This window comes from Solea senegalensis, linkage group LG18 (assembly GCF_019176455.1).
Source record: "Solea senegalensis isolate Sse05_10M linkage group LG18, IFAPA_SoseM_1, whole genome shotgun sequence".
In the NCBI taxonomy this organism is placed as follows: Eukaryota; Metazoa; Chordata; class Actinopteri; order Pleuronectiformes; family Soleidae; genus Solea; species Solea senegalensis.
This window is the reverse complement of record NC_058041.1, coordinates 13,106,728-13,169,573: the sequence shown is the minus strand read 5'-3', so window position 1 is coordinate 13,169,573 and position 62,846 is coordinate 13,106,728. Positions and strand designations below refer to the sequence as shown.

Genomic DNA, 62,846 nt, shown 5'->3' with positions numbered 1-62,846 from the left:
CTGTTTTCTGGTTTTAATTCATTTGAACAGTTTTTACACTGCATTCACACATATTCATATGTTACATGTGTCACAGAATTTAAAGGGTCACATATTTTTTTGTCATACATATAAAATGTGTTAATTTATTTCCCGAAGGAGCAACTGTAACATCCAATTTCTTAAATATTCTGAATCTGATAGTGAATTTCTTTTCTTTTTTTTCCACTCAGGTTAGGAAGCATTTTTTTGCATCTTTCATTTTGTTTTGTTGTTAGGGCAACTTTACTGTGTGGTTCATCTCTCATTAGTCCTCAGCCAGATGGTGAACACAGTGGGTCATTTAATGGCTAAACACCCTCAGGACGTGTTGGAGACCAAACAGAAGTTGTTCTCCTGCCAGCACATATAGATGTACTTTAGTTTTCAATCCAGTCTCCTGAACGCACGGTGACTGGAATGACTTAGGACACACAGGAACCCGTCCATACATCATTTCAAAAAAATACTGCCGACTCTGCGCTCCTTCCCGAGGGGAGAAGTTTATTATTATCGCTACTCTACCGGCCTCTGTGCTGCTGAGGCTTACGCTGTGTGCCATGACGTGAGTGACAGGGTCACATATCAGCAAGTTGACACAATAAATCAGTGCCATGTGGGCAACAGACTGAACTGCAGTCACCGGGGTGTGCTGTAAAAAAACAAACCATGTAAGCACACAGGGAAAGAAGCAACGTTAGGGAAAATAGATGAATTTTTATTTGATCCGTGAAGTGTTTTTTTGCCTTTTCTTTGCCATGCACCAACCGGCTTTATTACCCACTGACACTCCTGTCCTCCTCTCCTCCCTGACTATATAATCCAGTGCTATTTTGAGCAGGCATATTTTTTTTTCCCCCCTCCAGAATTTGCATTGTTGCTATATTCCTGCTTCCTGTCGACGCCCCTGTGCTGAAATCGTCACCCCCTGCTGTGATCTCGTCCAGCGGTGGCGCTCGGTTTTTACAGCACACAGTGAATGTGAACATCATAACGGCATCAAATGCTAAATTTAATGAGCCGTTTCATTTCATCCTCTGGATTTGTTGCCTCGAACTAAACACTTAAACGTCTTGTCATCATGTTGATGGATATGTTGCAGGAGGACAGAGGAGTGGAAATGATTTGCTGCGGGACACATGACGGCTCAGTCTTGTATGCAGTGCTTATCACCGCTATTTGAGCCAGGATTTCAAATTCCTCTGCTCATTATCATGGAAGAGAGGCAGTGAGAGTGAGAGAGAAAGTGAGAGCTTACTGGTGCAGTTAGTAGAGAGAGCGCCATGCCATCTCCAGCACCAAAGTCAGCAATTTTATAAAATGAGAAGCTTGGTGTGCTGCCAGTTGCACACATTTCTGTCTCTCTCCCTCTCTACTGAGACAGGAAAAAAAAAAAAAAAATCAAATTTGATTCAGTTTGATAGCAGAACTGGGTCATGATTTGAGAAATGTTCCTCACACCACAGCAGGGACACATACAACACACACGCAGAGACACACAACACGCTCTCTGCCAGCTATGACCTGCCAGCAGCTCCACCATTGCCAATTCATTTTACAGGGAGTTAATCATATTATTTATGCACATTAAGAACGCGCAGCCTGCCCAGGCTCTGCACTGTCATCTCAGATGAAAAATATCAACTTCACCTAAATGATGTGACCGTGAAAAGGGGACATTTTAGGATTTTAAAAGTGCAGTGATTAGTGCTGTTTAGAAGAACGGACTGAGAAAACACCAAAGTGGATACACGGAAATATCTGGCAGTCGCTTTGCTTCAGACCAAAATAGATGAAGCTCTTGCTTTTCCAATACTTTCCATCAGCAACAGCTTTGGTTTTGTGCTATACATCACATTTTAGCATCATAATGTGCCACAGAATCATAGTCAATGTTAATGATGAGACAGCCAGATACAGCCTGAATAAACACATCAACCCATGAAGCGTTTGGTTCAGGAGCATCACTGATCGACAATAATCAGACAGTGACCCCAACTCAAAGTTAATCAAGGGGAAATAACAGCGGAAAAGTTTGTTCACACGAGTCTGTCCACACATTGCAGTTCTACTTTATATTTTACAGTGCTGATGCATTTATGTTAACAGCTGCAATTCTCCAAAATTGACTTAGTTCAACAAATACACATTGTTTATCTTCTGTGTAATACGACAACAAGGTCCAGTTGCTCTTCATATTTTGGAACAAGGGCCTTTCTGCAGTTTGCATGTTCTCCCCGTGTGTGCGTGGGTTTTCTCCGGGTTCTCCGGTTTCCACAGTCCAAAAACATGCCGATTTAGGGATTAGGCAAATTGAAGTACATGTGTGAATGGTCGTTTGTCTCTAGACGTGTCCCTGCGTACCCGCCTATCATCCTATGTCAGCTGTGATTGGCACAGCTAAGACAGCCCCCAATCTCCACGCAACAAGACATTTAACCATCACAATGACTCTGTAAAAATCCTGCATAGATCTGCTTTAATTATGTAGCATTTGAATGCAAAACAAATCATCAGCGCTTAATGCTGAAGTAACGAGGAAGACCTTTGATGGATTTGAAACAATCAGAAATGACTTTGCAGTACAAATCCAGTTACAACTATTCAGCGTACTTTCTGAACTGATAGTGCCATGAACGGTGAAACAAAAAAGTAATTTCACTGAAGAGAACAAAGTATGAATTATTTCTCAATGAAAGGTCACACGGCGCGAGATTTCATCAAACTTTTATTGAGAGTTGTGAGCAGCGAGCCATGCAGAGAACCAGCATGGTACTGTGCATTGAAGTAATAATGGTATTTTACCTGGGTAATACTGATCCTGAGCCAGTCGTGGTTCTAGTCCGAGAACGGGAAACATGAATCATTATCGACAAAGCAAAAGCACAGTTAGAACTGACACAGGCATGTGTGTGTGTGTGTGTGTGTGTGTGTGTGTGTGTGTGTGTGTAAGAGAGAGAGAGAGTACACAAGCAAACTAGAGTGAGTGACCACAACAGTTGTGCATAGTAGTATTTAAAAAGATTTGTGCTGACAGGGCGAGGTGTTATTTAAGCATATAGATGCATTACATACATTTATAAGTGGGACAATAAAGAATAATCTCCTGTAGTTAATGCCCTTACTTGGCTCATGGATAGCTGCAGTCCACCAGGTCAGAGTGCTATTCAGAGCCGATATTTATATACATATATACACACACACAATACTGTCATTGTTGTATTTACAGTTATTGCTGCAACAAAGGCAGTGTATTCCTGCCTTGTGGTTTATTGTAATAGAGCAATAAATCAAACGATGTGAGGTCACGATTGCCCTTTATCACCTTTAATTACAGCAACAATAACATAACAGTCCCTCATTGTTACTTAAGAGTAACCACGTGTGCTGGGAGGAAACGTAGCCATTTATCAAAAGAAATCTCAGCGTGTTTCGGACAAGTTTATGATCTTCTGTGACAACACTGAGTTTGGTTTTTAATTCATTATCCTGAATTTTATTATTGTCATTATTTATTTTTTTTCCTTTTTGCTCCCTGGAAGAAAACACACACGAGGCGGCAAACGGGCGACTGAATAATACGGGACATTAGATGCACATAAACCATGGACGACGCAGACTAGAACAACAAGGAAGCAGAAGCTAGTGACTGATCTTTAGCGTTGCACGGAACAGAGGGAACTATAAAAATCTGTGAGTGTGACTGAAGGGCGTACGGCGAGCGAAACAGAGAGAGAGCGAGAGAGAGAGAAGCTCCCCTGAGGTGCACGGAGAGCATTTGTCACATCGGTGCTGTGAAGAGCAAAAATGCACTGTAATCTAATCACAGCAGAACAGTCTGACATACAGTGTGTGTGTGTGTGTGTGTGTGTGTGTGTGTTGTGACTTTCATTTGACCAACGTGTGGCAGAGAATTCTTTTAAAATTTGTACATGATGTAATACCTGAATCGTTTTGTGGCGAATAGCAGCAGTGACACATGAGGAATCCGACACGAGAGCAGCTGGGCGCACATGTGCGAGTCTGCAAATCCACAAAACTGTGTCATTTCATTACTTTAGCTGAATCTACTGAACCAAGAGGAAACAACCGGACAAAATGGGCTACAATCCTTCACAATCTTGTATGTCTCGTTTTCACAAACAACAGAATGAAGACAGGAAGGTCCTCAGACGGGCCTCGGCGTCGTCATAAAGTCATCCTCTTGTCTTTTTCGCAGGTGGGAGGCCAATAAAGGTGGCTAATGAGGTAGCCAAACTTCCTGCACACGTATCCCCTTTTATGTGATGCTACATATCTGTGGTGAGTGTGTATGAAACCACACAAAGTAAAAGTTGTGCTACGGTAAAAAAAACCAAAACAGTAGCTCTAAAGAACTGTGAAGAAAAGTCCGCCCCCCGTCGTAACCTTTCACCTCTGTGGTCAAAAACCACATTGTCGGTCGTCGTCGTCGGTGTCGTCCACTCGAGCTGCTACTTCCATGCCACTGTTTTTGGAGGGGGGTGGAGATGTGGGTGGCTGGTGGTCAGAGAGGTGTTTGGGTAAACACTCCTGAGCATCTCTCTGTCATAGTGAACGTCTCTAATCAAACCGAGGGTCACGGAGAAATGCGCCGCCATCATATTTCCAGCAGATACTTCACAGGGACCAGGCCTCTCTTCTTGCCGCTCGTCAGCCGCAGGAAACCGTCGACGTCCTCGTTCTTCCCCACACAGATCTGCAGAGAGAGAGAGAGAGCAGAGGGTGGGGGGAGAAGGGGAGAGAGAAGGAGGGGAAAGTAAGCTGCCCTCCAAGACAACATGCTTTACTCTGTTAATCAAATGTGTTTATGGGCATGTGTCATTTTATGCCTGTTCACCTGGGCCTCCTTTACAGTCATCTGGCCTTTGTCTCGGTTGCCGTGGAAACCGGCGGTGACCTTCCACACCCGCTCACCGGGGCGGACCCGCTGCACAAAGTTGGCTGGGAAAAATCCCACCTTGTCTCTGCTTTTCCCCTGAGTTCAACACGCACACACACACACACACACAGAGAAACACACGCTGTCCTTTAAGTAATCGGCCAAAATTCATTGGCTTGTTGACTGAAAACAAACACAATAAATGACATATTTGTGTTTTAACACAGTGCAGCACAGAAACCAACACAGGCAGCTTCCACAAAGTGATCCGCAGTCCTTGTTTGCATGACCAGTCGCAAAAATATGCCTCACACATACGTCACAGAAACAGTGAATTCAAATCTATCCATCCATCTATCCATCTATCTACTTTATATTATGCATGGATTTTATTTTTTGAAACATTTAAATCACAGAGAATGTTTCACGCTACTTTCCAATTAGCTTTTCAGTATGAACGCTCCAGAAAAACGACCCTATAGCCGATCAAAGAGCAGAAATAAGCAAGTTATTTGACTTAAATCTATGCCAAGAGTCTGTAACAAACCCCGTTAAAGTGTCACCAGCAGAAACGTGCCTTTTATGTTAAAGACCCGTCTGTGTAGGTGAAGCTTAATCTCTGCATTCGCCTCACACAAAGACATCTTCCTCTTCACCTGCACTCCTTCACGCACACCCACCGACTCTTGACTGCTACTGTCTGTGTGATCGCCTGTCTGAGGAGTAGACACGCATTACTTTTACATTTCTGTTTCCCAACGCTCACCTTCCACCAGTCCTCATTGGCGTCATCTGTGACTTGGACTCTGTCTCCAGGCCTGGATGAAAAAACAGTCAAAGAAAAGCTCCATGAGAGGCCGAGTTAAGTCAGGATTGGACCATTAACTTAACTAGAATATGATTTTTTTTGAGTGGATGGTCAGATAAAAAAGCACCACATGCATATTCTGACCACACTCAGCAGTTTCCTGCACCTACAATCACTCTTTCTCTTCTCACACACTCGCAGCTGTTTGTCCTTCTCGGACTCACAGTGCGCTCCTTTCCTCCCACCACCCTGAACCCCCTGAACCCTACAACCCCCCCGTGTGTGTGTGTCCCGCTGAGGAAGCAGATGAGTGCGAGTGGAATTTTGTCCAGGTAAACACTTCTCTTAACCGCTTCCTCTCATGCGCTCACACACAGAACGCAAAAGAAAGTGAACTGACTGTAGCTCCAAGTCGTCCTTCTCCTGAGGGAGGAACTTGTAGAGCGCCACGTAAGTGTGGATGGAGTGGACCTCTACTCGTTTGGAAGTCTGACAGAAAGACAAATACGGAGAGTTTTAAAGACATTATCTGTTTCAGAAGAATGGAGAGTATCAGGGCGCTGAATGATGAGATGAATGCCGACGACACACCTTCAGACTGACCCTGTCTTCTGAATCTGCCTTCTCGCTTTCAGGAGGGGTGAGCACTGGAGAGACCGACGTGAAAACGCAAAGAGTAAAAAGGAAGAGAGGGGAGGAAAAAAGAAACACAAAATGAGACACAGCATTAATAAACATGTGAAGGGGGGAAGGGAGAGAGAGAGAGAGAGAGAGAGGGAGAGAGAGTCCTGTCACTTTGCAGCAAACAGAAGGAAGGTCTTAGTGAAGGTCAGTAACTGAAGTGGCAGCAGCACAAACACAGATGATCCCTTCTCCTGCCACTAAAGTGGGGAAAGAACACACACACACACACAGACAGACAGACACACGCACGCACGCACGGACAGACACACATCACCTCTATAATGCCTTTAACGCATGTGCGTTCCGTTTGCAATGTTGCAATGTTTCCGTGCATTTTAACAAATGTATTTAAGACCCCATCATCTGGTTATTAGCACACATTTAGAAATAAATCATAGTTGTGTCTATTCCAAATGTATGATAACAGGGTGGGTATGAAGGATCAGTGCAGTGTATTATTATTATTATGATGTATTTTTAGACCAATCCGTGAATCATTTCAGTTCATTCGATTTTCAAAATCAGAAAATGAGCCGTAATCAATTTTGTTTTCTTTTGAAAATGATTTAACGAGTGAGACACGGGTTTAATGCAAACATCTTGACTCTCTAGCTTCTTATTTCATACGGACGAAATGAAAAGATGATATTATTTAGAATTAATTAACACGTGCCCATACTGTTTCTTCTCACGACTGAGATATGTGACATATGCCTATAAAAGGCAATGTTTACACGAGCATGACCAACATAGTGATGACAAACCAGCAGTATTTAGACTACCACATTATGCTATGTATTTTCTTTTTGTGTTGGGTGGAAAACAATGAAGGGAAATATGCTTATTTATTTATATGAGCACATCAACACCACTTTAATGTGAACTACAACCAGCAGGTGGTTTGCTTAATTTAGCACAAAGGCTGGAAAACTGGGGGAAACAGCCTGCCTCATATGAGGAGAAATGAGCTGCAGAAAAGGCAGAGATGCACTGAAACAGACTCGCTAGTCACAGGCTGCAGCTCTCTGGATCCATCACTGATGGTGTTTTAAGTTAAACGCCAGCTCTTTGGTGACAGATTTATGTCATTTGAGGAACTGGCGCACCATGACACCATCCCCTCTCAACTCCCAACTCCGTTATGACTCGGAAAAGACCGCTTTAACATAAAGTGCATAAAAGTAAGTCAACAATAATCAGCAGGGGATGTCAAATGTCTTTGTGTGTGTGTGTGTGTGTGTGTGTGTATATTGGTGTGTAGGATTATATTAATTATCGTTGTCTATACAAGCTTACATGATGTGTATGTGTTTTTATGTTTTAATAAATAAACCCAGTTCATTTTTATCATTAAATCAATTTGCACTTGCTATTTTCTTGTACTGTGTCCCCAAAATGGCTGATGTGCAAAGGGCCAACTATACATAAAGTGGACTAAATAAGGCAAGTACCATGAAAAAAACAAACAAACATTTTTTAACTTAAAGAAAATTATAAGGAAATCTCTGTTACTTACTTCCTGGGATGTGTTCCTCTTCCGCTATAGGCTGGTTTTCTAGTTTGTCTTGCAGTTTCTCTGCCTGGTAAAACAGCAAATTCAACAATATTGTTTGTGCGCCTAATGTCAGCATGAATTCACGGTGTATGAATGAGCGTGTTGCTGCGCGAGTGTTTTATACCTCATGACAGGGAGACTCTGAGATACTGCCGAAGCTGGAGCGACTCATCTGAGCCAGCGATGTCCCGTAGCGCAGTGCTTCATACACGGGGTCAACAATGCCATTATCTGCTTCTACCCACAGGCAGACAAGGTGGAACAGAGCAACATATGCGCAAATTTATAGCTGACAATGTAGTGACAAGGCACACACACCGGCACAGTGGCCTGACAAGCACCAAGGACTGAGTGATTACTCATCCTGAGAGTTTTCTGAGCTGTTTGCTGATGTGATAAATCAGCCAGCGTTTTCCATCACTCACCCTGAGCAGCAGGAGCCTCTCTGACCACACCCAGCGGATCAATGGTGAGCAGCGGAGAGCTGAAGTTTCTCTTGAAGGCTCCAGTCTAAGAGGCCGACAGAAAAGGGAAGAAAATGGTCAATACCAGTGGTTATGGTATGTGGGAAAGGTAAGCCTTCAGTAATGCAAGCTGCAAGTATAAGTCAATACGTTATTTCATGCTTTCAACCAACCTGAAATCCACTTGCATTCATATTTTTTCTATTTATTTTGAAGATACTACACAGTTTGTGAAAAACATGGAGGGCGTACGTGACTGACGACTCTTGAGTATGTTTCTGAACTACTTTTTATTTTATAATTAAAATAAAAAGTAGTTCAGCGACTAATTACAGTAGCTCTATTCCACAATCTATTTATGATTCCGACTCTCTGCCCATATTTAAAACCCACCTTATTAGTCATTATGACCATGTGCTATTTATTTTCTACCCATTTTAATTGGCCTTTTTTAATCTGTGTTCTTATTTTTTCATTTGCTATTTGTAAGGTGTCGTGAAAGGCACCTACTAAATAAAACATTTATTTATTATTATCATTATTAATAATCTCTGGAAAAACACATCGTCTTCATCTACGTAACCAAACTTTAAAAATGTACACCGACACCGACAGTGGGAAGTGTGAGTCGTTCAGTTCAAGGACGGTAGAAGAAAGAAGAAAAATTAATATAAGAAGATCATTTCCATCTTAACCCTTCATCAACGTCTTTGTCACCAGAGAAGAAAAAAGTTGGAAAAACAACTGTACAATTTCCATTTTTTGGCCTGTTTTTGGACATTGAGGCAAAACTCAAACAAATGTTATTTTAAATATGTGTTACACTGAGCTGCAACTAACGATTATTTTCACAATTGATTGATCTGTCGATCATTTTCTCAATTAATCGAGTAATCTTTGCTTCCAGAAAATGTTGAAAAACGTTGATCAGTGTTTGTCAAACATGGAAATGATGGTGATCTCAAATGTCTGACTCAGTTGTAATGATTTCTCTGTGATATGGAGCCAAGAAAACAGAAAATACTCACATTCAGAAATCTCGTTTTAATAGTGAGAAAAGCTTCAAACCGATTCATCCATTATCAAATTAGTTGCTGATTAATTTTGCAATTGATTAATTGTTTCAGCTCAACAAATTTAACACGCAAAATCTGGTGTTTGCGTACAACTACAGGGTTTTTCTACATAAAACCTTTTGTTTTTCATTATTTACATACACTAATTTGTAAATAACTGCCAAATATTGAAAGTTATTCTAGAAAAATAGGCAAAAGCGCTTTACTCACAGGACATTTTATGGGCTTTTTATGGTTAAAATAAGCAATAAAAGGGTTAAAGAGGCAACAGATAGTTTTTGTGGAAAACACTATGCTACCAGCTTCAGTTTTGGATCCACATTAATGTATTTCCTGTATTTCTAAAATGAAATGTCAATCATTTCCGAGTAAACTAATCAAAGAGAAACTGATGCATCCGTTTTTGACAAAACATACTTAGCAAAAAATTGATAAAGCTCAAATCACGTTACAGGATGTAGTTACAGACTGATAAATGTAGGTTAGATCACCTGATACGATCTCTCACTGCACAGTCGCCATCATTGTTGGGAGCTGAATTCCTGAAGAAACATCCTCTGACACTGCAGTAAAATGGCTAATGGAGTACGACTGCAACTTTTTTTTCCCCCTCATCTGCCTTCAAGCTTAATCATGTGTGCGCTTTGTGTGCCGAGGCACAACAAAGGTCTGGTTCTGTCAGACTCCAGCGGAGTGCACATCTGCTACTGTAACCAGCTTTGATATCAGATTGGGTTTCTTTATTTAGCAGGAAAAATATGTTAGGCGTCCGTACATGACTCATCAGACTGCGAGATAACACTGCAGAGTCCTGGTTTTGACAGAGGGGCTGTGATAAATCCGGTGTGTGCCGCAAATAGAAACTGTTTATAAAGATAGTATCTGAGCTGCACATATCTCCTTTCATCAGTTTCACAGTGAGTGATATATGAGGGAAATAATAACATTAGAGGAGTGGATTTAATATTTGCTTTATTTTTGGCCCAATCCAGGATGGCAAAAAATAAAGCAGCTTTCAAAAAGGTCTGGCATTGTTCTGCTGGCGCTGCAAAAAAATATATAATTTGGAAGATCATCCTTGATGAATAATTGAGCAATGATTTAAGGAAATACTTAATGTTGACGAGGGTCAGTAATTGTAACCGATGTAGTAATCGTTCGGTCAATAAAATGTCAGAAAATGTGTCAAACCTGTAAATGATGAGGTTCTCAAATGTCCTTTTTTTGTACATGATCCAAAATCATTGTTTTAGTGATTTCTTTGTTAAATGGAGCAAAGAAACCAGAAAATAATCACATTTAAAAAGCTGAGAACAATCTGAAAACTTGTTTTAATTCTTTAAAAAACACAACTAAAACCCAATATTAATCGAAAAATTTAAGTCTAAGTTTAAGTCTAGTTTAAGAAACTAACTAACTAACTAACTAAATATTGTGTTTATGTAGTCTAAGTGTTATTATTCAGGCTGAAACAATCAATTAGTTACAGTTGTATTAATCACAAACAGTTTTGAGCAATTTGAGTGTTTGTTTCTAATAAGAATAATAATAATCATATTCTGTGAATATGTTCTGGTTGGTTTGCTTCTCTTTGACAGTCAACTCCTTGATTGAGGACAAATCAGGACATTTGAGGACAGTCATTTTGAGGTTTTTGAAGCTGTGAAGCTTCAAGCCATTTTACACCATCTTCTGTCTGTTGATGGACCAAACAACATATCAGCCAATTAAGGAAATATTAAAAAGGCCAATCAATAAAGGAAAAAAAAGCATTATCTGCTGTCCTAACATTGATTATTTAGACAAAAATTCAAATACAGAAATTAATGTAATCTTGCATCTTGGCACAGTTCAGTAACATCATTTCACCACTTGTTTTTCTGACTCCAAAGCAATTATTTATATCACTGATGTAAAATAGAAGCAAATCATGTTTGAGGAGATGGAAGCAAGCTTTATTTATTTTGCATTTTAGTAACAAATCATTAAAACAAATGAGTTCACTCAAAGCTGATGAAGCTCATCCACTCCAACCAACTCTGTGTTTCTCAGTGTAGTGGTGTTTACATCTTGTGTTGTACAGCAACATTCCTGCACTGCACACAGGAAGTGACTGGTCTTATGTTAAGACAGACAGACAGTAGAGTGAGACAGCTGCAAACAGGTGTGACTGAAATCATAAAGAAGCCTCAATAAAAAGTAGTATTAATTTTACTGCTCAAGAAACCACTCCAACAGTTTGATGGGATAAATGCTCCTTGTCCCCGCCCGCCCCTGTGCTGCTGCTGTATACGCACAAATGCTCCCTCAGTCGAGCCGGAGAATTAGGGCTGAATTCAGAAATGGCAGTAAGTTGTATTGTGATTTTACAGTTAAGCAGCAAAATAGTTGATTATCTTCTGTCAGTAGACTTTTTGAATAATTAAGGAATATTTGCAGCTCTGGCATAATGTCTTTATTTTAACTGACACTGTTCGCTGTCCTTGTTCAAAAGGTGTTCGCCGCACTTGGCAGGAAACGCTGGAAACGCCAAACTCAAACAAAATAAAAGTGCTCTCTGGCGACGGACCTGGTTAATGCTTCACTGTCTGTCAGATTACGCGACTTAATGAGCGACAACAGGCCTCATCTCCTCCGCCAGTGCTGCAAAATTAAACAGAGCGATGTGTTCGGGACCGAGTTCAGACACATGATTTCATCAGCATCACAGACCTTCCCTTTCACATCAGATAGCCTCACACTGCTTCCATAATTACATCTCAGTCTATCAGTGCTGGGGAGCTTGCAGCATAACTGGACAGTCTGAGACATTTTACACTCTGCTCAGTTAACGTCCTGAGAAAGCAAGATTGCACCCCCACTGCTGGATTATAAAGCAGACGAGAAGACAATTTCAATCCATCCTTTATCAAGCAGTAGTTGGTACACATGTATCCCTATCAGTGGGAATCATAAAAAAACAAACTCACAAGATAACACTGGGACTCTCACACTGAGGTAAAGATGGTCTAGCACTAATTTTAGTTCAGGGGCCACATACAGCACAATTTGATCTCAAGTGGGCCGGACCAGTCAAATAATAGCATAATAACCTATGACCAACATGCCTAAATTTACTATTTACACATCACACTGGATCTATAAAGGCACAAACATTTAGTCACAGGTATCTGGAAGTGAAAAATATTGCATTTGACATTACGTTTAGATTGTAATTGTAGTGTGAAATTTTAACAAATTCATCCTGTGGGCCGGATTGGACCCTCTGGCGGGCCGGTTCTGGCCCCCGGGCCGTATGTTCGACACCCCTGATCTAGCACTAGTAGAAGGTGCTTCACTACACTGGGAAGGGGAAAACAATGAGAAACCGCTAATCACAACAAACTGGGGTCTGAACTCTGATACAACACGAGAAAAATGTTAACAAAGTAAAATAGGAAACGTGAAATAAAGAAAAAATAAAAATAGGAATGACAATACTTTAAACTTCATAGTTCTTTTCCTTCACTTCTGAGGAACCTGAGAAATGAGGGCTAAGATTTGAAGCATGATTCGCTTATTAAGGTGAGAGATGATGCTTTGTTTAGTTTGCTTAGGTTCATTTTAGGGTTAGCCGTAGACTAGTTATGGTTAAAGTTAGGGATGAGGTTTTGTTTGGGCTGTTCACTTCAAACAAGTCAATACAGCGTCCTGAGTGTGTGTGTGTGTGTGTGTGTGTGTGTGTGTGTGTGTGAAGCTGTCCTGCAGAAGCGATTACTTCTTTGCAGAGCTCAGCAGGCCCTCTTCCTTAATCAAACTGTAATACATCTTTAAGCTTAATTAACATTGATTAGCGGAAGATTGCCATGATTCTTAAGTCATTTAAAGCTATTTAGAAGTGAAGCAGTAATTGGTCATATACAATCGGACTGAACTTGGCAAACGGGCCGAGAGCGAGTCCTTGATTCTGAACGATGCTTTGCATAAATACGACGTGGTTGGAGGTTGTGCCAGCTCACGTTTGTTTTGTTTTTTTTTAAAGTTTATCTGAAGGTGTAACTCTGCTAATCTGTCCATCAGATCACATGGACTGAATGTATAACATCACAATGACGCGCTGCTATCACCAAGGCTTTGTTTTTATGACATGCTGCTATGTTGGTTTTTTACGACTGGTGTTTTATAAATTATGTAATGTCTTGCATTATTTAGTAAAACATGTATTTATAGAGTTTATGGGTTGAGGTGGTGCCGGGGCAACATTTTATTTCCCTGCAGTTTATTGTGCACTGTACTTTGAGACCATTTCCTCAACATTAGGATTTTATTTTCCTACTTTTATTTCAGAGTCAAATAAAAATGATCTGTATAATGCAACGTGGCCAAAAATGTTTTTAAACAGAAAATAAAAGAATGATATCTATATAAACATTTATATCAAAGTGTATTAGCACAATGTATGAACACAGAGATAAATGATAAAGAAATTGTTTTATATGTATGTATGTATGTATATGTGTATATGTATATATATATATATATATATATATATATATATATATATATATATATATATACATATATACATATGCATATATACATACACAAAAATATATATGTGTGTATATGTATGTATATATATATATATATATATATATATATATATATATATATATATATATATACACATATATACATACACATATATATATACACACACACATATATATATATAAACACACATATATATTTTTAACATATAACAATATTGTTATTGATTATTGCCCCGGCCATTAGAACTTTAAATGAAACCTAATCAAATGTCCTTATTGACCTTTTTACCCACAGAAGTTTTGGATGACGCACTCTGGCTGAGTGTCATTGATGGACCTGGACCTTCTGTAGATCTAAAAGGAGAAGCTTTGCGCTCCCTGTGGTTTCAGTAAAACGCCTAATCCTTGCTTTGATGGGTGTGCAGTGATCGAAAGGGACACTGCCGAGAGGCTTGGTGGGAGCCCGCCATGTCATATCCTCGAGGGACACCGAGTGCCTCAAACACTCACTGAATTTCACACAGAATTGCCCAGACCAGCTGGTACAGGGAGATATTGATTTTCCAATTGAGTGGGGGGGGGATGCTGCACTGAGACAAGAGCGAGAGGAAGACAGAAGGGTGTAATGTGAGAAGAGCAGTACATACCAGAGGAAGGACATGGTGGGGGGGGGAATAAACATGGAAACTTTATCAGCGTCATCTGCTTTTTGTCCTTTAAAACATTTCATATCGATGCTGCCCTTTCACATGTTTCTTTGAAAAGCTGCGGTCACTCCACATTCCATTTATAACCCCAGTGTTTCTGTCCCTGCTGGTTCGAAGAGGGATTTACGCTGTGTTAACACGATGGGGGGCTTTGAGGCTAAGCACATTACGAGGACTAACGCTATGCCAAGTGACTCAGAGAGACAATTACAGCATCCGGATACTATTACATTATTCTGCTGACGGAGCATTCTGGCTTAAACTCTGCCTCACAGTGAACCAGTGCACTTTTTTTAGTCCATTTTAAAAACAAACATAACTGATAAACTCTGTTTCCCCCCATGGTGAGCTACATGGCTCCAAGAGAAGTGCAGCAAATTAACAATTTATCATTGTTCTTATTATTATTATTATTATTATTATTATTATTATTATTAACAACTGGGGGAAAAAAAAGCAACTGTGTCTTCAAATATAGCATTGTTCCATTAAACAAGACAACGAGAGATCTACTAAAAAATAAGTTAATGCAACCTTGCGGTTGTAAGCCTTTACCAACCAGTCACCGTGCGGTTTGCATTCATGTCTGTCCCAAAGTCTCGAAGTCTGTCCTTGCATAATAGACAACTTAATATAGTGACAATTATTTTCTCGATTAATCGGTTCATCGTTTTGTCCGTAAAATCTCAGAAAACCTTAAAAAATGTTCGTCAAACCTGGAAATGGTGATGTTCTCAAATGTCTTGTTTTGTCCACAAAAAAATATTCAAATTTAAGAAGCAATTAAACAATCGGAAATCTTGTTTTAATCATGAACAAAGCTTCAAAGCGATTCATCGATTATCAAAATAGTTGTCGATTAATTAAGTAACCCATTAATTGTTTCAGCTCTAAATTTGATTGAAAAATAGAGACTTTTCCAACCCCCTTTGTAAACTGCTCAATCACCCGCTCATTTTTTGTCTCTTTATTTTTGGTAATAACACTGAACACCATTAAAGCATTGATTTGTGGCCTCACAGTCACCAATAACCTTTGAGAACTGACATCTATTGAGTTTGTCCAAGTGGAAATCAGTGTCAGGTGTGATGAGACGGCCTTCAAGGCACTCCCAGGACACTGTATCACATACCACTGTAAAACACCAGATGAGTGAGTGTCAAGTGTCATGTCTGTGACACGTGAAAACACTTGGAAACTTTGGCTCATCATGTCTTTATGTACTGCAGGTTATGCTTCATAAAAGCACATGGCAATATAAAAGCCAGTTTGTACTGGAAGTTGATCTCAAGTGGTCCTACCTTGCCATTGCAGGGCTGCTGGGAAAGCTCCGACGAGCACCAGAGGTGAGTGGCAAGCTTACAGGCTTTACATCGCAGCCCCTGCTTGGAGTTTCCTGTAAAGAATCAAACAACAACACTGACTTCAAGGCTGACTCATATCAGATTGGATTTTTTTTCAGAACTGTGTGAACACAAAAATCCAATCACCATTTCCTATTTTAAGATCAGATTTGTGTCACGTCACTATGTTGTCATTTTGCAATTGCAAATGTATAAAAAAACAAAGATCAACCCAGCATTGATGATATAGTTCTTGCAGAAAAGATTCAGGGTGAGGACCTTACCTTGGATCATGTGTTTGCATCGTTGGCAGCTGGTTGCCCTGCGGAAGACGTGCTCCTGAAAGCAGTGAGTCTTAGCTGGCTGCACCTGGCTCTTTGGCTGGGTTTTGGAGGTGACGGAGAGCGAGGGGCTCACAGAAGGCGAGTGCGACGACAACGAAGGGTCGGGGCTGATGGACGGGGACAGCGAGGGGGAATGCTCATAGGTCGGGGGTAACTCGGAGAAGGCGGGAGTTGTTGGAGGTGGGTTGATGAGGGCCGAAGGTGGCCGCGTTTCACCGTTGCTGCGCTGGAAGAAGTTGTCCACACTCTTGCTGCGCATGACGGCTTTGAAGGAGAGGGAGCGCTTCAGTCGCTGCAACTGAAAGAAAAAAAAGACGATATTCATAAATTCATATATATGCACAGTATATTCAAGGACAGCTTTTACCCTCAGGAATTCAGACTGATTAACACCTCCAAGCCCTCTGCAAACAATAGGACATCCTGTACTGCTGACATTGTCTTTTTGCACATCTCTTCTCAGTATGCATGGATGTGCACAGATGAACCCCAGGTGGTACTGACCTCTGACCGAAGACATTTTTATTACTATTTTATTCCTTTTTCTAATGTTTTTATATATATATATATATATATATATATACACACACACACATATATACATAAATATACACACATATATATACATACACATATATATATATACACATATACATATATACACATACATACATATACATATATACACATATATACATATATACATATATACATATGTGTATATATATATATATACACACACACATATATATATATATATATATATACATATATACATATACATATATATATACATATACATATATACATATACATATACATATATACATATACATATATATATACATATACATATATATATACATATATATATATACATATACATATATATACATATACATATACATATATATACATATACATATATATACATATACATATATATATATATATATAGATATATATATAGATATATATAGATACATACATACATACATACATACATACATACATACATACATACGGATGATTCTACAGATGCAGAATCATCCATGTCCACATTATGATGCATTTTATTCCACCCAAAGTTGTTTGATAATATTGCTTGTTAGTTTTCAGGGATTTAGGGAAGTTGGACTCGATTCTGTGGTAGTGAAAACATTTAATACATTCAATACATTCAGGCTTTTGAACACTCAAAGAGGAAAAAAAAAAGAAAAACACAAACATCAGCATTGCCGTAACCCTACTCTAAACCATTGCTCTCACACACACACACACACACATTATACTTGTTAACTGTATACAGCCTAAACAAAGTGATATCCTAATCTTAACTAGTTGACGTCTAAGCGTAACCTTAACCCAACCACAGTTCAAATCGTAGCCTTAACCACTTCATCAAAAATTAGGTTCTGCCTCATTAGGACAAGGTTCAGGTCTCCATGAGTACTAATGGTCCCGACAAAGTCAAAAGGTCCTCAAGGGTAACAAATACAAGCACACACACATGTGCCAGTTGCCCACAGCAGAAACTAGTTAATGAGGGTGACAAAAACAACTTAATTCAGCTTCATAAAGTCAAAGTCTCCCCCACTTTCTTTTAATTATGGAAGCATAGCTTTATACGTGTATCCATTTCTAAAGCAGAAACAGTAGATGTGGCCTCTGCACAGACAGATCCAGGGTCTGCATGAGCAGTTCAGCAGAAATCGGTCAGTTCTAAAGCAGTCTGTAGACTCTACCCTCCTTGGCCTTGAAGGGCTTGCTCTTGATCTTCCATCTCCTGCTTTCGCCTCCCTGGTCCTTAGATCCACACGAGTCAATACCCCTTAAAATTCACATTTGATTAGTTTTATTGAGCGACCTGCACCTTCACATTGGATGCGGCCGGCCGGCGGTGCGTGGCAAACACCGTGTTTATCTCTGACTCTGCCTGCCTCCATTTCTCCACATGCTTGCCACCCAGCGCTCCCGGCCACAATAAAGGGGAACAGATAATGACAAACAATTACAGGGACTTGGCAGCGATGGGGCCCGCGCTATATGAAACTAATGGCTGCTGTGGACTCAGAAGAATGGCCTGGAGAATGAGGGCAAAGATGTAATAGGTCCCTTAGACTCTAGACTGAGCATCTACCTCAATTTACACAGAGCTCATTAGTCGTCCTGCTTCAAACTTCAAAGGTGTAAACACTTTTCCCCCGTTCTGGATTTATGGGATTTAAGCGTGTTACAGTTGTTTATTTTGTGGCATTAACACATTTCTTGTTTTTTTACATATGGTTATGCATAAGAGCACATCATTCTCATCATGTCTATGGCACCTCAGAGCTTTGAAAGCAGCCTCCTCACCCATCTGCACTCCTTTGCAGTAAATGTGATCAATAGCATCGAGCAGGTTCCTCTTTTTCTTCCTTAAGCTGCAGATTCACACATGCCAATTAGTCTGAGTGATGAAGAGAGTCGTCTCTGTTGACCCATTAGTGAGGGCCTCTCATAAATGTTTTCTACTGGGAGCTGAGTCCATGCTTTCCGTAATGGCCTTTTCTTGGCTCGACCGGTGGCCCATTCAGTAATGGATGTTCCTCTCTATTAGATTTCTAACTTGTCCTGACTTTGTTAATCTTCTCCAGTGGTGACGGCTTGCCTTTGCTTCGGGTGCCAGGGGAGAAGGAACTATTTCTTCAGGCGCAAACTGGGCGACACATGACTGATAATCCATAGGTTAAAAAAAGCTTTCACAAAGATTAAAGGAACAAAAACAAAATGGGCACATACTGTAACTGCGGTTAATTTGAAAACTTTAACTGCAAATCCACTGTGTAATTAGCTTTAGGTAAACCTGGGCACTGCAACTACGACACTATGATGATAAACACAGAAAACAATATTCTGTACGCATGAAAGCAATAAATCCGAGACCATATATAAAGAAAATAGCTGTGGTCCTATGGTTTTCTGGGTGAAGACAACATGAAAATAAGATTATATTGAATAGCCACCAGGGGCCGACTCCACTGTAAGTGTATGACAAAATTAGCCGACTTCTCACCTGATTTACAGCAGTAAACATTATCCTGAGCAGTTAATGATCTCACTCACTAGATTCAGCTCTGAGAACACGATGTCAATTTGATATATTATGTTCTCATTTAGAGGAAAATAATGCAAGGCACATACAGTATGAGTGGACACCAGTGTGACTGACAGCTGGTACCGTCCAACACTTGTTTTCAGCTCATGTCTGTGAACTTCCTGATGCAAATCTTCAACCTGGCACTTGCCAAAACACAGACCTCAAAGCTTTAAAACTGGAGTTCAGAGTCTCATGAGTGACATCGCCATCAGTGGCCACTTGTATCTACGTAATCCCATTAATACAATACTTATTTCACAACTGTGCGACTCAATGGAAGTGCAAACACGCAATATAGCAATTTCATAAGAAGGAAGGAAGGTAAATGACGTATCTTTCCCCAATAGGGATGCAAAGGGGTGGACATTTCGGGTAATTGCACAACTGGAGATTTGGGATAATTTAAAGAAACCGAGTCATATACCAACCTAAATATAAACATTTTGTTTTGTCATTTTTGTTTTGTTTGTTGCAAAAGTTTACAATAAAAAAACATGACATGCAGATTTATTTGCAAGCAGAACATTATGAATGCTTCACCATCAATTCTTTCACTGAACAACAAAACCATGAACTCTCTGCATCTGTTGCGGGCTCAGAAAAGTAGCTTTAGTCATTCAGAATTAAAGAAATCATGGTGCATGTGATGGAGTGCACAATGCATGTAAGGGGCGTGGCCTCAATAGCCCTGCAGTAAGCAGTGTTAGCACTATGTTCCTGTGATTGAGGAATTGAGAAAATTTCCCGTTTATTCCCATTTATTCCAGATGTTTCCAACATTGTAAATTCACAGCATGTTGCAACCCTAATTCCCAAAACAACTCCTTTTTTACCCCTTACAATCTCTCGCAAGTCAAATAATCTCTTATAAATCCAACTTTTTAATTCACTTCCATTCATTTTCTACCAGTTTATCGTCCAATACGAGGGTTGCAGCTCGTTCTTTTGCAGAGCGTGAAACACTGCAGCTTGCAATAACCCCTTCAACCAAATCCAGCACCTATAGAATGGACTTGAATGTCAGATCATATAGAAAGCCTTTCCAGAGGAACGAAGCAGCAATTATAGCAGCACGAGAAATGAAAGAAAGAAATGTAATTAGTTTTGTGAGGGAGATGTTCAGGTGTCCACATGCTTTGTTTACACACACACACACACACACACGCGCACACACACACTCGTGTTCTGTCATTTGCAATTATGTGATCCCAGCTATACTGTATATAATCACTGTGTTGAGTGTTGGGCGTTCTCATTCAAAGTCTTATAAACTCTTCAGATCCTTCTATCTAATCAAAGCCATGATTTAGAGCAGCACTCCAGTCATTCATTAGCATTTAAATGATCAATAATACAATCTCAAATGCCATGAAAATATAATATTAGAATGAGCCAAGCCTCTTAACATGGGAGCTGCAAATTAACATCGTTTTCACAATAATCCTGAAGATAGACTCTGTTAAATTGGGGGTTGCAACATTCAGCTGGTATGAGTTTGCTTTCACACTGAACTTTATTGAAACGGACCGAACCTTTTGAATAATGTATTCCCCTCCTCGCCTGAGGAATCAAGAGTTACTGAAGGAGAAGACGAGACAACAGTGAACAAGAACACATCTGTTGGTTAATGCAGGACAACTTCTGTTTCCTCCACATCAAAGCAAAAAATGGGACATTCGGAGCAAACCAACTAGGATTCGATTTAGAGGGGCTGGTGTGAATGCAACCCAAGTGACTACTTGTTGTATTTGTGAGTTTTGGTTAGGGCAGCAGTTAAAAAACATTATCACGATGAAATGTTAACAAATTATAGTCGATATTATCACCATAACACCCAATAAATAAAGTGTGATTTTCACTCCGTAGTGCAAGTTGAACAAACCTATTAACTGTGGTTGTTCATGAGCAGAAAAACACAGAGAGACATTTCACAAATATGAAATAAATCATTCAAAGTAATTATATGCATTATGCCTCACAGTGTTCCTGTGCAATATACACTATATTATATTGAACCTATGCTGCCACTGAAGAAAGTGATATTGAATAATTACAGAGTCTATTATTATACAGTAGTTATTAGTTTCCTACAAGGTAACAGTAGTAGAGTGTGCTTTCTGACATCAAATAACAAATAACATCATGCCCACAGAAAAGAGAAAGAAAAACTGAGTTCTAACGAATGCAAACCTTTTATTTCTCTGTGGCACATCTATTTATAGATCTCAGAAAAGAAGAACCATCGCATCCTGAACTTCTGACAGCAATTAGCTGAGTGCAGGTAGTGATGCAGACTGTTGTGCATGCAGACACACCATGATGAAGCAAAGAATAAAGGAAAAGCAAAAAGGGAAGTCAAAGAAAATAGACAAAAGGAAGGAACACAAGTTGAGATTGATGGAGGGGGGGGGCATCGTCTAAAGCCCACGATGCACTGGGGCTTTTGTCCATCACCCGGGGAAAAGACAGAGCAGACGCCTTGGCCTTGTTCTCTGGCTGTTTTAAAATGAGCAGTGCAGTGTGGAGCAATGTTTGGCGAAGGCTGCTATAAATAGGCTGTTGTGTGGACTGCCTGGATAAATTAATAATTAAGGAATGGGGGTTCATGGTGTTCACTCAAGATGCCTATGAACGGGAGAAAGTCATCCTGCTGCCACTGTGACGCAGATGCAGCTCCCTTCTTTCTTACAAGGACAGTGGCCGCGCAGTGACAAAGTCATGAAGTTAAATAAAATCCAAGCTAAAGGTTTTATATATGAGCCCACCTTGATTATATTATATTACATGTCATTTAGCAGACGCTTTTATCCAAAGCGACTTACAATGGAATCAAGTACAATTGGCCAGGGGTGGAATCGAACTTGCGACCATGATGTCTTTGGTACACAAGGTAGGGTCTTAACCACTGAGCCACTCCACCCCACTGAGCCACTGTAATTGTATGATACTAAGTCATACAATTACATTAGTCATTAGGGATTAAGGAAACATGTTAAATTTAAATACTAGCTTCACTGACAACAATAATGACCAATTTAAATTTGCTAACTTTGTAACCAGCAGCGTTGCCGGGCAGAGTTTTAAACCGTGAAGGTTACTGTTGTACATATTTTTGTGCATGTGTGTGAACAAGGGAAAATAAACTTAGACACATGAGCGTTCTTATCTGGAGCCGTTTCTCAACATTGTATTCTAATGTCATTGTTCGAAGATTTATTCAGAATTCATTAGTGAAATGTTTTTTTTTTGCACTAAAATGTCAGCCCCCTTATACATAATTAATAATCCTACGGCAATAGAAAAAAACAGTAGTAATCTGTCAGCACACGGCTGACTCGTCTACCGGTCTAATCCTGCTGAGGAATCAGTCCAGAGGAAGGTTGATGCACATGTAGAAATTTACAAAACGCTCATTGCATTAGATTTATAAGCTTCCTTTGAATAAGAAATGCTTATTTTCTACTTGGTCTTGCACCAGCAGCACAGTTACACAGCCTATAAGCAGCCTTTTGTGTTGCTATGTCCACACACGTGTGATTAATGACACAGGCAGGTTAAATATGTACACAGGTATACGTTGGTTATGGTAGTCATACAGCTAATATGTTGAATTGTTTGCTTGATAATATGTAAAAATAAGCACGTATGATCTTTCAGTTTCCAACATCTGGTCCCATCTTTTCTACAGGAGCTCAATCTGGAGTTTGGACAAGGCTGAGCAACTCCAACCTCTGCTAACTCTACAGTATATATGCAAACTGCTGAGTTCATCTCGAGCAGCTCGTGATGTTCATCTTATCCCAGAATGCACTAAAACCCCGAATAATTCCTCCTGCAGTCGCCCGATCTTTGAATTGAAGGTGACCTCATTAGTCGCTGCTCCAGCTGGACTGTGTTAGGTGAAAGTGCCTCGACTGAACAACCTTGTGTGAAACTAGAAAGGTGTAATTCGTCAGCGCACATTAGTCTCAGGTGCTGGTCACAGAGCGGGGAACAAACTGATACGTTTCCAGAACACAACAGAGTGAGATCAGCAGTTAATTCTTACAGGAATTATGTCATTTTCTATATCCATCTCTATAGGATTTTAATACACTCTCCAAACAGCAAACCCAAGAGAGGTGAAGCTGTTAATTAAGTGCTTTAATGTAAAAATGTCACAACACAAGTCGTTAACTTCCGTCGCCAAAACACTGTGGTGGCCTCCACTCATCCAACACTAATATTTAAAAGTTCCGCACAAAAAAACATTCAAATATTACCAGTACTTGCAATTTTTAAACGACTAATCCATTACGAAAACTGCAGTGTTTAAAGGACAAGCTTTAAACTATGTATTTTAATGGGGGTTTTTTTCCCCTCCAACCTCTTCATGTTACATCAGTAGGTGAAAAACAAATTTGAGACTTGAGACACAATGTTCTGATATGCTGCTCTCACGGTCACAGCTGTGTGGTGCAACCAAATATCCGGTTTCTGAGCAAAACGTGACGCGCTGCCGAGTGTGGAACTTATATTTCCAAACTTCTTAAAGTTAAACTACAGCTGTATGTGTTGACAAATCAAAAACATGTTCTGTTTTTTTAATTAGTGCCACATTATCAGCCCTATACCAAATATTAAACAATGAGATAAGTGGCTTGTTGTACACCCGTTTTCACAGAAACCAAACTGAATGAATCAATTAAAGCGTGACACACAGAGAATCAATAGAATGTGCAGGGAGGAGGTTTCACAAATCTTTTTCTCAGATAAACAGGGTATTAATATAAAAACACTGGATTTTTTTATGCATTAGTGCATCATTCATTTGACTTTTTTGGTTTTTATCTTAAGCAAAACAATCTTATTTCAGTGCCAGTGATTTAATTGCAGCACATCAGGCACATTTCAAATATCAGCTGAGGACAAACAACAATGTGCAGGGGATTTTTTTTAAAACAGCAAAATGCACGTGATTTGGACTTGGAATATACTATTAAACAGACAATAAGACCATTTTGCTTAATAAGGTTTTTTTAAATGTCTATTTGTGTTTGCACTGTGTATGTACTTGTATTAATGTACACTGCTGCACACAAGTGTGTGTATTTATGCATACATATTCAAGTGTTGCATCAACCTGCCTCAGGGCTACAGATGGGAACTAGCCTATGGCTGCAATCTGGCACATTTACATGTGAATCGTCTTTAATGTTGCCGTCCCTTATTTACGGTCAATAAATAAATAAATAAATAATGAGCTTGTTATGAAATTGTTGTGACTACAGTCAAAAGGTGAGTCCCCCGTTCACGGCAGAAGCAGAATCACCATCACTAATCAAAATGAATAGCTTTGCCTCTGGAATGAAACGGAACAACAAAAACACCTCCACTGACACAAAAACAACGAGACTGAAACCGAGGCCAAACTTAATCCCAACAGACTCCACACACTGCACTGGGACTGTGCTGAATCAGCAACATTTTAGGACTCAAACAAGGACACCAATTCAATAACTTTGGACTAAAACAAAGCAACACTGCATACAGGAGCTGAACGCCGGTCTATCGACACGTGTTCTCGCTCCAGGATGTGAAACACTGATCTGATCACATTCTGTTCTGTGTGTATTTGCGGTCACTATAAATATCCCGCTCTCCTCATCTAATGTCCGTCGTCTCCCCGATCGCGTCACCTTCTACCTCTAACCCTCCCATCTGTTTTCTGTGCAGACCGTGGTTTGTTTCAAAAGGTCAGCCACACAAGTCACTCATTCTGGCAGACGGAACGCTAACATATCATGGTCTGTCAGACTGTTAGTGCGAGTGACTGATGTGTATCCTCCCGTTAATGGTAACAAGCATGAGGAAGCTGGATGCACTTTGCTCAGAAATGTCATACACACACACACACACACACACACACACACACCTGTATAATCACATGAATGGCACGGACACCCGAGACAAGCTCTCGAGTTGCATTTTGCTCATTAAAAGAAGTTTAGTTTCCTGCCGACACAAAAACTCAGCCGTTAGCCAAGGGAAAATTAAATGTCAAGTCTCAAAAAAAAATGACCCAAAAAAATTATTAATTCTCCCATTTTACATTTGTGTATAATGATTTATTTTTTCCTGGGCATCTTTTGGAAAATGTCCGGGTTTGTCCATTTATAGAAATGGCAGATACAATGGTCAGAAAATGAACGGAATGCATGTACATTTAATGTGGCCACAATTTATTTTGGAAATTGAGTTATAGTTTTTCATCTTTAAAAAGTGGGCGCCCTTAAAAAGGGAATGCCACCGGGTGACACCAACTGAAAAACACCATTCGCCCTATGTCAGCTGAGATAGAGGTAGAAGATGGATGGATGGATACCGGAAAGCAGAGAAATAGCGCTTTGCACCCATATACTAAGCCCTCAGGACTTCCAGCGCGTCACACATTTGTGACACTAGCTTCTCAGTAACATATTCCTAAACGGTTGAATAACTGCCAGATATCAAAAGTGAAAGTTATCTTGGGGAAAAAAGGGCAGAAGCATCACTCACTGAACATTTTGACAATTCTACAGCCATGAAATCAAAATAAATCCAAGCTGCCTGATTATTTTGATAGTCATAAGAGGGTTATTCAGCATTGTGTGAACTCTTTTTGACGATGGTGTTTAATTGACTAAAGTGGCACAATTCTCAAACAAATGAGACGTCTGTCGGTTTTAATTTCTTATCCTTTTTTTCCCTCCCCGACTCTCTCCCCACCTCGGTGACTCCCGACGTCTGGTTGCTCATCCCATTCTTAAATCACCTTTTCAAGAAGTCAGACAACCATCGCCAGCCAGTCACACAGAGCCATGGACAATGAAGTTAATTTAAAAACAAAGGTGAGGACAGACATGAAGACATAAAATTTAAAAGGAGATTCGGGTTTCATCTAACCCGGGGGGTTAGATGAAAAGAGAAAGGAAATGCATTCCATGTGAGGAGCAGGAAATCAATTAGATGAGAAGAGTAGAGGAGGAAAAAAACAAAAACATGCTGATTGGAGAGGAAATAAGTGTGAAGGACAAAGGAAGTTGGAGGAAAAACCACAGCCATCATTTCACCTCATAAAAGTGTCTGAGTGTTGGCCGGGGACCTTATGGGCTGTGTGAAGACCCTGCAGACCAGCGGGGGGAAAAAAGCACTTTCTTGCATTATAAGCATTTAAACCCATTGCTTTCCTGTGGATATTAAACTTTATGAGCACAGCTCTCGAGTGAGCGACACAGAATAATGTGTGATATTTCATGGAAATAACGCTTCATCCCGTCTTTTGCCAAGAAACTGCACTGATGCACAAACGGCTGTTCAAATAAAGTTACTGTATCGGCAGCAGCTGGATCCAACTCATCTGTCCATTAGGGCTGAACGGTTAATCGTAACGGCTACACAGCCTACTGCCATGAGGAGCAACGCACATTCTGCCTAAATGTGAGTCAAAATATCATTTTAGATGAACTATTGTCTAGACCTATACACTTCTTAATCTACTGACTGAAGAGAACATCTTTGTTTCTCACAGATCTGCACAAATATCGCAAAGTAATAATTTTAAATATGCTTTTTAAATGAAAATAATGGTGTAAAAATGACCATTTCTGTCCAAATAATCATTCAGCCCTACTACCTATCATGTCTCAAATTATAATAAATGACTATACTAATCAACAACTAATTGATGAATCTTTAAGATTTTTTTATAAAATTAAAAAGTTCTCTCATGTCAGCTTCTTAAATATTATAGTGTATTTGTTCCTTTCTTCATTTCATGGATGAAAAAACTGTGATTCAAGTGATTTAATTAAGGACAGATTTATTAATGATTCAAGTACTTGTAGCCCTCATATATCGTTTTTTTTTGTCATTTAAGAGTGATGTGTTAGACCAATTAACAAACTGCAACTACAACTGTAGGTTTCCATTTTCACTCAACTTCACATCTATTCATTATTAACCAATAACATCCAACTATCATCTTCTGCACCTACAGAGCTCTCGTACCCAATGTCACACAATCCCATGATGCAACAGATGGAGCCAAAATAACTCCATCTTTGGCAAGAAGCTGTACTGTTGAAATCCATAAACACACAGTATATACCAGGCGGTGTGCCAGGGAACTCGTCTCTTTGTCGGCCGCATCATAAAGAAGTGAAGAGGGAGGAAAGTTAAGGGGAGAGCATTTAACTTGATCACCAACGATCCCCAGAGACGGCAGAGGTGGATCACTGCCATGAAATGTGCTGCTGGCAAAGACAAAGTGGGTGAACACACAGGCAGCGGATTCACTCGTCATCACTTCATCTCAGCTAGAGTTCTAATAAATCCATATATTCAAGTGAAGGACAACAGAGGCTCACTGAGGTGATACTTTTCTTGATTTGCCGCTGTGACGAGATAATTCCAGCAAAGTACATCACACATGTGAGTAAAAGAGGCCCGATTCAAGACATACGAGAACGTCATTTTCTTATTTTTTTAATTCAGTATTTTTCAAGCCAACGTGTTTTTCAAACTGTTCCTTTAAACACTCATTTGCTTCTCCGGGCTCCAAACTTTCCTTCGTCACAGTCTCATTTACCAAACTCCACTAAAAGGTAACGCACTTGGACGACATGTGCTCAAAGTGATTAGACGGCCATAATAATATTTTCGGAGCCGTCACCTTGCCTGTGGGTGGAGGAGGTGGAATAACTATTCATTCTCTGTCACAGTCTCGATTAGAGGCACTCTAGAAAGCTGGTGGGCTCACTTAGCACTGTAATAAATACTCAGAGAGCCGAGGGACAGTGGAGACACGGAGAGGGAGCGATGGAGGAGAGCTGATGAAGAGATAAGAGGGATTACAGAGAGAGGCTGTAAGAGGAACTGAGGAGAAGAAGGGGTGGAAATTGTTATGAAATGAATAGAGCAATATGCGCTGAGAAGATTGGGAGTGACAGTAAAAATAAAAGAAGCTCTGGAGACACTCTCTCTCTCTCTCTCTCTCTATTGCGCATAACACACATTTAATGTGTCTATCTTCCTCTTTCTTTTTCAGCGGGATGTGAGTTGGTTACAGCTGCCAGGAGGAGCTTGGCAGACACAGAGCTACACGACTGACGCAGCTCGGAAAATTGTTTCCTCCCGGTTGTCTTTTGTCTGGATGGCCGTTTGGGTGAATTATGAGCCAGCCTTTAGCGAGAGACATAGCAAACATCTGCAAGCTGATTGGCTCATAAATTCACGCAGCCTCTGAATGCCCACCCATCCATTGTGTTGTCTGTGGTCAAATAGAAACAACAAGAGGCCGTAGCCATCAGGCTCGTCCCAGGTCGATGGGACTGTTGTTGTAATTACAGGCTCTTCTCGAGGCTCATTTGAGAACACTGAAAAGGTTCTGTGTGATTTTAGCCACATAAAATGCTCACATTATAAAATCTACGCCTGATTTATTGTGCACTATCTTCAGAGAACGACACATCAGGTACTTTTCCATTATACAGTTCTGGCTCTACTCTAATTGGTTTGGTATCAGGCACATTTTCAATGACTTCATAGTGCATCCTCAACGTGGGCGGAGTCATCCTGGCACGGCTGCACAAAACTGCTGTGATTTAGTTTAATACGCGACACAAACTAGTGACTTCTCGGTGGAAGTGAATCATTAGAATCAGTTCATTAAAAAGATTAGTTCAGTACTTCCAGCATGGTTTGATTCTTGTGTCGGACGTCGCGCTCATGACTCTTCCAGTGATGACAATCTCTGACCTATCAGTGGTCGGCGGTCTGTTGACGTCACATTTTAGTATCGGCTTAGCTTGATTGGAACCTCACCAGAGCAGGCACTAAAAAAAAAGCACCAGGTGCTACTCCGAAAAAAAAGTGGAGCCAAAATGAGCCGTGCCAAAACTGTATAACGGAAAAGCGACATGTTTTCTGACTGGAAACTTAAGTTGTAAACTGCTCACTCTCCTGCACCAAGGTCCATAAATCCAAACAAAGGATTTCAACACAGAAGTGATGAAGTACAAGACATTTGAATTGAACTGACTGGATCGACATCACCTGTATACCACGATGTAAAATCGTTGATTTAACCCTGATGAAGGCCTTGACTGATGAAATGCATTGGCAGTCAGCACTGAATAGCTTTTCATCAAGTGCAATTCAGGGTGTCACGTGTTTGTTTTTCAACATTCAATTCACTTTGTCACCAAGAAGTAATGAATTTCTGTGAACCAATGAAAGGACCTCGGTGCGTCTAGCTCCACCCACCCTGGTGCTGGTCCACTGAGCTCGTTACTCTACAAAACAGGAGTGCAAAAAAAGTGGGGCGGTGCAGATTATTTAGGGACTCTTCACGAGATTTGACAATAAAAAGGCAAATAATTGCACAACCATTTGATGGATTCAGGGCAAACGTGACAACCACACTTAAAAAAACAACTTAACTATCCCTTTAACAGAGTATAAGGGGATGAGAAGTCCAGAGGATCAGCTAATTCAGTTCATTTTTCCTCAAGGTAACACAGATCACATTCATCCTGTGATGCCTCGACCGTGTTGTTTTTTTGTGAGAGAGGAGATGCAAGGCCACAAGTTCAGAACCGAGATGCTGATGACGCATACAGTGTGAAATATGTCACCCACAGCTACTTTTCTTTAACTTATCAGCCTCTGCCTGAGTCTCACTCACTTTACAGCTGAGAGGACAGATACCAGAAGAACATCAGTGAAGTGAGCAGGGTCCCGTGTTTGTTTCTATATTTAACTTCATTAAAAAACACTTTTCCTGAAGCTAAGCTACTTTAAGAGAATCCTCATTAATTCCACAATGTGAAACTTTGCAATGTTAAAGCAGCACAGAGTAGAACCGGGTAGTATATAGAAAAAATAAATAAAATATTACAAGTACATGTACACAATCACACGTATATATGTTCCGATTACCCCCCCTCTTGCATTTCTCTTAATTAATTTAGAGCTGCAACTAACGATTATTTTCATATGCAATTAATCCGTTGATCAGTTCTCGATTTATCGTAGTTGCTCAGTCCAAAAAATGTCAGGAAACATTGATTGATGTTTCCCAAACCCCAAGATAATGACATCCAATCACCAAAGTCATTCCATATTAATGATTTATTGGTTATATGAAGCAAATAAAAAGTATTTAAGGAGATGATAACCAATCAACTATGTCAAAGTGAAATGAAAAAGTATTTACTATTGGGTTTGTTGGATCCTTATTATATCGTATCAGAAACCTTGTGCCTTCTCTACACACTGCAGGCCACAGACAGCGCACACACACAAACACACCTCCATGTAATCTCTGCCCTCTAACTCTGAGGTCAGGGAGGTTACATGCATTAGAGCGGCTTAAAAGTTGTTATGCAAGACCCACGGCCATCAGAGAATTAGCCTAATTGGAACAGAATACAAGAAAGCAAGTTGAAATTAGCATAAAAATGACTATATTAACATAGACACACACACACACACACAGATAGAGCCTGTCCTCTCGCCCTCTGACCAGATAAGGGCACATTTGATCCATTTCTGTCCCTAAATTTATTTTACATCTTGTTTTTTTATGCATCCCACAGCAATATTCCTTAATTAAAAGTGTAAGAGCACAAACACTGCATTTGAGTTGATTAACGTTACCGTAAACATTTGCATGTTCACTGAAATAAACATTTTGCCAATGTATCAATAGAACATCTTTCACTTAATAATTACGAGGGGGGTGCCCTATTCTCCACTTGAACCTGTGCCCCCTGAAATGTCTGTGCACGCCCCTGCAGAGCACGAGGCAAACGCAAACATACATTACCGGTTATAAACAAATCCACCTTTAACTCCAACCTAAAACAGTCTTTTTTTAAAACCAAATGTCTATTTCTTTGTGTTTGTTTGGGTGTTTGTTTTTGTAAATGTTTGCACAGGTGCGTCAGGTTACCTTTGATTCCGGCTGGCTGGGCACGGTGGCCTCATTCTCCTTCTCGCTGATTTCAGTCATCTCCGGGAACAACAAAGAGATGAACACAAATTCTCCTTCGGCTGCGGAAGTTGTGGGAGAAAGACGAGTCCACGGTGACAAGAGTCAAAGAGGAAACTATCAGCTCACACAAGCTGAGGCATCGCTACGGTCTCGCGTCCACGGAGGCTGAGCGCGTCATCTTCCGTCCACATGGGATTTGTTTAGAAGTATAATCAGAGATTATAGGTCCAAATGTTGTTTCTTGGCTGTAGTCTGTAAATGTGCACATACATCAAATAGAGGTAAATATCCTGTAGCAGCAGCAGGAGGAGTCGGTGTGTGTGTGTGTGTGTGTGTGTGCGTGCGCTTCCCTTCGCCGCCTCGCTCCTGTCTCATCCACCGGCACTGCTCTTTACCTCGCCTCGCGCGCGCACTCACGCGCTTTTACAACAACTTTGATTTCGCCGAGACCAAGTGCTTGGCCGGCGCTGATTGGCCCTCACGCTGTGGGTAAAAGAACCTCAGTAATATCAGACAGGACTCGGTATTGGCTGATAAATGGTGACGCCAGGACGCACAGGGCCGCACAAATGGCAGGTGGACCCACGGAGAGCAGAGGAGGCCAATGCATTCCAAGTTTACACTCGTTTGGAATAAAGAATAAGACACACTACTGTAGCAATAGATTATTAGCCTATAATATACACATGTGTGATTAGGTGTTAAAAGGATGATGTTCAATATGATGGCTTGGGCAATATTATTTTAAAGACACTGTAGGCAAGATTTGTGTGTCAGTAACACCAAATGACCTTTTCAGCCCTTATCTATTTAAATATCCAGTCTATTAAAAAATAACTAAAAACTTCAAGCACACAGTCCGTTTCATTTGGTGTCCTGTTATGATGCTGTTCCTCCAGGACACAAATGTGGCAAGAAGTCAGTGAATGTAACAACAAAATAAAAACTCTAGCAACTAGAAACAGAACATGGAAACATTGGGATCTCACGAGAACGGGTGAACGTCAAATAGTGAACCCTGAGCAAGCATAATTATTAATTGGACAGATTAACACCTAAACAGAGTAATGGCATCCTGTGAGAAATAGTCAAATTAAAAAGTACTGATACTTTGTCCCGGACAGTACCGACCCACTTCAAGCACTGCTTTCAGCATAATGTAAATCAACCGACTATGACAGTTACACCTTTGCTCCTCCTCTTTTTAGAAACAGGTATTTTTTTCCATGTTCCGTGTCCATGAAGAGCTGCTTTGCATTTCCACATGTGTTCAATCTCTCATTCCATTCCTGTATTTCCCAGGAGTTCGTCCTCATTTGTATGTCCTTGTATTCTTTGACTGATATAATCGAAAGCAAGTTTCCATGGTTACCGTCTCCTATGTCATTTCTTTTGATCGTGACACACCTCTAATTGAACTAGGAAGTGTGCTGGGGGGGGCGGCATGTATTTGGCTTGTGAGCTCCACATGGACTCAAACTGGAGGTGTGTTTGTGTTTTCCTCGACTCTGTGCAGACCACCGTTGAAATGGTTTGGATGACAAAACTTAGTGGATTCTAGTGATTCTCTGCGTATGTGGAAAGTATGACTCTACAGCCTCACAAGTACATCTGTATTGGCTTTGAGTCAGGTGTCGTTGGTGCCACTCCAGCAACTGCCTATGGAGTAAAGAAACCTAAAAAACCAAAAGAGTTTCTGAAGACAGGAGCTAAAGACACAGCGCTGTCATTCTCAAACATATACTTAAGTATAAAGTTTCCTGTAGATGAAACACAACAATCAACCGTGTTCCAATATCCTCTGCCTGTACTTCAGGCTAAGGAGAATAGTGTGCAACATGTAGGAGGGTTTATTGGCAGACATGCTAAAATATGAATGTATAAGTTTAAGAAGTCTGCCATGTTGTGGCACCATGTTTCTAAAGAAGCCTAAACACGTAAACCAGCAAACAAACCATGTCTATTGAAGCAGAAGCTTCACAATGAAAAAGACTGACATGATTTTCAAACCAGTCAACACATCTCACAGAAACTTGTGTGATTTATTGTGACTTCAAAATATAAACAGACATGGAGGCAGACTGTCAATTGTCAGTTAACAGCTGTTGTGTGTGCAATGTTTTGTGCTGAGAAACACAAAAAAAACTGTGGATGTAGTCATGGGCTGAAAAGACGGAATGAACTTAGCTTGTACAATTTACACTTCTAAAATTGTGTCTGTTTATCCCTCACACGAGAGGATAATTTGGCCAGATAATCTGTTCAAATCAGAAGGCACCCACGATTGTCGAAAGCCTCAGATTGGGACAGATATCTGCAGGGCAGGCTTTAGAAAAAAAACTTGGGTTTACAGCAATCTAGATTCCTGCCATTAGATGGCACTAATTCTTACTCACTGGACCTCTAAGTGCAATGTGTAACTTAACTCACTTACATGGCTCGCTCTGAACTCATCTATTTATTGATGAATTCCCCCAAAGTGTACATTTGTGTGTTACAAGAATTGTATTGTAAAAAATAAAGTGTTTTGAAAAAAAGAGTTGGTTAAAGCTCCTCAGCTGTGAGCATCTCTCACTATAAACTAAGAATACATTTGCCCCTCATGAGGTGTTAAGATGGTAGAGCATCACTTGAAAACCTCCTACAGCTGATCAACTGATGATTCACATCATTCATATTCATCAAACACTAGGTCTGGATAAATGCACCCAGGTGCCAGTCTACATTTAAGACACTGACTCACACTGCTCAAGTGCTTCTCTTCTTTTTTATTGGCTATTTCTGTTTCACTCCATTTAAACTTGCTCATCTTATAGATGATGACACACATCTCTCGTTTTTATTGTCCATGCCGGTGCTGACATTAACTCAGAGTGTGGTCAGGAAGTAAAAATGCACTGTGAAGCATTACAGGCCGGCAGTGTTTGGGGTGTAGCACAATACCTGCGAGACATAAGTGATTAGAAAGAAACAGCAGTCCACACACAGCAGAGCTCCAGTGGCCCAGCATGGGTGGCTGATTCAGCACCAAGGACAGCTCCTCTCTGCAGGCCTGCCTCTGATACAGTATGTTTTGTGAGTGAGTGAATGTGTGAGCGTGTGTTCTTGTATTTGTTGCCTCTTTAGGACCTTTTCAGGCATAAACACAGTCCTTGTCAGGACCAGTACTCCTTATGGAGGCCAAAACCTGGTCCTAATGAGGTATTTCTAAAGAACTGGTCATGTTTAGGGCTTTAAATCTCGACAATCTGGAATTGTCTTATCACATTCTATTTTTCATTCTTTCCTTTGTATTTGACACTCGCTCACACACTTCTTGTCACGACCGCTCGCACCTTTATATTTGTTTCGAACCTCACAGAAAATCACATCGGCTGCACCGTGTTGATTTTACACATTGTCACGCGATTTCAACAAAGTGCAATTTCCATATTGTCTGTACTCATGAAAACAGGAGGAGGGACACATGTGAACATAGTAAATCCACCTCAAACATGCATAATAAAACCATGAAGGCAAAAAAAAAAAGTGGGCCATGTATTCCACATGGAGCCACATTTTCATGGTGTAAAAAAACAAACAAAAACCCTTCAAAGTGATAAATGAATAAAAGAAAACGAGGCTGTTTTACACGTTTGCTTTGTTACATTGTGAGACATTTGTCTCCTATCAGGAATTGTGGGTTAACGTGGGTTAATTTTTGACCCAGATACAGCGGGGGAGGGCTGCTGTGGATGTTGTTAGCAACATCAAAGAGTTTAAATTAAGCTTTGTTATTTAAATTTAAAAAAGGAGGATATTTAGAATAACACACTGCGTTTTTTTTTTTTACATAATGGGCTTACAGCTTCACGTACGGCCGAGTCACTTTGTCATGAGACAACACAAATATGGAACGTGTCTTCATCCTTGGATTTATAATAATCTGTGAATACATTTCTTTTCCTATGTCACATTTTAAAAGTAAATGTACAGTGAGTGAATAAAGGTAAAGTAAAGAACGAATAATTAACATAGATGCTGCAATTACACTCACAACAAGCTCATTCATCTTTACAGTTAAGGGTTTTCTGTGTTGTCTGTACAGAGGGCCTTTCTTTTTAAATGCGCATCGATCCACACATGTCTAAAACAAAACGTCACGTTTGAAAGAATGAAAGGATGATGGTTCGTGATGGCAGGATTGGTTTGAGGGAGAAGAGTCAGCTTCTCTCCCGTCTGCTCCAAACGTTTGTCTCTTGGAAAGAAAACTTACTTCTGCACTTAGTGCTTTTGTACTCACTCACTGCTCCGCTCGAGGTCAAGTTCACACTGAGATTCTGTTTGAGGATGTGTGTGTGTGTGTGTGTGTCTCTCTCTCTTTGGGTGAGTGCAGAAGAGACAGAGAGAAAGAATGGAGTGGGTCGAGGGTGGTGTATCGTTAAGTAGAGCGAAAAAAGTTCCCCAGAGCAGTTAATAAAAGATGATGCTGCACAAAGAGAACCAGCCAGAGCTGTAACATAAAATGAGAGAAAAGAGTATCAGTGTTTTTTTGTCTGTTATGTCCTCCATAGCTCTTTCACTGTAGGAGTACGAATAATTAGGACATTTGGTTGCGTTAAAGAGCTAATCTGACCTGGGACATGGAATCAACAACTGCACCACTTTATACTTTTATGCAGCTGATTTTCTTACATTTGTGATAAAAAAAAACAACCCAACAACCCAGTGTGGTCTCTCGTTTACATAATTACCTCCTCTTCCACAGCCTGACATTAACCCAGTGATGGAGAAAGACAGGAACTCTCATGCTGCTTTTTTCCCCATTGCTATGTTCAAACGTATATATACAGAGGCTATACGAATGTGCAATATAGAGTGTCTTATATACTTTTTTTTACCTAACCTATTTACACACTTGAGCAAAAAGTCCTCGCAATGTTTTGAATGAAAAATGATTTTGTGACTTCTACACAATTGTCGCTACTCCCCTTTTCTTTGTTGTGTTTTTTTAAATGTGATATAAAGGAGGTGATTTGCTTAATCAGCGTTGTGTGAGCTCATTTGACAATGATTTGAAAGTAATCGAAGATAGTTTTAAGGAGAAAAATGGAAAAAACTAAATGAAAAGAGGAAAAGAAGATGCCCTCTGCTTCAGCGTGTCCTTTCATGGTCAGACATTATGCAGAGCTCATAGTAATATGGAGCTCTGTTAACATTCTGCTTCGTATTCTGCAGAAATACATAATCAGTCAGGGGGAAGAACAGAAAGACTTTAAAACACACTGATGAATGGTTGCCATTTCATGCAAAATCCTCTGAAAGTGAACTTTTACGTTTGTACATGCAAAAACATCAGCATTTTTGAGGATGGAAGTTGGATTTAAAATGATTTTAACTTAATAACAACAAGAAATTAAATTGTAGTACTTTAACTTGATCATATAAAAACATATGTGCCGTATAACATGGACCATTACATGCAGATAAACAGTTGCAACAGGACTATCTAACTAACTAAGACAGACTAAACTTGATTAATGAGCAATCATAAATAGAGTTGTTTTCATGTAATGGAGGTTGGAGTGCAGGTGAAAGTGTGCACAATGACAGAATGCTGACATGCTCCTGTGAACTGGCTGCTGTGAATATGAAGTTCACCATCTCAGCAGAATAATGTGTAGCTGACACAGACACAAGATGAATCTTCCACCTGAAATTCCTCGCTGAAATCAAAATATCATTGACAAAAACACATTTATTGCATTGTGAAAGTGCAGTTGCTTTACCATTTGACAGGAGGTGCTGTAGCAAGATCAGCACTCGTACTTCTCACTGCCGTCAATACATTTAATTGTATATTCTACTATAAATGACAATATGAACCTCATTATAGTGCTGGAAGAGTTTTTGTAGTGGAGTGTTTTTTTTTTGCACTATATTTCAGAGGGATATTTTTTTTATTGATGCAGGTGAAGGTCTTGCAGATTTTGACATAAGTGGGACAGAAAACCAGGTTCAGTTGCAGAGCCAGAGTCAAACTAATAAACATGACAGCTATATTTAGCCGCAGATCCACAGTGCAGGTGCTGCCTGTTCACAGACAGTGCACCTGAATATACAGCTGTTTGACACAGTTTTGGGGGAATGGTGTGACCTTAAATTCCACAGCCTGAGAACACACACCACTGCTGTTGTGCTTCAGTCTCGTTAGATGTATGGCCATTAAGGTTACATAATGTGTCTTATAGTGAAATATCAGCTCATCATAATAATAAACGAGGAAAATTGAATGCATCCACAATGACATGTTTTCTCTCCCATTTTGGATGGAAACAGCAGTTGGGTTTTTGATGGCACTTTCCCATGACACAGTTCTAGCACTTACTCGACTCAACACACAAACTAGTGACGGGCAAAGCATGTTGTTTTCGGTGAAACTGAATCATTAGAATCACTTCATTAAAAATATTTCCTCACCAAATGTTCAGTACTTCCTGTATGACTGGAACACAAACTCCGTCCGACACTAAACTGAAGTATGGCCGACCGGCCGTGCTGTCGCTAAATAAACCAGAGTCCTCTGTTAAATATTAAGACTTAACAGAGGATCTTGCTGAATGTTGGAGTTTAACACACGTACTTTGTCCAAAGCACTTTATAAATGTGCACTTTAAAAAGTGCTATGTAAATGAAAACATTATTGTTGGCCCTCGAGATGCATTAAAATGCACTCGTGGTGGTTATAAAGAAAAATGAAGTCTTTATAAATTGAGGATAGAGACGCACACCCCGGAAAGAGAACGTGGATGGAATGTGGCCAGAATGACGGTGGGGTTTATGCTCAACTTACCCGGCGGGGTTGGCTCTGCTGTTGACTGCTGACTCACATCCCACTGAGGTTATAGCAGCAACAATAGATCTCCATTTCTTTGTAATGAGTGCTAGAGGCATAGAGACAAGTGGAGGACATGAGTCAAATGACCCACTCTGGTATAAACTTCACTTTAAACTACTGCCCACTATTACATTTGGTTTCAACAACATTTAGTGAAGGTGAACACTTCATTCCTGCAGCTGAAGCCATATATAAAGTATCTCCTGTGAAGGACCATGAAACAAAGAAATAGCATACAATATTATGTGAGGTTCTGCTGTCTGAGTTTTACCTTCAAAGAGGGGAAACCAATAACAGAGATGATGAAGTCCTTCATGGCTCCTGCATCTTCTAAAATCTCAACACAACAAAATAGGATTGATTGACTGATTGGCTATTGTTGTTTACAAGGTCGGTAATACAGTAAACCAAAGTCAGTGAACATGTCTATTTATGAGAGTCAATCTATTGTCCTCATAGTGGAAAATAATCCAATTGTGAGTCCTTGATGCTGAAGGTAGAGAAAAGATTATTATTATTTTGAGCATTTTACTTCTATATCACCACAATTCATCGTGTTACATGTGCAGGTTACATGTTTACTTTTAAACAACTTTTGCAATCCAAATAGAGGAGGAAGGAAAGTAGAATAGTTTATTGACATCAGTTATACCTTCATTTCTTTTATACTTGCTGATGTTTTGCAAGCAATTTGGCTCAACTCATGTCAACTCAGAAACAAATCAGTCGCACAGCGAAACTACTGCATTTCAACCTTTGTCAAGTGAAAGCAGAAAAAAAAAAGGACTTTTAATTGAAAACTCATTTCCTCATCCTTCTGCTGCTGTTCACTGGAATTTGATTCTTGTGCAAGAGTAAAATAGTTTCTCAAGGAAAGTGTGTTCTCAATGTTGAAAATGATGTACATGAACTCTCTCTTCACCTCTTCTCACCCCTCATCTCTCTCTCTTCTTGACGTGTGTCTGTGTGCAGCCATAAAGCTTAACTAACTGCCAAATGTTGCCCCGCCCCCCCCCTCCTTTCCCGTCGCTCTGCAGGATAAGCTGAGAGGTTATTTTAGTGCTATATGGCTCATCAGTAACTGCAACTCTTCCATATGTGCTGAGGAGAAGACGGGAGCTTAACTCTCTCTGCCTGCATCTTTTGTGTATTAAGTGCAATGTAATAAATCCGGATAACTCAAAACGTTGTGATGAAGAATGCAACGCTAACCTATAGAAATGAGGAGAGGCAGGCGAGGATAAAAAAACGGAGGTAAATTGGTGGTTGGGTTGAAGGGAACAGAATAATGATGTGGAGTAAGAAGTGAAAGTGAATCAGTGAGGAGCACGAGTTCAGAGATCTGCTAACATAGAAAATTAAGACTCAAGAAAAACATGGCACAATAAAGTCGTTCTAGCTGCAGCAAAAACACATTACAGCAGTGCTGTGTCGGCAGAGGTCTCACACTCGCAGCCCGTGGGCCACATGCAACCACCCAATAGATTTCATGCAGCCCACTACTTAATATCAAATGATTTAAGTTATTTCTGTATGTTTTTTAACTTTATAGATTCAATTTGCATCCCAAATTCATTTTGACACTTAAAGATATTTGTGATATATGACAGAATTCCTTTATCATGATTGCTTTTTCCTAAAACCACTGGCAACAAACTAAACAAACCATTTTAAAGGTTTATTTAAAAACAAGCACAAAAATAAAAAAAGAGACCTAAAGAGATGTTTGATACAACCAAAATGCTGAAGTTGCATATTTTCTTAGGTTGTACCTCCAAACAAGCGACAGAATATCTCAGATCTGAATCCACAGCATTAGCCACATGAGTGGGTGCCACTCCCACAAGGTAACACGTCACAAAAGACAAACAAGACACACAAAGTGGAGTGAAACAGCCACAAACCAAACAGGTCAAACCAAAGTTGCTACCACAGCAACACACAGTTACTTAGTTCACCTCATGGACATTCAGATCTGGACCAAGCCAGGACGAGTCCTCAATTGTTCCAAACAAAATAAAAAAAAAAACCTGACTGCAACAAGAATAATTCCCAAGTCCCATGAAACCACCAGCAACAAACTGGCTGTGAGTGGTTCAAGGAAGTCCACTGCAGCAGGGATGATCAGGCCTCGTCTATCAGAACCTATACTGTGCAGGACCAATCAGCTCCCTAGATCCACCTATAGGTCCTAGTCACACTCACAGGCAGACACACACACACACACAGGGAAAAGTCAGAATAGTCAGTGGCCGCCAGGTCATTTGGATTTGAGAGCCCTGGTGTACAGTGTGACCCTCTTGTTGCCGGTTGACCACAGACAATGACAATTCTCCCATTCACTGAATCTAAATTAAATGCAATGTCTCACCTTGGGGTCAGTCATCCAAAGCAATGGACATTGCACAAAAGACGTGAAGAAGAGAGAGTGGAGACGAATGTCAGGGGTGAAAAAATGAAAGGGAAGGTCTATAAGACCATAATGTATGGCTTGGTGGGTCTGTCTAAAACACATGAGGTGGCAGAACTGAAGATACTGAGATTTTCTGAGGATGGACAGGATTATGGATATGAGCATATTCCAGGAACAGCTCAGGTTGAACAGTTTGCCAAGGTTGAGATGGTCTGGTCACGTGCTGAAGAGGGATAGTGATTATATTGGGCAAAGGATGTTGTCCAAAGATAGAACTGCCAGGCAGGAGGAAAAGAGGAAGACGACAGAGAGGGATGGAGACAGAAGAGGACACAAGGGATAGGACAAGATGGAGGTAGACAATGCTCACGTTGTTATTCTCATCTTTGTGATATGGGTTTTTATTAAATCATTACTAAGATCACATATCTGTCTGTAGATTATGACATTTTCCAGTTTATTTAAGTATTTAGTCCATATTAACAGAAGTAGAAACTGGACTTATGTTACACATTTTGCCAACTTGTATATTTAGATTATCTGTAACATTTCCAACAATAATTTAAACTTCAAGCACACAGTCGAAATGTACAGTATATAGTGTCCTGTAATTCTGCTGTCCTCCAGGACACATATCAGGCAAGAAGTCAGTTTTAAACACCTATAATAGATCGTTATTTTTTAATAAATAATGTTTTTCAGACGTAGGACCCCCTATTATATTAAGTGTATCCAATTATTATTTATATTAAACTGGGCCTCGTGCCATGTACTGTATATATGCACCTTGTTATTGTGCATTCAATTCTAAGCTATTAAATAATACACAGGTTCATATATTCATGTTTTTATTTGAAACATGTGTAACGTAGAGTGAGTATGGTGGCTGTGAGACTGCCATTTATAAACATACCCTATTAACAATGCCGATATCAACAATGTCTGTCAATTGCATGATAATCATGCGTACAGGCTATTCAAATTGAATATGATAAACACCTGGTCATTTGCTTTTAATGACAAAGAACTAAAACAATGAGTAAAACAACAGCACAACCATGATTCCACATTCATGCACAAGCAGGTGCTTTCAAATGTTATTAAAAACTAAAATTATATAAGTAGGTATAGTATTTATGTCCGCCAACCACATCTGGCGTGGCTCAGTAACACCGCAGAGCCACCCAGTCTCAGCCTCAGTGCTCGAGGAACGATGGAAGAGTTCACACAAGACGACAGGATGACAAAAAAAAACCCCCAAAACTAAAAGAGTGGATATATTTCCAGTAGTGCAGCTATAAGTGTAGAGCCTGGCAGAAAGTTTGAGTGGCACGGTTGACAATAGAGAAATTAGCTGCGCTGCAGAAGAGCAGAGATCAGCAGTTTGAAAAGGTTGACAGGGAACAGAGAGTCAATGAGCTCGAGAGGAGCGGAGCCTGCAGACTCAGTTTGGCTTTTATTTCCCCACCACTTGATAAATTGGTCGTAGAGGCCTGGCAGAAAGCAGCGCACTGATTCTAATGATATTCTTATCTGAGTGCACGCTTTTTCTCTGTGTGTGGCAGAGGAGAGGAATCAGTATGAAAGGCCATAATAACAGGAAACAGAGTTGTTGTCCCTTCCTTAAAGGCTTTGGAAAATGAAAAGGGCACCGACTGTGTGCCACTAGTACACAGTCAAAGTACAAGTATCCAAAGGGGATAAAGGGTCAGTATAGTGGTTAGCACTGCTACCTTTGAAAAAACGCATTTGAATATCATTTAAATCACTCCTCAAAAATTCCCTTTTTAAGATTGCCTTTAATGTTTAATGGTAAGATATTTGTATATATATTTGTATTTATTTGTTGTCTTTTTTCCTTTTAAATAATTATTTTGCGACTTTCAGTTCATGAAAAGAGCTATGTCGTATTATTCTTATTCTTCTGATACATACAACACAGAGAAGAGAAAAATAAAGTGTTTGTTTGAATGCTGTTTGGTAGATAAAAATGACAATGGACTGCATACGTTATGGTTTGTCGGCTATTCACTATTGATTAACAATAACATATAACAATGATGTGACGTACAGAGATGCTGATGCTATACAAATATCGATTGTATTGCTGTTATTGTTCCTGCACAGATCAGGTCAGAAAATCATACATTATTGTCAGTGCAATCCTCTGTTCGTTTACAACCAGGTGCCGCTCTTCAAGCTGCACTTCAAAGGACTCTGGGTGCCTTTGAAGCCACGGCATATTAGTACCTCAGTGCACCAGATAGAGAGAATTTCCCATTACAGTACAGAAGAATAACCACATGGTTAGCTATCATACATGTCTATGACCTATACAAATACAATATAAACAAGTTAAACTTAAAAACTATAAATATGTCTTCACACGGCCGTCCTCTAGGTGTCAAACGGTTTACGCCATTTTGTCTCGACGGAGGTCACGGTTGGTTTGCGAGGAGTTGGTTCATCTACCGCCTTTGTGGTAAGTTTGAGGATGTTTCACTTGTTTGTATTGATTCTTTAGTGGAATAAATATTACTTTTGTGGAATAAACTGTCAAAAATGTAAGTACACAAAGTAATATTTTTGTGGAAATAACCTTAAAGAATCTAGACAACGCACTATCCAAACAACTGTAAAATGAAAACCGTACGTTGTAGAGCTGAACTGTGTTTTTTTGTGAAAAATGGCTGAGAAAATTTAGTTTTAAATGGGGGATTTGTGAGTTTTTGTCTAGGAGTGAGAGAGGCAGTTTGTATTGTGGATTGTAGAAGCTGGATGGTTCTCCTCTCACTCAGAGAGTCACAACTCCAGTTCTGTACATCACTGAGCGTCAGTAGTCACATGATATGAAACTTGATGACGTGTGATTATGGTATTGAAAAGTTGAATACACTGAATAATCTTGAAAGGTTTGTGAAAATGTATAGATGTAGATGAAAAAAAACTGAAAACATCCAATAGTGTCCTAATTGAGCTGAACGTGTTGCAGTTTGGATATCTTAAAAACTGTAGGAGTTACATTTCAATAAAGGGTGGAAAAATAATAATACAAAGAGGAATAACGAAATTCATAGAATAATACTAGTGGAATTGGTGCTTGCACAGCAATCCAAAGTAAATAAGGAAAATTTTTGTGCTGCAGCAGCAACAGTGTTAACATTCAAACAACCCTCTGCTGTGTTGTTGTATCATCTTTAGCTGGAAATAATACTTTTCTGTATCGATCCTTGGGGGGCGATTTACTAAATATTCAGTACAAAGGCTTAGATGACCTTCCCTCGAGGCCCTGCCTTGTCCTTTTGGGGTAATGGCAGCATTGTTCCCATTACTGCTGATACCAACGAGACACGTCGCCCTGAGCTTAGCTGCTTTCCAAGTGCACATAGCTGATGCAATTTGTGCAACTTGTGCATTTAGAGTGGAGCGTTTTGTTCCCTCAGAAGCTGTGAGTCAGTTTTTTTTTTTCTTAAATCATTAAAAATACTTTATTCATTAACAGTTAAGTAGGAGCTTCTGGGAAATAATCATTTGAGAAACATATCAAATAAGCCTGTTTCCTGTTTTTCTATTTGGCCTCCTATTTGATGCAGACTCCCTATTGAAGGATACTTAAATGTAATAAGACTTAACTGGTGCTTGTGTTTGCACTGACAATCACTGTCATGAACGTCTAAGAGGGAAGCCAAAAATAATCACTTCAAAACTTGGCATTTTCCAAATTTTGACAGATACATAATGAAGGTGCAGTTTAATTATTGCACCAGCTTTTATATTTAGCCTCCAAGATCTGTTATATGTCTAGTTTTGACGGTGACTTGCCAAAACCTCTACAACCTAATATGAACTTTTCACACATTGTTTAGGCCCTCAACGTAGGTCATGATTTCACAACTTTTCATCTGTAATATTAACCTCTGAGTATCAAGCCTGAAAGGAAGTTATTACAACACACCAAGTAATTTTTGCGTTCCATGATCAAGCATCCAAATTTGATACACTGCTGCCATCTAGTGTACGTTTCCATCATCTACAAAAAAGCAAAGAAATGACATTAATCATGCACATGTTTAGAGAATGAAATACTTATTTTATTACTACTAGATACACAATCCCTCAGACTGATAACTCCACAATCAACTCTGTTAGAACACAGATATTTAACAGTGATTTCGTTTTCCAGAAGTGAAATATTTATTCCAAGCTTCCAAATGTTCTACAGTTTTAAAAAAATCACCAGCATGAATCATTCACCTCTTTGTCCCCATCATCTGTCGCATTCTTCTTCAACTTACGCTAATTTACACATCAAAAGGTAAAAAGGTATCAAAATCTAAAAAAAAAGTTATATGCGGAAAACAAGGCAACTGATCACTGCACTGTTGAATACTTCTTTTAAACAGACACTTATTTTAACAACATACAGTACAGTGGCATTCTGGCTTAACACTGATGTATGAACAGTGGCAGGTGTGTTAAATATGAGTAGAACATGACAGAAATTATTTTTCTGACAGTAAAGATGTTGTGACATAATAAGGTAAAAACAAAAATGATATAAAGATTTCTACAAATTCACCGTTTAAAGCTTTTTCCTAAATGAAGTTTAAGAGAGTGGGTATTCTGACGTGGATTTGAGTGACAACATTATTTACTGATTCTCCAATAGTAAAACATGACATTAAAAGCTTTTACAGGTCTATGAGACACGGCCACAATTTTCTTATTGCCACTTCCACTATGTGGCTTGAGTTAAATAAATAGTTACATTTGTATGTAAAAGGCATGTGTTAAAAATGGAAGACAATGTCTCCATTAAATTACAGGTTGCCAGTAAGGGCCGAGTCCATGAGGTCATCATCTTCGTTTCTCATATACATTGGACTGGGCCGGGATGGACGCTCTGAACCCAACATGGACAAAGAGGAATCTGAAGCGGAGATGGGCGAGCGCGACCAACTGTCTGGTTTTATTGGGTGTGAAGACGGCCCCATGGGCATTGATGATTTTTTTTTCTCTTTGTCTCTGTCCCGTTCTCTGTCTCTGTCCCGCTCCCTTTCCTTCTGCTTCTTCTTCTCCTTTTTGTGTTTTTTGTGCTTCTCCCCTGAACTGAGGGGTATGGAGCTCATATAGTCCTGTGGGGGAAGCGGGCGCATGGTCTGGTCATCATCTGAGCTGGGGCTGTTCTGATGGGACTTCTCATTTACTGAGCTGCTCCCCGACTCGCTCTCACTGTCATGATTGAGTGGGGTGTAACCTGGTGAGCGGCTATGGCTCGGGGAGGAGCGGTCATGTTTCGGAGTAGAGCCACTGAAGAGGGGTGATGCTTTGAGGCTAGAAATTTGGGGACGCATAGAGTCCCCAGATCCCTCCCCTGATTTTTGCAGCACTTTGGCCTTGATGCTTGGTGAACCACCATCAGGTTTACTGATGATAATTTTGGCCAGACCTGTTGTGCCAACCCCTCCTGTTTTTGTGTCCATTAGCTTTTTATCGCCGCTGGTTCCCCCAGAAACAGACACTTTTGCTTTTGCTTCTTTATCCGATTTTTCACGCTTATACTCCATACTTTGGGAGGACGAGCCATGTTTGGATGGAACCATGCTTGTAGGTCCGCTGCTGGGAATGTTTCCAGGGCCACCACCTGGAGCAGATCCCGAACCAGGTCCCCCAACTGGTGGCCCAATCTCACATCCATCCTCCCCCACTCCTCCTCCACCTACACTCTTCAGTTTGTCTATGACTGCTGTAAGAGAGGGTTTCTTGTTTCTGCTAGGAGACTTGCCTTTGGCATTGGGGTTATTTGAATTGTTCTGACAAGACCCACTACTTCCACTTCCACCTCCGCTTCCACTTCCTCCACCTCCTCCCCCTCCACCACTGCCTCCACTTCCTCCTCCAGGCCCTCCTCCCCCTCCACCACTCCCATACTGAGACTGAGAACCTGCTGAGAAACCCATGGAACCAGATGAAGAGGAGGAGCCAGATGATGAGGAGGAACCAGAAGAAGAGCTCCCACCCATGGGCTTCTGCGAGCTCATGCCTCCACCAGAAGAAGACTTGGAACCTCCAGAGCTGCTACCTCCTGAGCCCATTGGAGACTTAGCCTTGGAAGTAGGAGGTGTTCCTGGAACTTGGGACTGCTGCATTTTCATGGGGGAGGACAATTTGTCACTAGAACCACTGGAGCGAGAATGAGAAGGGGAGATATTGGGCTTTATGTTGGGATTCATAAGGGACCCAGAAGGCTTTCCCCCCTGGGGTTTAGTTTTATTACCACTGCCAACTCCACCTCCACTACCTCCAGGCCCAGAAAGCCCATGTTTAGTAATTGGAGAAGATCCTGGTTTGCCAACACCCATTCCTTGGGAGGAGCCTTTAGACTGTGATGGCCCACCTCCAACCCCTACTCCAGCACTTCCTGGTTTAGAGCTGTTACCTTGTGTTATGGAGCCTTCTTTGGACTTAATCTTTCCTGAAGAAGATGAGTGAGAATGATGGCTTTTGCTGCTGCTGGTTCCCCCTGCTCCTCCTGTGCTGCTTGTGGACAAGCTGCTGGACGTGTATCCACTATGAGATGAACTCTTACCCCCAGTTATGGTCCCCTTTTGGATCTGAATTGTGATTTTAGGAACTTTGGGTGGTGTGGCACCGCCGGGAGGAGTTTGTGAACGACCTGAACTACCAGGAGATTTGGAGCCTCCTCCACTCATACTTCCCCCAGAGCCTGACCCACCACTAGGGGGTGTGTATGGCCGACCACCTGAGCTGTGAGAGGGTGATTTTCCATCAGGGTCCAACTTTTTGCGTTTGGGAGGCTTATCTTTAGACTTTCCCTCACTGGATGGGGTCCTGCTACGTTTGACCTGTTTTCCTTCTGAGGAACTGCTTCCCATTCCAATACCAGAGCTACTCCCTCCGCTTCCCCCAATATCATCCTTTGGCCGCATAAGTCCCTGTTGTTGTTTAAGTTTGGGTTCTGCACTTTTAAAGTCACCACATGGTGCTCCAAGGCCCATCATGAGGGGACTCTGAGACCCTGCACCATGTGTGTCTCCTAAATCGGGGGCTTGCCCCAGAAGTGGTTTACCACCACCACTGTTGCCTCCAAATGCTATTCCCATATCAAAAGGGTCCTTCATTGAGGGCTCTGGGGTGCCCTGCCCATGTGGAGTAGGATTCTGAGGTGTTCCTGATGGAGTATTTTGCTGGCTGCCTGCACCAAAACCTTTGACCAGGTCCATGTCTCCATCTGCACTTGGAGAGCTGTCATCAAAGTAATTTGGGGGGAATCCATGGCCTGAGGTGAGGAGGTCAGGGTTAAAGTCAGTAGCATCAGGGAAGAAGTTGGTGGAAGAGGAATCACTGGTGGGAGTGGCAGCAGTTGCAGTGGCTTCTGCAATCAGATCAGCAGCATCTGTGAAAGGAATCTCATTGCTGTTGGTATTGAAAATGTCTGAGTCAAACACTGTGCTGCCCTGACCTGAACTAGAGGAATCACGAATGGGAGTACCAAGGGGGCCTCCATCCTCCCCACCATTACCCATAGGGTGCTGCCCATGACTGCCACCACTGCTTTTGCCTGTCTGCTCAGGTAAATCTGACAAGATTTCTGTGATATCAGGTCCAATGCTATCAGAGCTAGACAGGCGAGCTATTCGAGGAGGCATGGTACATGGTGGCTGCTGTTGCTGAGACTGTACATGAGACTGGGAATAAGGCATGCCAGGACCAGAGGGCGGTGTTCCACATTGGCTGGGTGCCGGGGTGATGCTATGGGGTGTGTCTAGACCATCACCAGTCAGGTTAACATCAAAGATAGAATTTTGAGAAGCATCCACATCCATAGAAAGGAGCTCACGATGGAAATCATCCTCATGTGTGGCTGGATGGTGCTGGTGATGCTGCTGCATGGAAGATCCTTGTTGTGATTTTATGCCTAATGTACCACCTACAGCAGTTCCAGGCAGAACGGCACCCTTTTCTGTTGACCGTGGACGCTTTTTCTTCTTTGTGCCGGCTCCAGGACAGGTTCCACTCATGCCCTCTGTCCGTGGAGAGCCAGACGAAGAATTCCTCTCTAAAGGACTAGAACCATACAGTGTAGCAAAATCTTGGGTGGGGTTGTCTTTCAACAAGTTCATCAACATTGGGTGATTCTTAGTATTGCTAGCAGGGGAGGATGTTGGTGGTGGAGTTTGATGTGGTGGAGGTGCATTTTGGGAACTGGGACTAGAACCCACATTTCCAGTTATCTGTAAGAGACTTGTCAATATTGGATTCTGGACGACTTTGTTAAAGTCTTCTGAATGTCCCTGACCTTGCTGTTGTTGCTGTGGCAACTGTTGCTGGCCAGCCACCCCTCCTTGGGAAAGGCAATCTCCTCCTTGGCCTTGCCTCTCTGTTTGGGATTTTCCAAATAAAATATTTGGATTTGTAAAATTCGGTCCCCCAGGGGGTCCTCCGGTTGGTGTATTTCCCCCCGTGAGCCCTGGCAGTTCCATTGGATTTGTTCCATCACCTGCTGCCATATTGTAGTTTGGACTACTGGATGGTGGCAAGTTATTTTTCACCATGGTAGCCACTGTTTGTGCAATCAGTGAGAGGGCTGGAGTGTCTGCCTGGATGGTCTCTGCTTTTCTTCGAATGGCCCGCATTGTTACAGGGATGGACATGCATCTAAGGAAGGGGGAAACAATTTCCAAGATTACTATAGGAAAACTTAATATCCACATTCATAAACTCCAAAGCAAATAACAAACTTACCTCTGGACCACTTTAGTGATGAAGTCATCAGTGCAGATTAGGGCATCTGACTGTCCTTTATATAGTTTGCAGGATACCTGTCTGGAGTCGATCACCTCCATCACCACTAGCAGTCAAGTGGGAAAAACAATGTTTACGCAGACTGTCATTGAACTTGCATATTACACTTGTTTAAATAGATCTACATATAATGGATGACTGGGATTTTGTAAGAGTGAGAGCTTACCACAGACTAATGATTCATTGACTGGATGCTGGAAAGAAACACTGAAACTTGAGTCAGTGAGAGGACATACTTCAAATTGCAACAGGCCGGCACTGTCTGTGGGAACAACAGCAACAATGAAAAGTCAATACATTTAACACAAAAGAAAAACAGTACATGCTGTCAGATGGAGAAAGTACAGTACATTTAAAGGGCAGACACTCACCTTCTTTGACAGACGTTCGTTTTACACAGCTGCCAACCAAAATGTTATATGCTGCCTGATGTCGGATGATATCCAACAAGAGTGGCACTTGTGCTGGATGGCGAAAGGGTATCTTAGACACCAGCACTCCTTGGAGAGAATGACCATCTTGTACTGGGGCATCGCCATTTAAGAAATAACAGTGCTGCTGATCTGGCAACACCTGTGAAAAGACAGAAACAAATGTGTTCTGTTGTTAGACGAACATAAATAAAAATCTGAAATTTAATTTTGGGTGTACATACACAGTTAAAACATATTCAATGATTCTCTACTCTCTATTTGATTTCAAATTACAGCTCCTAAATGTAACTGGATCGAGCATCATCTAAACCCATTAATTTATGTGTAGACTGTACACAAATAAATCATATATCTATATCTATAGAGTTTTTGTTTTCCAAACATCAAGACAGGACTGTAGGGACTGGATCAAATTTGAGGTTTTACATTGCAAATCTAATGACCAAAAAGTACATAATCATCATGTATAGCATCTGCTCACAGAGTAGAAGTGCGTGTTGTGGGACGGTGGCGATGTGGAGGTGCCCTCCTCCAGGAGCTGGCTCTGGACAATTAACTGGTAAAGGGGTGAGAGGCTGGGAGAGGTCTCAAACACTGGGATAGCTGAAAGAAAAAGAGACAACGTCTAAATTATCAAATAAAAACATCACAAACAGTTGACTTGAGTATGGATAAAAAATACTGTGTTATGAGGTATACTCACAAGTAGCATTTCCCATCCTCTGAATAAAGGAGAGTGAGAAAGGCATGGGGCGGTTCATCTTGAGGAAAAAACAGGCTGGCAGATCCACACAGTTGGAATTGGTCACAGTGGAAAATGAAGGTGTCCTGAAATTGATAAAATCATCAGTTGTGTATCTCTCGTGTCTCTCTTTAATGGAACAGTAAAATAGCTTTGAGCTACACTTTATTTTACCCCTTGTTGTCCACTGGGTGAGATCCAGTGATGAGTGGAGCAATTGGGAGCTTGTAGACGGCGGTGGTTCCCTCGATTGATACAGACACCCCGACACCCAGAGAGCGCGGAACTGCAAAAAATGTCAACAAAATAGAGGTCACGTATGGATGACTACAACCCTTTAGCCTATGTCTTGCTGCCAATATACCAGTATATTCTGTTGCTCATTACGCCTGTGGCACTTACCATTGCCGTCTGTTAAGTTGAGATGCGAGCCTGTCCCCTCTTCAAATATATCATAGGGAGACACATAACACTGAAGAGTAACAAGATGGCCACCACTCCTGGCTGTCAGCAAGCCCACGCTGCCATGAAGAATAGTCTCCACTGTATTTGCATTGGTTGCTAACCTAAAAAAAAAAAAAGAACATAAAGAAATTGGCAATTTACTCCTTTTTGTGACATTATAAGTTTATAATGAACACCCCTGGGTAGTTTATAATATGTTAATATTAAGTAAACACCTATTTTACCCACAAGAGGGTAAACCAGTAAAAGTTGCACACAAACAGAATTTATTTTCTAATTGCACTACCTATGGTGATATGACTTTTTTAAAAACAATCTTGTAAATGTGTGTCTTCCCATTTTGTTGATGTTTGTGGCAAACCAGTTTTGGCCTTTGAGACCAATAACATTAATCACATCCTGACACATTAGTTCCCCTAGCCCTAGTGGTTAAAAGACACTAAGGATAATATATGTATGAGACAAGACACTTAAGGGACTTACCTAAACATGTGCATCATCTTGGTGAGATCAAGCTCCAAAGACTGCAGTGCTATATACATCTTGGTTTTCATCTTACTGGAATGCAGAAGGAAAAACACATTTAATTACTTACAACTGACACAAAATACAATAATCAAGAGGAGAATTAATTATCCTCAATCAGGCCTTATGGGATTAGTGAGGAAAAGTGAAAAGCGGTTCATGACACAAAAGGTAAGGGGAATAATTATTTAATCAGTTTTTCCATTTACAGACTTGATCAGTGCAACATAACAGTCAATCTATCATCTTTATGACCTTCAGGTCCACTTACTTGTCCCCAGGGAGCTTGTAAAGGTCGACCAGTCCTTTCAGATGTTTGGAAAACTCTTCAAAGTTCTTCTCCCTGTTCACATGAAATGTGGGAGTGGTTAAGACACAAATGTCTCATGTATCACTCCACAAAAAACGGGGAAATGAATTTCCTACTCACCTTAGATGTTGAATCAACTCTGGACAACTCTGTAGCCAAAAAACGAAGGAAACCAATGGAAGAAAAGAATGATATGATACACTAGAATGTCCTATCAACAGTTGCATGAGTGGAAATAGCTTACAAAAAGAAACCTATTTGTGTCTCATCACAGAGAATCAAAATAATTTCTTACCGTGGGGTTTTCTCCCTGATGAGCCACCTTGACGTCCACTAGCTGGCCACTGGAGTCAAGTTGCACTTCCACGTAAAACATGTCTGATGTGATGTAGCACTCTGTGCCTGATGGGCTGAGGTGAGAGCCAAGCCTACAGAGATGAGAACAAAAAGATAGACGCAAAAATGCATTACTTTTCCATCCGAGTGCAGGAACACCTCTTCACCTGTTTCACTTCATGCCATTTAAAAAGGCCTTTACTGTATTGGACAGGCATTCTAAAGTGTCCTAAAGTAAAAGGATTAACATTTAAATAAAAAACAACCTTCAATGTTTTATAGGTGAAGTAGTCAGCCAATCAGCGACTTTATTCTCAGCTAAATTTAGAAAGAAAATAATAAAGTGACCACCTTTTATCTTTCCCTTTTTCCTGTACTAAGTGTGACCATCTAAATTGCCCCTAGACCTGGTGAGCGGACGAGAAAACATGAGCAAAAAGGGGGAAAAAAAACTCACATGTTTTGTCGAGCAATGGATTCTAGGCGATCAGTCATGGAAGGCAGAGATGAGACTGGAAAAAAAACAGAAAAGAACGGTAAATTTCAACATCACATAAGAAAACATGTAATTAAACAGCTGCTTAGAGTTCACAGAGAACAAACATACATGTCGGACTGATGAAACATTCATAAGTTGACCTCCAAACTACAGGTCAGTGCCATTTTTCATTAACATTAAATAAAATGTTTAAAAATGCAGGAGGCATGGATGCTAGAAAAACAGGTGATTGTTAAATTTCATCCCCAGGGTGTGAAATGCCAATGATTTGGGATGAAGGCTTCCTGCTCTAAGCCCCTCCCACAAATTGAGCACAGAGGTGCACGCACTTTATACACGACAGATAATCTGAGGTAATCTCTCCTATAACAGTCCTTTGATATTGATATGGGTTTATGAATGCCATTTATTGTCAGACTCTGTTTAAGTTTATTAGAACAGAAATATCCTCTCTCTTCGAACTGCTCAGTAATGGATCAAAAGCAAAGTTTCCATTAAAATATACTGCAAATTAACAGAATTTTCAGATGGAGAAAAAGAAAATGCCATTCATTTCCATCAGTTGCTGTTAAGGGAATACTGGGGGTTAGTTCACAGGGAAAAGCAGTAGGTGGTGCAAAAGTCCATAGGAGGATAACAAGGTGTAACTTGATCATGTTAACAAGTAGAGCTAATAGTTACTGATATACACATTTCATTTGCTGTTTTAATTCATTATTGTAGTAATATTAGCAAGGCATGTGCTAGTTTCCTCATCAGTCCACATATTTTCCTTTAGCCACGTTTCACATACCCTCAAGTTTCTATGCCGAATTCGAAAATGCTCAAGGAGACCCATCCAAAGTCTTCTGTCACGAGACAGATTTCTTCAAGCCTGTAAGTATAGCCCTCTCAGATTTCTTTATTTACACTGGTTTTGGTGGAATAATTGTGCAGCAACTCAAAAACCATGTTTACAAATAGTTATCCCCTTCCTACTGTTGAAAAGTACCATGCTTTAAAAGAAAAAAACAACAACTGCCCAGTGTTTCGTCCTCTGAGTTGGCAGTCTCACCTTTCAACGCTCTCTGCAGGGTCTCCAGACAGGTGAGCAGGAGCTGGTGACCTGCAGCATTCATCGCACCACGTTTCTCCTAGGACACATAAGTGTAACAAAAAAAAAAAGAGAAGACAAATGAAGAAAAAGGAGAGTTTTAGAAAGAATGGAAGTGCTTCATCAACAAGATTTGATGTCCAAGTTTGTTTTTCAATTTCTTAGTCAGCATGAAAAGGTCACATGTTTAAATGTCATTTCTATAGCTTCCATGGCCCAGAAGGCAAGTTATGCATTTAAAAACAATGGTGTGCAATGCAGTGATTAATTGCTGTAAATTTATATTAAATTAGGTAACCATGAATCTCTCAGGGACTGTATGACTCTGTGGCAAGTACTGCTGCAATATTATTAATATTACATGTGTGTCTGCAAAGGACTTAAGAAATTGCTACTAAGGATGTTTTTACTCAATGAAAAAGGTCAAACACAGATTAATTATTCTCAGTGCAGTGAATGCGTGTTGTCCCAAAGGTACTGATAAAAAAACATCTCTTGCTCTTGTTAAACCAACCCAGTTACTGGATTGTCATCCCTTCTTAGATAGATACTGAACAAAAGGGTCACTTAAATGGCTGACTGCAGTCCAGATCAGAACCCAGACCTATTTACATAAATCAGTGACAACTGCCACATTTTGACAGTGCACTTGTCAATTTAAGCAATCTTTCCATATGCCACAAATGAAAAACGTCCTGTTTTTGTTTCAAAGTAAAATCACTTTGCCATTTCAGTTCCCTGAATCAATTCATATTAAATAAGGCTTTTATTGTGAAATACTCGCAGGACTGACAGATGCTCAGCATCACACTGATGAGTCCTGGTATTTTTGCTGGTTAGAGAGCAGTATTTAAAGGTAGATTATGGAACTGTCGATGTGCATCTGAAGAGATTTATTTATCTTTTTGTTTTGTGTGTTAGTCTTATTTTTTGCCTGACATTAAAAAAGGACATTTTTATGACCCATCCACAAAAGTTTCAAAATATTATTTTATTGAATTTAATTTGATTCTTGTTTACTACACAGAGATGCTGATGCACTTATTTCATTATACAATATATTGGACTTCTGCTTGAGGAAATATTCTCTACTACTGCTGCTGTACATTTGAAGTATGACTAATGTGCGAGACAATGACTCATTTTAGTGTGGGATTCATAATTTGCTTATCAAATACTGGCTGTTACCAGTTTGATTTTGCAAACCTCCTGATATGTTTTTTTTTCCTGCGTTCCGTTATACCATGTGGCACAGAGAAATCAAGCCTGGATGTCAAAACACAACCAGGAAAGACACCCAATCACCAAAGCTTCCAGATGTGCTGTGAAACTTCAAAATGAAATCTCACCATGGCCTGACGCACAACTTTGCAGGTCTCCTGCCACGGCCGTGAAGCATTGTGTTTGGTATGAAGCTTCTCAAGTAGAGCAGCCATGCGACTCTGCTTCTCTGATTCTGGAAAAACCAAAGAAAAAAATCACATCAGAAAGCAGTTCACTTAAAGGTCTTAAACAAAATATCACAAAATCTGTGACTTTGTATGACATTTTCTCTTAAAACAGCTACCAAACTAGCTCTACAAATGATGTAATTAAGCTTTATCAACATAATTGTATTGTATAACTGTATACCAGTCTTTCTTTATAAATATGACTTTTAACACAAAAAAGTGTCACTAACAATAACAAAACACATGTACAATATGTAAGGAGTATACATTTGTAGGTAGGCTAGCACAAAAGTGTTAACCGCACCATAGTCTTAAATACCTGTATTGGTAGATAAACACTTGAGTTTATGATATCAGTATCGGACACAAAAAAAATGGTTTAAGAGGTAGCTGTCTGAATTGGTGTTGTATACAATAACAATACTGTTATACTAAGGCAAAACAGCTGAAAAACCTCACTAATAAGGATGCAATGATGAACCGATTATTAAAGGAGTCAACACATTTTTGAATGTGTTTTTATAGCTACAATAACTTTTCTTAATTTTAAGCTTCCTAAAAGTGAATATGTCCTGGTTTCTTTGCTCCATAGTAATAAATTTGATTTGTGGACAAAATAAGAACATTTGAGAACGTCATCATATCCAGGTTTGAGAAACAATGATCAACATTTTATGACATTTTATACCTGATTCATCGAGAAAACAATCAACAGATTTATTGATTATGAAAATAATCTTTAGTTACAGCCCAACTCACTATCATCCACTAAACAATCAGTATTCGAAGAGTTAAAACCATATCTCCTGTGTTTCAGCAATGATGTATGCAAATCATGGGAAATACAGTAATAATAGTAATAACATATTTACAATTAACCAAAAAATCTTCAAACAAGCGTTGGAGATAATTTGGAAAAGAATTGAAATCGTAAATTTGAAGTCGTTTGTCAGTGAAGTTACTTGACAGATCCCCAAATCAAGACCTAGTGTCTGGTCAACAGCGGGCTAATATTTTGTTACCAGAACAAGCTAGCTACTCCATTGATAGAGCATATTAGTTAACATTAGGTAAATAGGCAAGTTGCATTATTTTAATCTACACAACACATCAGAGCAAGTTGCAAAAATTGCATACTTGATGTGAAACTTGTGTACCGTCTAATTTTATGTTGCCGTTTCTACAAAGTTGTTGTTAGCGAGTTGCTAACGTTAGCAATTAGCTCACTACAAAGTTCTAGCTACTATGTACCAGCAACAGCACAAGCATATTGCCCGGTGCCATGAATGTGTCTTTCACTGGTAGTCGCAGTGGAGTGTTGGAAATGTCCGCAAACACGTCAACACACTGTGCCAGGAACCAACTACCACGTCGATAGCATGTATTAGCATTGATGAGTTAGCTGTTAGCTAGCGTTAGCAACTCAGATCATTTTAATAACAAAGGTGAGAACGTTTAGTGCAAATGAAATACGGGTCATATTCTTGCCTGTTACATCTTCTGTTTTGGACCGATCACCATGAATCGTGTTTCCTCCTGGCTGAACAGAGACAGTGAGTTCTCTCGCAGGACTGGCGCTCTGCATAGTAGCACCAGACACCGCCGCCATTGTCCCAGTCTATGGTCCCCCAACCCAAACTTTCGGGCTTCCGTACTGTAGTCTGTGTCGTTAATCCAAGGGTAAGTAAGTGACAAATGGACTGTTTTGTTGCATAATTGTGTGAAATCACACTTTAGGCTATATTAATTTAGTATTATGATTCTTGGACTTCAGGATAATATTTTTTTTAGACCAGCAAGTTCAAACTTAAATAACCTAAGGGCCACTGACCATTGAGTCTGGTCAGAAGGGGGCCTTTTTGGAAAGAAACTGTCCAGTAAGGGTAGGAGATATGATAAGTTAAAAATCATAACACCATATTATATTATGATATCACAATAACAATAATTGGGATGTTATTTCATGTTATCTTACACAATTTCAAAATAAAAGTGTCTGTGTTTTTATGGAACAGCATACAGTTCAAAATAAAATGATGTGAAATTAATCTTTGCATTAAAAACACACACATCTCATTATAACTTGAAATTAGTACTGCAAATAACAATCATTTTCATGATTGATTAATCTAATGATTATTTGATTTGATTATTATTTCCAAAAAATGTCAGAAAATGTTGGAAAAAAATTTCAAGCCTGGAAATGATGTCAAATGACTTGTTTTGTCCACAAACCAAAATGATTCAGTTTTAATGATTTCTCCATATGGAGCAAGGAACCAGAAAATATTCACATATAAGCAGCTGAAATATTATAAAAAATAAAAAAAAGAAAACCCACTGAAACCGATAAAATAGTTGACAATTAATTTAGTCATTGATGAATTATTGAATAATAGTTGCGACCCTACTTGATGGGCTGCATGAAATCAGCTGGATAAAATAAACTGACAGGTTTTGATTAGCAAATTTAGCGAATCCCTGAATATTTATCAAAATATCTGAGGAAGAAACCTACCTTTGTCTCTGTCTCTTTATTCTATCAAAACCAAATCTTCTTGACTAGACTGCAACATAGAAAAGGCAGTGATCTGTTTCAGACTCCAGGTGGCGTAAGATCACTGTAAGTAAATGATTAATTTTTGCCGAAAGCAACTATAACCCCCAAATCCACAGGAAGGTTGAATTAATCATGTCAGTCATTCCAACAAAACCAGAACAATGCAGCAGATTAATGTGGTCATACTTTGTTTCTGACAATATATATATTTATACCCTCACAACTGTAGCAGTCACACAAAGCAGTAGGTAATTAAGCAGTAGACGCAGCCATACAGACACACATATGTGTACACACACACACACACACACGCACACCTGAGCCAATTGTACAGCTGAGCCTGTGGCAATGAGTTGCTCTCTGGGGAGGATTTTCACACCAACCATTATGACCTGCCCAAGAGAGGGAGCAGGAGTGTGTGCATGAATACATGTGCATTTGTGCATATGCAAAAATACACTATGTTGATGAACATGGTTGTAAGAATTACACACACACACACGAGATAGCTATAGACAGCAGTAGGGATGGAGGGGGACCAGGTTGGCATCGTCTGAGGCACTACGCAGAACCACAGATAGACATGAGAAAAGAGGGGAGGTGCCGCTATGTAATTGATGTGCCCACCAGGAGCTTTAGCTGGCTGCCTGGCATAGAAGAGGAGGTGGGCACCTCTGCCAAGACAGCAGTCGGAGAAAGGGAAGGGAGGCACGGGCCTTGGGGAGCACAGTAGCAGGCTGAAACCATGCCCATCAATCAGAGGCTAGTTCACCTTGCCATGCCAAGCGGGACCCCCCTCTGTGCCGAGGGAAGGGGTGGCACAGGGAGTGAGGTTGGCACAGTCGCTAAACCCTCCCTAATCCTGGTGGTGGGAGTATCAGTGCCACGTCCGAATGGCAGGAGAGTAGGCAGAGCCAGACATGAGCAGGAAAAGAAAGTTCAGCCCTAGTGCCGAAAGAGGTGTCACTACATGTTGTTAACAATGCATGTTTGATTTCAGCGATGGTCATGATCATCACAAAGGAATTGCCATATTGACCAAAAGGGGTCACCTTTTTCTTTTACATGTGACACATCTATACATTACATTACATGACAATATAAGTTTTTTGATTTTTTTGCATGATTTTTTGCATTCACACAAAGTAGTCCTCATGCGACAACATTTTATCCAACTTGTGTAATGTTATTTTTAATCATAAAAAAAGTAATAATAGAGAAAACACAATGAGAGCTCAAACCTTCGCCAAGCATGCTCAGTTTCTCACAGTGTTAATACACTCACCTATCGTGCAATCGTTAAAAAATCCTGACTCCAGTCCAGATCCAAATTGGGCCATAACATCCCAGTAAATTCAATCCATATCTGTCCTTTACTTTTTAGACTTGTGCTGATCAAAGGCAAACAAAAGTGGTCAAAAAACATACATTTCTTGGCGGAGGTAAAAATGAAAACATATGTACTGATCTGCATAATACATATACATGCAGTGCCTGCATACATTCACCTGCCAACAAACAAACTATCTCGTCTATTCAAGTGTTGAAGGAGATAACTAACATCTCATAAACACGTGTATTTGATTTAATCTGCGTGTTTCCAGTTTTTAACACAGGGGATGGAAATGTGTGAACAGTTTGGCAACCTTATTGGGTGCTTTGAAGTTGACTGCCCTCCTTTCTTTTTCCCTCACCATCTCTCTAGGTGAACTCAGATCTTACCTGCTGTGAGTATAGGTGGCCTATTTGATGCATACATGCCTCCTTCACAATCCGGGGCTGCAAGACAAAATTAACTAGACAGCACAACACAACAGACTTGTTTTACAGTTTGTTGGTTGGTTTACAAGGAGTTTTATTGAGACGACTCGTGTACAAATGTGCCACAGAAAAAAGGAAACAACTGGACCTTTTGTTTTTCACCCGTACAAGTCGGAGATCAGTGAGCCCGAAGGCTGGAGACATTGGGAAAACGGTGAAGCGTTATCAGGACACAGTTTCTGCTTCTTTGGCTCTGAGTGCCTTGAAGTGCGAGGGCAGCTGGGAAGACTAGCTGGGAGGGTGATGGAAAGAGGGAAGCGCGAGAGACAGAGGGAGAGAGGAAAGGAGGGGTCGGCCCTATAGGACCATTTGTGATGAGGCTCATTTGCACAACGGCACTTAATTGGCTACAACAATTAATTAATGTGTTGGAAAGTTGGCACAAAAAGTTCATTTAAGAGGGTTTTAATAAGCAATTAGGGAGAAGTAACCAGCGAGGTAGAGGCAACCACAAAAAGATGCTGAAAACTCGAAAAGTATCAACTCCAGCGTGGACTTTTTTTATGTGCCATATCTAGAAACCAGGATGGGGTTTGCTGTTATTACTGTGCATCCCATTGTGAGCACTGATGACATTGAGCTACATTATTTTTACCCCATTCTTTTACAACCCCAACTGTTCATAGCACCCACTTTCCAAAAACAGCATTCCCCCCATTCTCCCTCCCACTATCTCTCTCTCTCCCCCTCTCTCTCTCTCTCTCTCACTCCGTGTATGAAATATCGCATGACTAATGAGTGGAGCAGGTTGAAATCCTGGGGAAGATGTCCTTGGAAGACGAATGCATTTTCAGCAGAATAATTAACTTAATTAACAAATTCACATGCATATTCATCAGCCTATTAATGTCTCTTCTGCGCGGCTTGATGAGCAGTGGGGTAATAACCATCTCATTTGCATAGCCTGTTCACACGACTCCCCATTTAAAGACAAAACAAGGGAAGGAAGAGCACGGGGGGAAGAGTGAAGGGAGAAATTGGAAATGGAGACAGCAAATAGAAAACAAGGGAGAGGCGCAGCGGGGTGACATGCAGAGGTGAGGAAGTGACGTGGGCTGGTTGGACTTCAGCAAACAGTTTATCTGATAGATGGGTGACATGAGGAGAGACGGCAAACATGAGCCACAACAGATTGTCTCACTCTCCCTCCTTCTCTTCCTCATCCCTCCAGTCAACCTTGTAGCCATCTTCCCCCTCCTGCTGTTCCATCATCACCATTTTCTTGCATCCATGCCATAATATCCTCTCCCACAAAGCTGAAATAAGTGTCTTTTTTTTCATCTGGCTCTGTAATGACCTCCTTAGCCTTATGTCCAAGTCAGAGAAATATAAGCCATTAGATATTTGTGGTGGTAAATTGTTCTTGTATCAATCAGTGGAAAACACACGATCATATCAGCATGCCCCCTCCATCTCTGTCTGTCTCCTTCTCTCCTTCCTACAGTCTCTCTGGGGGAATCTTCTTGGCATTGCTCCACTCCTTTCTTCTCCACTGCCAGGCTGCTGCTGCTGCCGTCTCTACTCTGTTACCACTGTCTGCACACAACCTGGTGCTCCTAGCAACGCCACCTCGCTCACACGCACACACTCCACATGGTGGTCCGAATGGCATGTGCGTGCATTTGTACCAAACACACACCTCATGCTTATCGTATGCCTCATATTTGTGTATGTAATATCATAATCCTTGGCATATACAACATAAAGTCCTAATTCTAGTCATTCAAAAAGAAAACAATAGTCTTAATGTTATTTGCAGACAGTTTGGTTATTCGTATTACGCAACAATCATCAAGTTTTACTAGTTCATGTTTTGCTGCCATTTTCTCTCCTATTTCCATCACTTGCTTGGATGTTATTGTGGGCACTTGGATGTCTTTGGACTCTCTGAATGTGTTGTCATGGCTGCGTATGCATAGTGTTTATCAGCTTGATGTGGTTTGCTTGGGCGATGCACAATGCCATACCACGTTATTTGCATTTGCTAAAATCTCTGATGCTCTTGCTACACGACACCAGAGATATGATGCAACCAAATGTAAAGAGAATCAGGTAAGATTAAATCACGACCTGATGCTTCTTTTGGAGCATGCAAAGTTCTGGGAACTTTTTTTTTGTCTGCTGTCCTTTGCAGTCATTTTAGGATGCAAATATATGCAGGAACATAAAGTGAGAAACTTATTTAACTCATTAGTGTCTTGCTTTGAGACACTTCAACTTTCTTCTTCGGTCTCCGGCGCTACTTAAAATGTTAGATGAGGGATAAAACTGTCCTGTGTCAAAATAAAAGAACCAAAAAAACCTTGACGTTTTGCTCCCTGTATTAATGAGACAGATTTCTACTCTCTGGATGCCATTAGTCTATATGCATAATGAGGAGCGCAGATAAAGGGACCCTGAGGAAGATAACTGACATTACTTACTGTTATGTCATAGCAACAGACCTGGGTCTAACGACGTGTGTGTGAGTGTTTGTGTGTGTGATGGGTGGGTGGATGTTAGTGCATGTGTGTGGGTGAGGGCATTAAGAGACATGATTGGGGGTAGTATGCAAATGTTCTTTAGGAGTGTTATAGGAGGATCTATATATATAATTCTATATATAACGTTTGGGAGGGCACTTGTTTGGGCATTATCGCATTCTGCAAAAAAAGAAAAACTGCACCGAGTTTGGCATATTTGATGCACTTACTGACTTCTAGCTCTTGTTTTTTTACCCAAATGTTGAAATGCACTTTATGTAAGTCGCTTTCGATAAAAGCATCTGCTTAATGACACGTAACGTAATCATTCTTGAACCTTATGGTCTCTCTCTCTTTTGTACACAATGTATCTTTGCTGGTTTTTGTTTGTGAAAAAGGTCAAATTGATGCGCACAAGTAATGAACTAGAGAAAGCACTCAGAGAG

The 62,846-nt window shown here is 40.4% G+C and overlaps 2 protein-coding genes across 3 annotated transcripts; both read right to left on the bottom strand.

Moving 5' to 3' along the window:
* Positions 1 to 2,733: 2,733 nt before the first annotated feature.
* On the bottom strand, positions 2,734 to 31,911 carry LOC122758827 (SH3 and cysteine-rich domain-containing protein 2-like). Of its 2 annotated transcripts, none has more exons than XM_044013160.1 (11): positions 31,545 to 31,911; positions 16,372 to 16,729; positions 16,046 to 16,140; positions 8,391 to 8,475; positions 8,090 to 8,202; positions 7,927 to 7,990; positions 6,318 to 6,373; positions 6,127 to 6,215; positions 5,685 to 5,736; positions 4,877 to 5,014; positions 2,734 to 4,735 (listed from the first exon to the last, which is right to left on the bottom strand). In XM_044013160.1, the coding sequence occupies exons 1-11, from the start codon at positions 31,602 to 31,604 to the stop codon at positions 4,637 to 4,639; spliced, it is 1,209 nt and encodes a 402-aa protein (XP_043869095.1). In that variant the 5' UTR covers positions 31,605 to 31,911; the 3' UTR covers positions 2,734 to 4,636. The 2 variants fall into 2 exon arrangements, with proteins under 2 accessions (XP_043869095.1, XP_043869096.1); XM_044013161.1 differs by having other exon boundaries at positions 8,090 to 8,196.
* Positions 31,912 to 44,945: 13,034 nt separating this feature from the next.
* Positions 44,946 to 57,175, bottom strand: med1 (mediator complex subunit 1). Its single transcript, XM_044014325.1, has 16 exons — positions 57,046 to 57,175; positions 55,456 to 55,562; positions 54,068 to 54,146; positions 52,972 to 53,026; positions 52,474 to 52,606; positions 52,299 to 52,327; positions 52,140 to 52,211; positions 51,827 to 51,901; positions 51,281 to 51,444; positions 51,053 to 51,164; positions 50,840 to 50,964; positions 50,618 to 50,739; positions 50,074 to 50,275; positions 49,869 to 49,964; positions 49,643 to 49,748; positions 44,946 to 49,555 (listed from the first exon to the last, which is right to left on the bottom strand). Exons 1-16 carry the CDS (start codon positions 57,164 to 57,166, stop codon positions 45,697 to 45,699), a joined length of 5,457 nt encoding a protein of 1,818 aa, XP_043870260.1. The 5' UTR covers positions 57,167 to 57,175; the 3' UTR covers positions 44,946 to 45,696.
* Between the last annotated feature and the right edge of the window lie 5,671 nt (positions 57,176 to 62,846).

Excerpts from the sequence above, each read along its gene's own strand:
- med1 (XM_044014325.1), bottom strand. The coding sequence starts at position 57,166 with ATGGCGGCGGTGTCTGGTGCTACTATGCAGAGCGCCAGTCCTGCGAGA. Across the intron at positions 52,328-52,473 it reads ATCAGGGAGAAAACCCCACG|AGTTGTCCAGAGTTGATTCA; the intron begins GTAAGAAATTAT and ends TTTTGGCTACAG. Across the intron at positions 50,276-50,617 it reads ACAACACGCACTTCTACTCT|GTGTTGCCAGATCAGCAGCA; the intron begins GTGAGCAGATGC and ends GTCTTTTCACAG.
- LOC122758827 (XM_044013160.1), bottom strand. The coding sequence starts at position 31,604 with ATGACTGAAATCAGCGAGAAGGAGAATGAGGCCACCGTGCCCAGCCAG. Across the intron at positions 16,141-16,371 it reads ATGCAAACACATGATCCAAG|GAAACTCCAAGCAGGGGCTG; the intron begins GTAAGGTCCTCA and ends GATTCTTTACAG. Across the intron at positions 5,015-5,684 it reads CCAATGAGGACTGGTGGAAG|GGGAAAAGCAGAGACAAGGT; the intron begins GTGAGCGTTGGG and ends TGTTGAACTCAG.